The sequence below is a fragment of the Haliotis rufescens genome, unplaced genomic scaffold, assembly GCF_023055435.1.
Source record: "Haliotis rufescens isolate VD_foot unplaced genomic scaffold, xgHalRufe1.0.p SCAF_4, whole genome shotgun sequence".
NCBI classification, from domain to species: Eukaryota; Metazoa; Mollusca; class Gastropoda; order Lepetellida; family Haliotidae; genus Haliotis; species Haliotis rufescens.
The window spans coordinates 47,014,593-47,086,681 of record NW_025964112.1 but is presented as its reverse complement, the minus strand read 5'-3'; the positions used below and the strand labels follow the sequence as shown (position 1 = coordinate 47,086,681).

The window sequence follows — 72,089 nt, the reverse complement described above, 5'->3', positions numbered from 1 at the left end:
GATTTAAGGTAGAGGACAATGTGTAACGGTAATTATACATGCATTAAAATATGAATTCCAGTATACCGATGTCAAACGAAACAAAAGAAAAGACATTTCCAACGTAGTACTGTCGAATTAATGTTCATTAAGAAGAAACATTTATCTCGTTGATGTGTCTTGTTTGTTTCCTTTTGTTTGTAGGGCATTGTTTCTTTCAACATGGACGTGATTTATGTTTGTTTTCTGTTGCATTAATCGTTCTCCCTTGGATCGTTAAGAGCAAAACACTATATGAAGAATAACAGTACATTGTTGCAACTGCAGTTTTATTTATATAACTCCTAATGTTCCCTGCATATGACAAGTTATGAATTTGGCATTAGCAAGTAGTTTATTTATTTTCAATGTTGTTTTATCAAATCAACTTCCTTTGTTCGTTGTAGTAGGCACACTGGTCTCCCAAATCACCTATAAAACGCATAGCAATCGGAAACCTTTCCGGGAAAGAAGTAGATGTTCTCCCTGAAAGAGAGTGACTATTTTAAGATCCTCTATTGAAAAGGATGTTGAACGTATATCCCTTCTGTCGAACGCGCAGAGAAATATACATATAATATATATATATATATATATATGTGTGTGTGTGTGTGTGTGTGTGTGTGTGTGTGTGTGTGTGTGTGTGTTCTAAAGCTTCAAATGAAAATCTACTTCTTCAATTGATGTTTAAGTGTGTGTATGTATAGTTGTAATCCATGCTCATATTCCTTGTCAAGTGAAAGACATAAGTTATATACCCGTAACGTTGCGACACTAGATATTAGAGGAATAAAAACACTGAGTCAGTTATAATGTTTACGCATTTATTTGAATATCCCGGATAAGGAGAAAATACATGCATACATTTGTATTGACAACAAAGAGAATATCGTTAAAACCACCCCTTCAGCTTATTGCTGCACACGTTAAACAGACCTAGAAACTGATACTGATAAACGAACAGGATTTGAAAGATAATGATAATTGAGCAAGAAATGAAAGAACGTTGCTCGATAACAATTGCAGTCTGGTTTGTACTTTGTGCCAAATCGTAATCTCCGATGAACATTGTTACTGTATTACTTCACTTCTTACATGACCATATATATTCTACTACATATCCCATTCTTGGTTCATTAAACGAAACAATTTCTTTCAAAATACATGTAACGGATGTGTCCTTCTTGGGCCAAATAAGACCCCTGCGATGTTATATCTAACTCATGCCAAACAGTCCGCAATCAACGTATACTGACTTAAGCAATACGTTAATGAATAAGTTAACAAATGATATGTTATAAACTTATTTTACTCAAAAACGTAAATTCTGTTACAGTCTTTCCATTCAGTTCAATTTGGTCTCATTTGCATGTGATAAGGATAATAATACGAATAACCTTCAGAAATTGGCATTTTCAATTTAAACTTAAAATATCAAGTGGAGAAATATGGACATTGAAGTTATGACTAAACATAGAATTTCTAATTTTCTATGAAGTATAACCTGTGCTGATCAGAACCTCAATGTCCCTGTCCCTGAGGTTTTCATAAATCATTAATATTTTATGTTTCCTCTGTCATTTTATCACGCGGCAGTCGATACTAATTATGAGATTCATTCTTTGGCCATAACTTCACAGAGCCTATTCTCTAACATTTTTGTATCTGTAGTTGTGTACCGGTAATAAAATATACTAATGCTATTTAAGAAGGGTAGAAACCGTGCTTGTTCATTTGGAATCGTGTCGGGATGAAAAGTGGCCTTATTAGTACTTGTTTGTACTTGCCTTATTTTTATGGCTGTTATTGGAATTTGATGTTGTAATAAATCGAAATGAACTGTTAAAAGCACAATCGGTTCTGAATATGTGATTAATGTTGTCTGCCAATGGGTGTCCGGGGATACATTTAGCAATGAAATTTACGCGCCTTTGCACAAGTTTGTGCTGAAAAGAGTTCGCTTTCAACAATTGTTCCTTGCATAGTGGCTCATCCAAAGCACAGGAAACAAATTAAATCTCAGTAGAGACAGGGCTAATAAGGGCAGATTTATTTTCCGATATTGACCCTGATTGCCCGTTTTAGAAAGCTAAATGTTGATATCTAACAACCTTTGTTACGAATATTTAGAGCACGCTTACTTTAGAGGCGAATAGCAAATCAAGCAAACATATGTTTCTTCCTGGTATATTTGGATATTTGAATATCATTTTCATTACATAAACAAATCTACCTTGCTTTATATCAAACACATGTTTGCAGCACAATATGAAACATGGAACGAAATCTTTCATATTTAAAAAGTATGTCAGAAGAGACTAATTGCCGATTCGGTCAAATTCATAGGAAATTGAAATATTTCACACAAACATTTCATTGCTTTGCGTTGAATATTTGGCTCTATCGCGCCCTTTATCCATTGTAAGATCAAATTGACAGACACCGTGAAAATTTAAGTGGCGTATCGAAGATCGGAATGGTATTCCTCAGATTTAAGGTGGCCGCGTGTCTACTATATTAGCTCTTATCCCCATGGCGGTACAAGGCACTTTAAGCATATCAAGACGGATGCATACTGTCAACACATCAAGATTTGTTAACCCTAATCTTAACTCGAACGATTGGGATTTGTTTAATGCTTTAAGATTTTTCTAACAAACTTTAGCTCGCTTGTCATCACGTGACATTTAGGTTGAATTCATGACCCACCTTTCTGATTTAACCCCCCTCGAGAAACATCAACTCGGTGAAAGGGGCCGTAACATTTGGCACAGTACAATTACGTGTGGGGGAAATCAGACATTTTTGATGAACTCTCAACTGCTCCGAATTTTCATTATACAGAACAGGATCGGTCGCGCTAAACGAAGTTTCCTCTCAAAATTGCCGTTATTTTTCTCGGTGCTATTTGCCATAACCGTTAGCTGGATGAAATTTCCTGAGTTTTGGAACATTATACGTGCATATTTTATAACAAGAATTCAAGTGAAATATTATGTCTTCCGCGACATTTATAAATGGATCACAATAAAAATTCTTGCAATTATCAACTAATTGTTATATTCGTTTTAATTTATAAAACACGGACCAAGCCGCGTTATCTACCGTTATTGATCATACAATAAAGTAGTTTATGCTATGGAGAATGATGTAATAGTATTTTAATATCTACATGCATACATACGTATTTTCAGTAGGTCTTATTGCTCTGTCAATACCTCGTTGACATTGTTCCATATAATATTTCCACGTTTATAGATATTTGCCCAATCAAAGTAGATAAAACATCTTTGAAATCTAATGAAGAAACACTGGATCGTTAAACCCTGTCATTAAACGATAAAATCTTCAGATAATATGTTTTCACACTTACGGTTTTCATAAGAAATGTTTACGAAGAATTGATACGAAATATTGATAAAATTCTTAAAATTTCAAAGGTTCATTTTGTACATTTATCTCATAGATGGGCGATAAAACGGTTTGCTATGGAAAGATAATTATTATTAGCACAATATCCAAATGACAATATATTTTAAGCAGGTTCGTGATAAAAAGATCAATGGGTTAAAATAATGCTTTACAATGAACCCCTTTAAACAGAACCATCCAGCTTCCGCTTAAATCTACCGGATTGACATAGGTCAGAAATGAGCCAAGCATACTCAAGAATGCTTTGTTTCCAGATGCATGATTTTGCATGAGCATTAAAGGTAAAATAAAAACAAGGTTAAATAGGTCCCAGTATATCAGAACTTAATAGCGAGACTAGAAGTAATCTATGTAGGCAAACGTAAATAACCAAGTACTGGTGTTAATACTTCCCAAGTACTGCCATTCACAGCATTATCCACAGCTCGGACTGGCATCATGGTACTGAAATAAGAAGTATTGGAAAATATGCTTTACGAATATCTTAAAGTAATATTAGTTAAAAAGCATCAACGTGTTTGTCTTATTGCATTTCCTATAGGAGATATGTTGTGAACAAATATATAGCATTATGTGACAAATTGATCAACAGAAAACACAATGTATTCACAAACATTAACGTATTGAATAACATGGTAATAAAATATATGTTTCGAAAGTATAATATAACATAATATGATAGTAATATACATTACAAAACATATAACAAGAAATGAAAAATATACCGCGATATCTGTTAATATGATTTTAAGACAAAAAGCATAGTTTCCTCTTCTCAAGATATGCGAATAATGAAAAGGACGAACATAAAATAAATGTTATATTTATATAAATCAATTTCTATTCATCAAATGATTTTCGTGTTTTCGGCAAAATGATACCAAATTTAATATATTCAAATCGTAGAAACAAACATTGAGGATGTCAATGAAAAAAACATTTTATTTTGTTTCGGTCATAAAGTGATAATATAGGTTCAGAATATAACATTCCCATGCTTCGTCGAACACGCAAAGCTAGGAGAACATAAAAACGTCTAGCTTGCTTTGAACATGGTAATGCACACTCGTTACGATGAGCCCGAAACTTGCTTGCCGTGAAATGCTCTACCCCCATGTGTAAGAAAAACCCTATGCTTTCCAGAATTTCCCTGCTTTCCCTGAATTGCGCCCGTCCCATTTCTGTAGAAGAAATAGAAATTTACTTTAGGCACACATTTGACGTAAATTGTCAACGCCAGTAGAGAACGGTTATTGGTAAGGCATTATCATTCTTAACTTATATTTCCTTGGAAATTATTTGTGTTCATACAAGCTTTCCGAATCTATCAATAAACATTGTAAAACATCAGTAAAGTCATATTTGTAGACAAATTACATTCGATTTAGAGAATGTTGCCTAAATATGTTTCTGGTTGAATTTCAGTACATGAACGTCACGCTGCATCATCTGTGTATTCACATTCAGTGGAATGTGTACATATTAATCTATACCGCTAAAATATCAAATTAGTGACCAAGAAAAAGACGCTTCCAGTGGCTATATATTCAGTGTCTATTTTTCAAGCTGTGCATTTGGGCAAAGACATCACCAAATTACCTCAGTTGTGGCAACAAAATTTCAAAAACGTGATTCAAGAAACGGTTATAGCATAACATTTGTTATCTTTCTGGAATTAATATTCAAATAAGTTTACAGGAGATGTGTAAATACCCAGGAGACTACGAAAGCGTACACGTTACGTGGCGAGAAAGCCACTTTGAGTGATACTTAAAACAAACCGTTGCCCTTTGTGCTACAGTTCGCGCTGTCAAATGTAGCGAGTAATTCGAAACTAAAGCAAGGCTATCACCATGCGAATCCGGTCATCGGTTTGCTTGATAGTGCGATGATAATAAACAAGGTGTTTTGCCGACTCTAACATTCTTTACAGATAGGTGAATGTTTAGTGTAGGTTTGTAAACAAGTAATTTAACCCGCCGAACGCACACATTTGAAATAAAGAAATTAACGTAAATGGAAGGGTGTGTACACTGGCCTACTGATTTGTCCAAAGAGGCTCTCTGGGAGGGTTTCCGTACCATCTGCGTTGTTGCTGTTTGTGGGAAACCAAGAGAAAGTTGAGTTTTCCGGGGCGTTGTTTGTTTAAATGTGGCTCCTTTGATTTAAGAATGTTTTTTTTGACGATAAATTCAATTACAACATGCCCCACTCAAATGCGTCCCGACAAACTTTTTCACAACTTTCAGTGATATATCACTGTGATAAAATGAAAAATTCCATGTGTTATTAATGCTACTATATAATTTTATTAAATAGGAATATTCTCATTCACCGTATAAACAGTTTCTAATGAATATGACTGCACAATAAGCGTTGTATGATTATATGGTATAGATCGACTCCTTGACGCCGAACAATTGCTACTTTTACATCAGATTCATTTCAAACAATATGTGGATTAGATGTTTTATTGCATATTCTCATTTCGATGCAGCTTGTAATTTCCGATGCTTAAACTTGAATTCACACTCGTAAACTACCCGGAAAGAGTTCACATTATCAAAATAATTTTCATCGTGCGTGACGATGGCAGGAATGGTATAGAACGTCATGAATATTAAGTTCATAGAAGGCTCATGTTTTATGTTAATCGGATCATGAACCACCAATATCCTATCTTATTTTCCTATTCCTTATTTGCATAAAAATCTTAAATCCCTCGTTTGTTTACAATGCATCGTTCGAAATAACTGTTATTCTTGCTGTTTCACAGTTCGGTGTGAACTCTCGAACATTTTGTCTGAACCTAGTTCTGTAAAAGACATCTTCCGTAAAAGTAATAACGATATTGTATTGGTCCACGTTATTTCAACCTTGCTTTTATGAATAACATTTCATGAGAAAATTACCAGATATCGAAATAACATTGTCTCCTCTTTGTTAACGATTTAAGCCTGGGTGAGTCGCACGTATTGTCTAAATTTCAAACGAAATAGCTCATGTAATTCCATATCCGTTCTACTGCTGCAAATTGTATCTCTGTAACCTATTTTACAGCTTTAATGCATTACAAAAATTAAAATCTAACGAATTAAATGGAATCATTAAAACACACTCGTTCATAATCACAAACATTATGAAAACAAAATCAACATCGTTATAGCAGTGTTTGTGCTTCTACGTAATCATGATGTTAAGACCGAGCTTAACATAATCTAGATAAATCAGATATCATTTCAATAATTATTTATTTTGTACCCAAAATAGTTCTTTTTGCAAAAGCAAAAAACGATATTCATTTAACGTACGCAGATACTCAGCTTGGCATCAACGTATATTCTATCATAGATAGTTCATCTTCAGTTCTTGGTTCCCATGGAAACGAACATCTAACAAGAAACAAACATTGATCACTTCTGTATGGGTCACGATGACCCTACCTTCCTCCCCTGTCACGTCAAATATAAAACTTGAATGTACCTATGGTGAATGAATATTACTCTTCAATATCACCCTATCGTATCAAATAACATTTTTTCTTTCTACTTTTCACAAAAGTTCAATTCTTGAAGGTTTTGTGATGTAACAAAAAGTCATTAATCCTTAAACCACGTGGAAATAACTAACTCAAAGGTGAATTTGTTCATAAATTATATATAATTTAAGAGAACTTGATATATTATCCTTTGCGTTTTAGTTGATCTCACTTCTGTGATGATAGCTTTACGTTGCCCGATGTTGCTATTTGTACTGTTTCAGAGGAAGAAAGCATAGAAATCGAAACATTTTAACCTGTTATCCTCCAAGATATAATTTATGCTTGATCAGATGAAACGTTATATTGGCATAAAGATTTATGCATTAACAGGAAGAATTGTACAATTTTGGTTGCTGAATAAGCGTGTCCTTCGTATTGTAGCCAGGCAGAAATCACAAGAGTGGTATATTATTGTATAGGGTCACTATAATATCATATTAAACATCCAACCGTCAATTCCTACCTGGTCCAAGGATATGTGTAATTTCTACTAAGATATAAAAAAATACATGTTTTATATGTTACACAATAGATACAATTAATGAACACTCTAAACCTCTTAAGCATCACATTTGCACTGACTAATTAGCACACACTCACGTGTGATAGTTTCTACATACTTATGTTACATAGACAGCTTTTTAATATATATATAATATATTAATACATTAATATATATATATATATATATATATATATATATATATATATATATATATATATATATATATATATTATGCTGTTACTTTTGCTAATTCCTCATAACATACGCTTGAAACTTTTATTTTGTCTCAAATATAAGCAGTTTCCTCTTCTTAGTCACCACCGTGTGGTACTCACAATATCAAAGATGCACAGATTGAATTTATACTCTATTTATATCTATTTTATTACAGGGATGGTGGTGTGATTAATATTCTGCGACGGTTTTTGTGTAAATGTCAGCGCCTGTCAATCACATACTCAACGCAATGAAAGGAAATCGTATTGATTTCGTATGTATATTTCAAATGTGTTAACTGATATAATTTTTTCCTCACGATGCATTGTCGTGCCTCGTGTAAACCCAGCTTTAGCAACTATTTATGATATACTGCTATCAGGCAGTCATAAAAACGATATATTATTTTATCAAATTGGCCATTCATATGAGATATGTGGTGCATATTTCTCACCCACAGTAAACTACATGGCACGCAATGTTACGTGGATTCGCTTCCGACAACTGCTTCATTTTATTGTAGTGCATCAAACGTTAGGTCTTGCGTATGTCAGTAATCATATTTACCATAATACTTACAGCACATTTGTCTGTTACAAATACGTGGTGGGTACTCCTCAAGGAGCTCAGAATGCAACTCAATGTACAGACATTTGTTTATGAATACGGAAATGTTTTTTGCCGATTTTATGTTGGTGGAATGGCAAAATTTGTATGCGCTGTTAGCATGCGTTGTGGGAATATAAAATGGTTTGCTCCTATGCAATGGTCTTTCACAGGTAACGTAACGCTCATCTGTTAGATCAAGCGGACTCTCCATAACAGTTCAATAAACTGCATGCTTAATATTGAGACCTCTGAACGAAGGTACCTTTACCATGTTCTTAAAAACTTAGTTATTCCCCGTGTTAATTTAAACTCGGTTAAAATTCCGTATGTTCAACATCAACCAACACTATTGTGACAGTTAACAGAACGAAACAAAATCTTATGCAATAAAATCTTAAACAGATATTCGTGATCCAAATCATTTGTCTGCGTTATCAAACGGGCTTGTGAAGAAACAAACCCAAAACATTCTGATGATCTATTAAATATAATTCCACTTTTTTCTATCAACGATGTGACTGAAAACTCGGATATACATCGGCAGCATCTCTTATACAGGTAATATGTAAAGCGAATGTGTTGCATACAGATTCCGTTACTGACGTTATCCACGGATGTAGGACAAGGGTTAAAGAAGGGGGTTCGAAAACGACCGTGAAAACCTAGAATTAGCCTGAGATCATAGGACAGTCTATTGAAATCAGATACTGTTTATCACTACTACATCCAAACCTAAGTAAGTTAGGATTGTATACATGAAGATCTATGCTACCAGTTTATACTGATGTTCCAAAGTAGGTTAGGACGTACATTGTTGCCATTGGACCATTGTCGGTCAGTTTGGAGACGACTTTCCGGTCGGTTAACATATATAGTCGTTTAAAGCTTTTTGTATACTTGTAAGTGCATAGGTAGCTGTGTTTTGTAGGAATACTATTGAAAGACGTACACTGATGTATTAAAAGTGTCATTGCAGTTACTGAAGGTGACATTACATATTTCTGATTGTAATAATCAACGTTTGTTTAACAATGTCATATTATACCAATTGGAAAGGAAAATACTTAAAACATGTTAATTAATCCGGTTCTAACACACATTTCATATGAAGTACAATTAATTACTTTTTACATGTCACCTGTCATAATGATTGACATTAAATGAAATAAATTAGGGCTGTCGATTCGATGTGTTGAAGCATATTATAAAGTTATTTATTTTTCCCTTTGGTTGTGCTCCTGATTTATGGGTATGATATTTTGTGTCTGCCATTTGTAACACGCATATTAGTTTACTTCTTTTCCTGAAGACTTCGGCCGGTTTTCTTCTCAGACCCGGTGACGCCATGCAGGAAACGCTCTGAATGACGTCATAATATCGACCACGAAATGCGGTCAGCCATATTTGTAATAACATACTTTCAAACAGAATTAAGTATTTACTAAACTCGATGTTCAAACTGTTGTACTGTTTTTATGTTATTTAAAAGCTCACTGTATTGTTTTTATGTTATTTAAAGGCTCACTGTATTGTTTTTATGTTATTTAAAGGCTCATTTTAAAGTAAAATATGGACTTGAAACCTCTTGTTTACGCTTCAGTCTAACATATTATGTTTATGATATGTCTATTAATTAGAAGACACAAGACACCATTATTCGTACTTAGTCTGATGAGGATTTACATGCCTTATTTTTACCGTTGCTATAGTAATGACATTTTCTATTTTTATTCATTTTTCGATCAATGTATATACATCGCGTGCGTTTCTCTTAAACACAATCACGTGTTTGTCGAAGTAGAAAAAATCAGGTTTAAATTATTATCTCACTTGAGCAGCTAGTACACACATTAGAGACATACGCTGAATCGGAAACCAGACAAGGGGAAGAAATATTCTACACCTTATTCCTAGCGTTAAAAAGACATGATCTTGTTCTTCTTAACCACGCACGCCTCATCAAGTGAAAGAATCGCCGTTAGATCATCGCAATGCTTTGCCTCAAATCAATGAATTCTGCCCCTCGATAAGGCCAGCTATAGCATACCTCGTGGTCGCATTTACATATATGTATTTATACTTTTAACAGCCTGATATCTGGAAAACACATCAATCAAACAGATGCTTGCCCGAGTCTCCTACCAAGTTCATATTTACGAAGTCTATTACAGAGGACACGTTAAAGCCTGATTGACTTTCTTCGAGTTCCCGTAATGGTTTACCTTGGTAACGAATGGGCCGAAAAGACAGTGTAGGTTTCTGAAGCCTCCTATTTAAGGGAATGCGACTCTTTCCACCAATGAGCATTATGTAAAGCAGTCAGTCGGTAGAAGAGCCTCCTGGTCTGAGAAAGATCTCGGCTACCCCCGTCTTCAAAACCTCTACGTCGTGTGGGGCATGAGGTTTATGGCTTTAGAGAGTGAGGGCTCTCAGTTCCTCGCTTGAGTGCGAGGAACAACAAGGGTTTTTGTGCAACTATCCCTTTGAAGTTGTAACAAAATAAAGAAATATTTTGCATCAGTTTTTAGGAGCTTTTTTCTCATGCATGTTTTTTTATTCAGATGGTACCGATTTCCCAGCAGTGAATTATAGAAGGATTTTCAGTACGTGGTTAAAAGAGAATGTGTTTGCTTATTACAAGAAGTTTATAAGACCAATTTGGCAAATAATTAAATTATTTCAGAAACATACATAGTCATAATTATATCATTTAGATAACAAGTACGGTACATGGACATAACTATAATAGGCTGAAAATATTAAAATATTTAAAATGTATGTACGAATAATTCGGTATTTATTAATCAATGAAAAATGACATACACAACTTAACAAATTCTGAACACAGATTACGCCTCAGCTATAAAACTGCAAAAAATGGGTTTCCTTTCGTTTGAAAATACACAAACTGGTCCTGTTCACAATGATCCTTGAAAATGTCGACTATATTTCATATCATTCCAGTACGGTGGTAGCGTAACTAAAATATTTTACTTTAGTTTTAGTCAGATTCAAATAACGACCTACACAAATGCACACGTGCTTACAAACACAGACGATATTTTTAAAGTTTTAAGTCAACAATATGAGCTTACGAAACGACAATTCCTAACTAGTTTTAATAAAGCAGTAGTAAAATTTTTAAACATACCATTACATTTTGATCCATAGAATCACAATGGGGGACCTGAAATTATTATATTTTAATGCTTGTATTTGAGTGGTTGTAAACGCAGCAGTCAATATCAAATACATGGCGCTTCCCTCTTGATGCTCACGTGAAATCAGTTCATATATATATATCTCTATATATAAATCGCAAAAAAACGCACATAAACATAAACGAAGAACTATAAAATGCTTCATCGCTCAAGTGTGAACAGATTTATTTACAACAATTGAAATTAAATTAAATTGGTGGTTATATTTATCATACTCATATATTTATATGAAGCGTAAAAATTATAATAATAAAATACGCTTGGGTAAGTTGTTTAATTTTAATACACGCTCCATTTCGACGACGATTCTGCTGTGACCACATCGTTCGGCCGTTCAGTGATTTGATTCATTTATAATATATTTATTATCACGATAATGCAACGTGTATTTCCCACGTTTCATGGCTTATATAAAATATGTGTCTTATCTAAGTTATATGACCCATATATTATCAATATATGCAGTAAAATATGCTCTATCAAAATGCAGAAATCAATTATATATCTTTTATTGTAAAATCGGTGGAATTATTATCTAATTATGACTTACGAAAGTAAATCTAAACAAACGCAAATTCCAAGGAAATTCAGAACGATTTTATGGACAAATAGAAACTTAAAATGATATTCATAAAAGCAAGGTATCAAAACATTCGATAATTCAGCAAACTACAATCACACCAAATCCACATAAACGATATCGTATCTGTAAGATAATTCTAAATATGAATTATTTCAATCATACAGCAATATCCAGATTAACAATACGCAAAACAAAATCTGAATTGCAACAAAACAAGATAAATATTTGAATACTTTAAGGTAGATAAGGTTGAGCAATCCAAAGGATTTTGACAAATAAATAAGTATTTGTTTGGCAAAACATAGCAAAACCATATTATTTTAAAGATATTAAATCTGGATAGGTAATCCGTTGATCCGTGGTGGTCATTAATGTAAAATAGATTATCTAAATATAATACGGTAAAGCCCTAAATCGCATTTCAAAATCAAATAAGACAAACTAATTGTCTATTAAACATGTGACTGGAGACAAACTATCAACATAAACTGTAATTATAAAAGTGAAAGTTCATATCATAAATTAAATCTACTCAAAATTTATCGAATCACAATTCAGGACCACTCATTTTGTAGAATGTAATTGAAATATTTGCAGCATCTTGTTATAACGGCCGATAAGAACCAATCTATGCGCAGTTCACAACGCTATACTATCCTACCTTAAGCCTGAGCCCCATGCGAGGCTTCTAAGATCATAAATATAGATTGTTAATAAAACGTAACCATCTTTAAGCTGTACATCCATCGAAAAATCAATATTTCCCTTCATATCGCGACAGCGATCGCCAGAATGCAGTGTTACAAGTCGACTGAGGTAGCCTAACAGATTATGCCGAACTGTCGACCTATTTTCGCCGGCAAGCCTCGCTATCTGCCTAACTCGTCTCTCCGCTCCTCCCGCCTCGATCGAAGGCTATCGCTTCGTACGTTTTGTAAACAAATATTTCCCCTGTTGATGAGAGAGATTAGCGCATTATAACTTACTGCAAACTGTGGATTAGTGGCCCATCTACCAAATGCTTTAATCCACAGGATCAGCCGTATTTATCCCTCGTGAGCTCAACAGTGGGAATGCCCATGCTTAGTGTCTATAAAAGATATTGAAGGGTGATCGCTCCAAGGCCCAGGCATGGAGAATCGTAAAACGACCATATTTGCATGCAAATTTTAGTATGACTAGAATACGGGGAGAGTATAGGTTTAGAAGTTGGCCCGACAAATACATCCCTTCCCCGCCTTAAACAATAAAATTCCCCTTTGAGACGCGACGGGATTGTTGGAAATTGTACAGGTTTATATCCATCCGTTGGCGAAATTACGCACATGGTTATAAATAAAGCTGTTTTCACGGTCGCCCATAGAAATAAAAAAGAAGTAAATATTCATTCTGCCTAAGTAGTCCACCCGGGATAACATTCGAAGCTAATTATTTCAATTGTTAATCGTGAATTAATTCTAAGGAGTTCACCCGTCGATTAATTTTAGTTTGTTTGGTATTGATATTCTCGTGGCAAATGAATTATATGACGCATATCAATTCAACATCTCTATAGGTCCGTAAACGGGGGTCACATCACATACAATTTACTTGTGACACACCAAAATATCCGGACACGCCCGAAAATTTAATACACTAACCTTCAACCTTTGTTACAGAGTGTTTAAATTGTTAATATTATCGCCATTGAATCGCATTAAACTCCATCCCGGCTTGAAAAATTTAAAAAGAAATCGATAACACCTTAACCATAATCTGACTTTATCAGTATTATTTCAAAACACAAATAAATTAGATTAAAAAGAAAAATAGAAAACACAATGTGTGCATATTTTATGATGAAAATCTCAAATGAACTTAAAATGCCATTATTGTACAAATAATTTTCAAACCTACTGATTATAAATTGTAAGTAAGCGTTATATTTTGGTTTTTCAGGGATTATGATTATGGAAGTCAACCACGACAAACACAGGTTTAATTTATTTAATTTTGGTTAAACTTCATTACAGATACCCAGATTCCTTTCGTTAAACAAACCATGTAAACATACAAGATTTATCTACATACAGAATACAGTTACGCTAATATGATCTTTATGTTCACTGGACAAAACTCAGAATTGACCAAAAACAAATGATTTTAAATTGTAAATATTAACGAATTTATATACCAATAAACCATTCAAATAATAAGATTAATCATGATTGAAAATATTAAAATACTTTAAAACTTTGAAATGGTTTCACATCAGTAAAGTAGATCTACATATGAATGTATTAAGTTTTAGACTTATACTAATTGTGATCAATGTTAATTTCAAGTGTTTATTTCAGACCAATTTACTTTAACGGATATATCATCAGATGGACATCGACAGCATCAACACTTACCTTAATGCAAAGTACAAATCCAATTTTGAGCGATCATGTTATAAATGTTATATAGTAACCGGTGTGTGTGTGTGTTCTAGTGAACTGTTTCGTGAGTATCTGTTATCAATAACGACATCACGTCACCCGAACCCCTATATATTGCAATTTTATGCCTTTGAAGTCTAAATGTAGACCAAAGGGTAGCCATTGTTTATTTTTAAACCCAGACGGACAGAGGGACGTTTTTGAGAGAAAATCCCATTTCCCGCTCTGTAAGCAATTAAAGCGAATCAACCCCTACCATGCTGATATTAACATGACAGTCCATCACCCGAGTTGAAATTGACACAGCGAAATACGCACCGGCCCCTATCGTAAGTCAGGGGGCGTTATGCAGAAAATGAAAGGTACAACGATAATATGCGTGTATTTCACAGTAATGACAGCATTTGTCTGTTTACTTTAGCGACTAAGTGACCGGTGGGTCCAGCTGGGGGAAGCTAGGGACCTCATTGACCAATTACAAATTGTCCGCGTCGAGCACCTCAAGACTTAGGCCGAATTGTGTCCGAACCTCGTCGACAGATTTACGAAAACCAAATGTTCTATGGGAAAGAATTAATTTAATCTATGGGAACTACGTCACGTGGTTAATGGAGGAATTTTGTAAGGATCAAAAAGATCCGTAAAGACGTGACCACCATCCGTCGTTCTTTAGTCTAGCATTGTCCATTGTCCGTGCTAAATAAAATTAGAACGGTCACTGGAAGCCTAAAACAGATGCATGCAAATAGCGTTATTTTTATTCAAATTCATTCGGATTATCACCGGCGATCTTAAACTCCAAGAGGCTACTAAAATTGGCCGTTAAACGACAGATAGGCCATTACGCTGTACAGACTGAGGAAGAACGGGGCACATGTATCAAGGTAGGAAGCTTGTGCTTTATTGTGGCCGTAAAATCTTTACTTCTATTTTATATTTGTGATATTCTTCGCGATTGCCTGCGAAAGAGGCTTTAACAACCCTCGTCGAATTTACACAAAACAGCACGGATAATCAGCAGTGTAGTAAAATGCATTTTGTATGTGATATTTGTAACCATCAGGGAAATGAAGAAGTAATGTTGAGGGTAGTTCTAGCACCCGCTTAAGTAATAAAATTAGAGTTTATGGAACTCCTCGGCGTAAATAGTCGTGAACCGGTAGCTTGTTTGTTTACTGTAGATTGAGTCTAACCCCTCACCGCTTCATCTCTATCTCCCATATTGAATCTGAAAAGACGATTTTATTTATCATCAATTACGTATTGTTTTATTGTCTTCCTTGTGTTTACCTTCGCTTTACTGAGAGATTTAGCAGTGTGTCTACAGTAAAACAATCTATAAAGTGTACTGTTGCATAAAAAAAATGTTTATGGTCTTAACAGACAGCGAGTAGATGATAAAATTCATTTGGTAGAATTTGGTTTGTTTATATAGACGTAGACCCATAATTTTGCAACGAATGGTGCAAATGGAGTACAATTGGACACTTGATATAACCATGCAGCGATCTTATTCATGACATGGAACAGTTTTCACAAAACTTGAAGTACTCTCTGTAGTATTATAAGTATTATATCATCTTTATTCGTGTATATATGCTAGCTGTAAATATCAACAAATTATATGTGTTATTTATTTGTTGTAGAAATACTCAACTGGAGGATGCACGGAATTTTAGTGTGACTAATGCAGTTATATCAGTTTTGTAGTAATTTCAAGTTGGACTGATAAAACCGGTCCCTGTTCTATATTTCAACAGATAATGTATTTCACACTATACCAAATAACATTTTATAATATTTTATTCTGGTAAACTGATGATTCAAAGCCTTTCTCGGCTTGGATTTAGCAATTGACAATTTAATGTTTCACCCGGGAAGAATATAAATTTAATGTTTATTCGTTCTGATTATTTATGGTGCGAATTCATCACTTTAGAGAAGAAATGTCAATTCGGAGTCCGTACTAGGTCGTTTCGGGAAATACTGCCCAAATATCGCCTCAATCCTTTCAATAAAGACAAGATCCCCAATTTGATATGGAACCGAAAGAGAAAAGTCTTTCAGCTGTGAGGCATTACTGGAAATCTCTTGGGAGAGGGTGCAAGATACTATTGCCGGTTCTCGGATTAGACTATGGCATTTGTGTTGTTCGTCAAATAAATTATATTTTACATTTTCCAAACAAACTGTGAATTTGTTTCAAACCGAACACCATATGAAACGCACGTGTGACCACGATACGACATGAATATTTATATATCTTGTATCAGTATGCAATGGCATACTTATGTGGCACATCCTCGCTTTAGACATGTTGGTTTGTAGAATACATGTGTCGAAATACATGTATTTTGTTGCTACATTATTTGTTACCCGTTTAATTATTTGTGTAAAACATTTCTTCTCTGCCCCCTAATAATAGCCCAAAATCTGACGAGGTTGAATTAATCAGATTACAAACATTCTTTAGTTCTATTTTGTCAGCTCCTTGTATTCATTTTCAGAACTTAACGCACATTTTTTGTTAACTACAATCCCTACTCTAATGATATTCTCTACCTTTTCTAAGCTTTGGTCGATAACTTGTGTTTATTGATTTTTCGTGTATTAACGTGGTAATTGACGTTCCGCTTGTTTATGACGTAACGACGACTGGAATATTCTTTTGTGTCATTTCGTCATATTTGGTAACATCAACAAAGCAGGGACATTGGCCCGACTCCTTCTATTATGTGGAAAATAATGAGAAATGATTTATTAGTCTTGCCTTAATTCACTACTGAGGACCTCGAATCTCTGAACGTTGCAGAGGACGACACTACACAATGACGCTGGGAGCACTGCTTAGTCTTACAGACGACGCGCGATCAAACACAACATAAAAACCTGCTATCGCCATGGAGGCTATCAGTCTTTAGTTACCGACGTAAAAATTTGAAAAATAGCAAAGCGATTTGTCCAGAGATCGGGCTTTTCTTTTGATGTTGAAATTTATCATACATGTGCCCTGGTCTTTGAGCGAGAGAGTTCATTTCTACTTACCTAAATATTTATCACCCGAGTCGCGTTAACAGAAAATCTTATGATGGGCCGGTTTTGTTTATATTATCTGATTAAACCGATACAGTGAGCCCGCCCCACTCTCAAATCCCTTTGCAACTCGCGAACTGCTTTTTCTTAGCGGAAGGAGTCGCTGTAAGGAGCTACCAGTGCAAAGGTCACAGGAGGTCAGATTTACGACCGCTGATTGGATGGTATGCAAATTGTCTGGTTTATCTGTTGTACGAGTTGCCGGGTCTGTGAGCTATCTCAATGATTTTCTAGAACTAAAATAATTTTACTCTGCTTCATGGTTTCAGCGAGCTTTAATAGTGGCCTCACATCACGATCCGGCTACGAGCGACCAGGGATGAGTTCTTACCTGCCTATTCGCCAGTGCGCCCCGAGAGGGGATGAAATCCACGCCGGCGAAAATACTGGGTACATGGACCACTTTCTTAATATCCCGGAGATATGTCCCACTGGAAACTACAGGGCTCCACGATATTATATGGGATCTTATGCGTCCGAAGCATGTCGTATGGAAGCACTTCAACAGCGAAATCACGAACTGAGAATGGGTCTACAAACAAACCGAGCATCGTTCTACCCAAATATGAACGTTCCAGGGATGAGATTCGGAGACCCGTGTGATACCCAGGGAAATTGTAATCCCGCTCCGAGGGCAGACAGCTTGAGTCCTTGCTCAAAGTCCGGGAATGGAACGACCGAAGGAGAGACGCCGTCATTTTATCCCTGGATGTCAATCGTAGGTTAGTACATTTTACTACTCCAAGCGATAGATACTGTCGTAAAGTGTGAACATAAAATAACAGCAAGCCAATTAACGTCCCTGCCGCTGACCCGGTGTGAGTTTACTGCCACCCTAGGGTTCTTTTACACTTAGAGGGGGTCAGGGGGACCCTTCTTAAGTAGAAGGGCCCCTCCCCTCTCCCGTAACCTCTGTTCAAATTCTGCAAAGCGAGACGCACCTCACTTCAGCCTAGACTTCATAAAAATTCATTACGGCATAAACACTGACAATAACCTCCGTTTATGCTCACCGATTCTTCTCGACAGTGTGTAAAAGATTCGTCTCATCGTCGCGTACAAACTAGCCCTCGAACACTCGCAGTCCAATCGGAGAAAAATGCGGCCATTTCATTGTTTTATAGATCATCAACAGCCATTTTATGTAGCAGCGCCTTATAGATTTTATTCGAAACATCTGCATGCTAATTTTCGATTATTTACATGTATTCTCACCGTCGCCCGGCTATAGGATCGCGCCTTCATAAAACGGCAATATAATAGCGACAACCGCTATTTTAGGGTAGAAATTTATCTCTTACCCTCACTCGTTTAACTTTTCTTAAGATGCACTCACTTGTGAAGGCAAGCCCTTTAAACACCCTTTTATTACTAAAGGTTGCTTGTGTGTTGTGAACGATATTCGAAGGAAATGTGCCATTTCTGTTGTATTCTCTCAACAACCATCGGACACTGCTGTCGTTTATTTGAGCATAACAGCGTTTAGTTTTCATTTTATCGTAGTAACTGTTTTCAAATTTCCTTTTAAGTGTCCATTGCAAGAGAGTAGCGTGAGAAATGATTCAATCCACGATATTCGATTTTGCAATAACATTCTATTCGGCTAACTATGTGTGGCTATTTCAATCATTTTTTTTTAATTTGTGTGTTCTCAGTTGTTGGGAGTCAAGTACAGTATACTCATATCTTGGTTACCTTTTCGGTACGTCAGATCTTCTTTCGGTTCATGTGATATACTGTGAATTAGGATGGAGAATTAGGATACACTCTCAGACATTGTCAAGAGGGCAATTATTTATTTGAGCTGAGTTTTAGCGGATACTGAAAATGTCCTTGCTAATACGGCTGTATCCTTGAAAAGCGGTAATCGGCTTTTGCAAAGCATACCGTAGATTCTCTACCCAGGAATTCGACAAATGTAACAAATGCACGCCTGCACGAGAGACTTGTGCCTATTTCAAAGAGGAAACGAAGTATATATATCATATCAAGAACACCGCACGCGCGAGGCTTGTCACATGACGGAGCAGACGACACACGACAGAGCAGACGACATTTGTAGCAGACGACACTATGCGTCCACTGAATGTCCACTGCGTGTCCACGGATCGCTTACGGATGGCGATTAGCATTTACTGGGGACAATTTGTCATAATCTGTTGGCTATCACTTTGCCTTTGTGGTCATTCATTGTACGCGTGGCCTTGACTAAATAGCGTGAGCTTGAGGGGGAGGTTGTATATTTATAAGCTCTTGTACCATAGGGGATTCCTATCAATTTCCGATTATTGGGCAAATGAAGGTAATTGTGTATAGTGCCCATGTAGAAACACTAGCAATGGGTCTTTTATTACCGTAGACGAATCTTTAATCAAACGAGTATTCCGAGACCTCGACCAGAGACGTGGGTTCTCATGGGGCACGTTTCATTGTATGGGATTCATGAATAAATTAGTGTTGGCACTGTACCGATAGGGATGGATCATTTCTTAAGCTTTTGTGCAAGGGTCCTAATTTCCTATTATATATACATTTACCAACAAATCAAACAAGCTCATAAAATACATGTCCAAATTATCAAGACATCAATTCAAAAGTATTTCGAATACCACCTCTTTCACCCCCAAAAATAAATCTTCCAATTTACCAGAAAATATAACATGATAGACTCAAGCTGCGATATCTGAGTTTATAAAATGAATTTGAACACACAATGTGTATATTCATAACCGTAATACTTGAAATAAACTATATTTCTCACTGTAATCAGAAAATGGTACTGATATCGAATATAAGCTCACATAAACTTGCCATACATATGCTAAACCCACCATAACTGTGTTTGTTGTAGGACCTTCTATTCAATCACTGCTATACACATACCGACGCATCAGCAATAAAGCAGTGCTTAGAAAAGACTTAAGTATTTTATTACACTTTTATGGCGTTAAAGCATCTGATCCAAGAAATGGGAGCTAAACCCTCATTTGATTTTATACCAAAAGTTCCAATTTCATAGTATTCATTTTATTCTCCTCTGAAGAAAATCAAATTCCTCCAACGCTTACCTATGCAACATATCTGATAGTCAGTATGACTCCTGAGATGATTCATTTCTTGTTGCTGGGATTGTTGTACCCACTGTTTAAGTAGTTCATGCTATTGTTCTAACTTCGAGTTTTACGATTTAGGTAGCGTGCTCGAAGGCAGTTACAACGTTGTTTCTGTATTGTATAGTGCCAGTTTTAGAAGAGATTCAACACCTATTCCGAGAGTATGATGAAATGATATACTTCGCACATGCCAAGATTCCGATGTTCTAAAATACATTCATTGGATGCCACAAAATCAAAACAATAAACAGTAGTTGACAAACTTTCATTTTCAGTTTATATTTACAATTTTCCACGGACATTGTAAATTAGAAAAGTAACACCATATACAAGAAATTTAATACGCTTGTTAACAGTGTGCGAAATGAGACCATGGTATATTATATTCCAACAAGAAGTCCCGAGTTTGTCCATCAGATTTCTCAAAGTAATCATTTAAATGAGAACGGTGTAGATTTGCACTGGGAGTAAAGAAATTGTGCAAATTATCATAGGCGTTGTTAGAAACATCTTTCTATTGTCATTATGAAAACGATCAAATCAGATCAGAATTACACACAGAAATGCTTCATATTTCATAGCTGTTGGAAAGACGTGTACACCATTGTGTTCTTAAATGTAAAGAAGATTCGCATTTGATGTAGTTTCTACAATTATTTCGTTAAATCGATGCTTCCACATATCAAACATTAATGTGGAAAGATCAATGTTTTGATATATCATCCCAGTCCAGTATCATGTGTTCAATTTAGCACTTCTAGATCGCGATTACATTCCTAATGCGTTACATTGCATTTACACTATTATGTATTAGTTGTAGAAGTTTGAATCATATGGCTACATTACAAGTTACAGTGACATTCAGCTTTCACAGCAAAGGAAAGGATTATTGTTTGCAAGTATTAGATATTCCCAAACATCATAACATATTCTTTAACAACACATTATTGTGTTTGTTCCTGCTGCATTCAATGGTTGTTTATTGCTAATTTGGAGTCCCAATATTCAAGAGAATAATTAACATTTATATTTCATGAATGAAAGGGCGGTCACTTGTGTTCTGGGTCTGAGGTGGGCCTATGGGTTGTTTCGACGACCGGGAATTGCTTTTGCGACTAATTGTAACTTAAAACCATGTAATCTGTCCATTTGTTTTTGAAACACCAATTGCCTTTTTCTTAGTATTTTTTCATATAAAGACATTTTACATGGAAAATATCTGGGGTTTAATTCCGATTCGAACGAATTCCGTTGAAATAACGATGAACGCTATAACCATGGTGTGGATTTTATCATTTATGTGTAATTCTGGAAGGTTGAACAACTATGACAGGGCTATATCTTTTATCAAAATCACAAATATCAACCCATGAGAGTTCTTGATATTGAATCATAGGATGAAAAACTACAGACGTTTACGGCAACTCGATGGCCAAAGTTCAAATGATTCAATCTTATATACACTTGCACCAAACCCAAGTTGGCGAAGGCAAATCGTCACATGACATATACAAATACATATCTACATCTTACTTAAGTAACTAAGAACACGATAGAGCTAGTATTGTTTATGGTACATGTTAAACAAATGACGTCTATCATTAGAAGGCCCCTTCTGCTACTAATGACGTTAAAATTACTATGTGGTAAATAACAAAATGAACGATTATATCTTGGCAATTAGGGATTATTATGCATCTATATGGATGGAAATTCTTTTGAAGTGACGAAACGGAGTTGTTTATTTTACCGCAACTATGTGAAATGTTCGGTTAACATCAACGGAAGGTATTTCGCTGCTCTTTGCGACCATAGGATGAAACAAACGTGGGTTTTAAAGATTGAGCGATAAAGCTGCTTAGAAAATGCCATTTCTAACATAATATCATGTTGAAAAAAATTCGTCTTTGAGATAATGGAGAAAGGTATGCCGAGAAGGTTTTACCTCTGTTTACAGACCTCATCACGAAAGGTGCCTACCTGAACAAAGGTAGATTAGATATACACACAACGTTTGAACCAATAGACAAAGGTATTATATTTATTGGTCGTTGTGAATGGACCAATGCTCAAACACGCGCAAAAGTAATAGTGTAGGGATCCATAAAAAGTAAAAAAAATAAAAGGCCATAAGCATTTTAAACTAATATTTCTGGGGACCATTACCAACTGCAGAACCTGGGAACAATACTGTTATCGTGTTTTCGTGCTGTTTAAGTGTCATTTATGTGAGAAATGCTTCTGTCAATGGCGACGTGTATCTTAAAGTACCACACTCGAACACAGGGGTGACACTAGGCATCGCATACCCTTAATAAACGAGTTCTTATTCAGGAAATGCTTTTTATCAAAATAGGTGACACATATGAAATGAGACAGATCTTCTTTAGCCGATTTTCATCATCTTAACTGAATCATGCATTGCATATATTAGACGTTATCATCGTTATAGTTCGTTGATTATGTAACTGATATGCATATTTAAGGTCACAATAATATTTAGAATTGATATGATGTAGCTCTGATAGGTGCATGGCACGTTGCTGGACATGTGACCTTCGTTATTCCACTAAGGATATACTAATATGATGATACAGCACTTCTGACATTGGTTCAGGATTAATGTGTGTGTGTGTGTGTTCTATTTAAATGGGCATCGCGATCGTTTGATAGACGAAAGACCTTCATCGTTACTGTGTAATTTATCTTGTACTGCAGTTGAATCAACCTAGAATCAAATGTCTTCTTACCATAGCTATATATGTATAATATACAGTGATTCCAGGTAACGACGCAGAACAACCCGTGAAATCCCCATGCTCCCTCCCACGGCTGCCATGTTTCTATACCAATGCATGGCTTTTTGAACTTGCCATCAGCACGATGGACAAATAACAGCGATAGTTAGCAACATATCATTACATGTCTATGGTATATAAAGATGAAATGCTCGCATAAGTGTCCTTAGATATCATAAACACATGTAAACACACTAAAATAGCTCGTTATATGAAATACATCTTTTACAGCCCATATTATTCCTATAAGTAACACCTTCAGGTAACATTTCAATCAATTGCTATTGGCATTCTGCGTTATATTGCTCATAATCAACATTTCGAAAATTTGTTCATAGTGTCAATACTGATTTCAAATAATACTGAACAAACGTGTCTCGGTTTCATGCACATCCATGTTGTTACTCTATACATTAAACACATATCCTTGGAAGCATCGCCGTTTTATGTGAATTATTTAAACGGATATCACTGTGTTTGCTTAGTGTGAAATGGAAAGATACAGATAAGCCTCACTATAAGGTCATATGGATTGTGATGCTCTTTGGCAGTGTTGGAAATGACATTTAAACTACTCCTGATAGTGTAATGTTTTGTGCAAGCAATAAATATGTTTGACCAATTTAAAAGCTTCGTAAAAGAAACGGCCCTAAGCAAATAATTAATAAATAAAAACTATAAGTTTTAAAAAGACGTTTGCCAATTATTATCGATAGATCATATTCTAATTAGAAACATTGCGAATTTCATATGGAAAGTGTCATCGTTCCTTCCACAGGGCATTACGGAATAGACGGAAGAACCTTAATGACCATCGTCGTATTACATGCAATCCTGTTTGTCCCCGAAGGAGCGAGAATAAAATACATCGCAAAATAATGCTTCATGTATTAAATGAGATTTGAAGTATAAAATGGTTGTAGGTCGGTATGAAATTCAAACTTTAATGGATGCATATGTCTGTAAGGTGCATGATATTGAGCCAAAACATTTGCGAGGTTCGGTTTCCATTTCAAAAAGAATCAGACAATGATTAAAAGAAATAGAGCATATGCATTACTCACATCAAGTTTTCAAGTCAGCATCTACATTACAGTAAAAGCAGGATGTGTTTTTGTGTAGAATACTAAGTTTAATAAGTCACACATATGGTATGTGCTGGACGATGGGATATCATATTGGCTTTACTACGGTATATGGGTTTTACTATATATAGATAGTAATCAATTTTCAAGGTATCTGAATCACTGCTTGTATGAAGGGTTGCAGACTGTTTAAAGAACGGTCTAATGTGCACATGTCTGTGAAATATCTATATGATACCCGTCAAAGAAGATCGAAGTTCTGTGATACAGAATGAAGGCAACGAGAGATATACGTTTTGCAAGAGATGTTTTTGCCTTCGGCTTACGTTTATTGTTAGCCTTTAAATAAACATATGTTTATAGTTGGAGAACATAAAGGGGAGTAAATCATCGCGTTCAGAATATTCCTTTCCATACATCTGCAGAAAATACCATACCAACTCATGCGTATTATTGTCAGCTTGATTGCTACTCAACACTAGGTTATTTGTGTCAGAATTGACTGAAACCTTCGATTTTGCTTTAGGTTATAAATCACATGGGTACTTTGTGATTTTAGCTTACAGATATGCTAGAATCAATAAAGATATGAAATGGATTTAAAATATACATAAAGCGACATAAAGATGAATATCGATAACCCAGATTGAAATTCCAGAAATATTTCAAATCGTACAAGGCATCCGGATCGTGCCACACTACAATCCGATTTATACAAATGTGCTTAAATATTTTTAGATACACGTTTCTCAACAAGTAAAGTTAAAAAGATTTTATAAGTTTACCTTTTGTTATTCTTTGTTGTTTTAATTAATAGCTAAGCAGGGAGTGAGTGAGCGAGAGTGATTAATTGAGTGAGTGATAGGGTTTAAAGCCACTTTGAACAGTATTTCAGTTATGTCACGGCGTGTTAGCCTGGTGTGGGAGGAAAGCGTTTTGGACGTTTACTTTGGGTGAAACCTTTGAGCACAGTTATTGTGCTGGCCGAGGAAGGAATCGGGGATTCCACCCCATGGCCATAGCATCCTGGCACGCCTAAGGGAAGCAACACTGCACAGACGACTTGGCCACCCACGGCACATATCATCTAGTTGGTACTAGCTAGATGAGGTGTGAAATGCTATGTCATATCTTGATAACAGGAACACAATAAATGATGAGTAAGATACAGGTTACCCAGTGGCTTCAGTGTTCACTCGCCACGCCGAAGACCAGGGTTCGATTATAGTTCACGATTGTCTCTCGTCATGACAAAACTATAAAAGTCATACATACATCCCCTTGCACCATGGTTATGTTTAGGTCAGCACAGGTACTCAGCATTAGCGAATTCTCAATGTCGATACAGTCGGCATCGCCCAGTATTGGGGGCAGTCAGGTCCATGGAGCCGGGAGGTGTTTCGGAGAATAGGTAGAAGGTAATGCGAGGAAGATGGTGATGGTCAGATTCAGTGGAATATGTGATGAGGTTTGATTCACTGTGGTGGAAGATGGTGATAGGGTCAGATTCACCATAGTTGAGGATGGTGATAAGGCCAGATTTACTGTTGTGGCAAGAAGTTGATGAGGTCAGATGTACTGAATTGGTAAGATAGTGATGAGGTCAGATTTACTGTTGTGGAAAGATGTGATAAGGTCAGATTTACTGTGGTGGTAAGACAGTGATGAAGTCAGATTTACTGTAGTGGTCAGATAGTGATGAGGTCAGATGTACTGTAGTGGTAAGATAGTGATGAGTTCAGATTTACTGTTGTGGAAAGATGCGATAAGGTAAGATTTACTGTAGTGGTAAGATAGGGATGTCAGATTTACTGTAGTGGGAAGATAGTGATGTCAGATTTATTGTAGTGGTAAGATAGTGATGTCAGATTTACTGTTGTGGAAAGATGCGATAAGGTAAGATTTACTGTAGTGGTAAGATAGGGATGTCAGATTTACTGTAGTGGGAAGATAGTGATGTCAGATTTACTGAAGTGGGAAGATAGTGATGAGGTCAGATTTGCTGTTGTGGAAATATGTGATGAGGTCAGATTTACTGTAGTGGTAAGATAGTGATGATGTCAGATTTACTGTAGTGGTCAGATAGTGATGAGGTCAGATGTACTGTAGTGGTAAGATAGTGATGAGGTTAGATTTACTGTTGTGGAAAGATGCGATAAGGTAAGATTTACTGTAGTGGTAAGATAGGGATGTCAGATTTACTGTAGTGGGAAGATAGTGATGTCAGATTTACTGTAGTGGTAAGATAGTGATGTCAGATTTACTGTAGTGGGAAGATAGTGATGAGGTCAGATTTGCTGTTGTGGAAAGATGTGTAATGTCAGATTTACTGTAGTGGTAAGATAGTTATGAAGTCAGATTAACTGTAGTGGTCAGATAGTGATGAGGTCAGATGTACTGTCGTAGTAAGATAGTGATGAGTTCAGATTTACTGTTGTGGAAAGATGCGATAAGGTAAGATTTACTGTAGTGGTAAGATAGGGATGTCAGATTTACTGTAGTGGGAAGATAGTGATGTCAAATTTACTGTAGTGGTAAGATAGTGATGTCAGATTTACTGTAGTGGGAAGATAGTGATGAAGTCAGATTTATTGTTGTGGAAAGATGTGATGAGGTCAGATTTACTGTAGTGGTACGATAGTGATGAGGTCAGATTTACTGTCGTGGTAAGATAGTGATGAGGTCAGATGTACTGTTGTGGAAAGATGTGATGAGGTCAGATTTACTGTAGTGGAAAGATAGTGATGAGGTCAGATTTGCTGTAGTGGTAAGATAGTGATGTCAGATTTACTGTAGTGGGAAGATAGTGATGAGGTCAGATTTACTGTTGTGGAATGATGTGATGAGGTCAGATGTACTGTAGTGGGACGATAGTGATGAGGTCAGATTTACTGTAGTGGTAAGATAGCGATGAGGTCAGATGGACTGTTGGGGCAAGATGTGATGACGTCAGATTTACTGTAGTGGTAAGATAGTGATGAGGTCAGATTTACTGTAGTGGTAAGATAGTGATGAGGTCAGATTTATTGTCGTGGTAAGATGGTGATGAGGTCAGATGTACTGTTGTGGAAAGATGTGATAAGTTCAGATTTACTGTAGTGGTACGATAGTGATGAGGTCAGATTTACTGTAGTGGTAAGATTGTGATGAGGTCAGATTTACTGTAGTGGTAAGATGGTGATAAGGTCAGATGTACTGTTGTGGAAAGATGTGATAAGGTCAGATTTACTGTAGTGGTAAGATAGTGATGAGGTCAGATTTACTGTAGTGGTAAGATAGTGATAAGGTCAGATTTACTGTAGTGGTAAGATAGTAAAGAGGTCAGATTTACTGTTGTGGAACGATGTTGATGAGGTCAAATGCACTGTTGTGGAAGATAGCGATGAGCTCCAGGATTGCTGTGAGAAGGTAGAAGTCATTTTGTATGGCGATGAGGACAAACCTGTTGAAGTGGAAAAGGGTTACTGGGCTCGGCCCCCTTAAGTAGAACATGGTGATGAGGCAAGGCTTCCAGTAGTGGAATATGGTGGCGAGGTCAGGCCTGTTATAGTGGAATACGTGATGACGTCAGGACCCCTGTAGTGGAATATGGCGACGAGGTCAGACCTGTTATAGTGGAATACGTGATGACGTCAGGACCCCTTTAGTGGAATATGATGACGAGGTCAGAACTGCTGTAGTGCAAAATGTGATGAGGTCAGGCTTCATATAGTGTAAGGTATGATGAGATCAAACCTGCTGTAGTAGAATATGGTGTCGAAGAACTTCTGTAGAAGAATATGTGATGAGGTCAGGGCCTCTGTAGTGAAATATGGTAACGACGTCAAACCTTCTTGTAGTGGAATATTGTGACGAGATGAGACCTGCTGTAGTGCAATATGGTGACGAGGTCAGAATCTTCTGGAGTGGAATATGACGAGAATGTCAAAACTGCTGTAGCGGAATATGGTGACGAGGTCAGCACTTTCTGTAGCGGAATATGGTGACGAGGTCAGCACTTTCTGTAGTGGTACATGGTGGCGAGGTCAGGTATGCTGTATTGAAATATGTGAAAAGGGCAGGCCCTATTGTTGAGGAATATGGTGACGAAGTCAAACCTGATGCAGCGCAATATGGTGACGAGTGTTGAGGTCGGGCCTACAGTGGTAGAATATGGCTCTGTGTCAGTTCCACTGCGGAGGTCCTAGACTTACAATATGGTGATGAGGTCACTGGAAAAGAAGATGGTGATACAATCGCAGAGGTTAGGTGTAGGATGGTAAAGCAGGCTATTAAAGACGACCCGAAACCCACCTTCCCCATTACGCATTTATATCCATTTTATTTTAAAGAATTATAAAAGAATGTATAAACGCACACGTGTCTTTTTCAGACTGTACTGACCACACGGCGATTAAACATTTTCATTGCACTGCTCCCGAAATATAAATCTCCGCTCTACTTTACCGCTTGACATCCTGATCACTATCGGATGAAATTTGCCATGTAAATATCACATGTGTCATATCCATTGGATCTGGAGGCTTAATTTCAATATTTCCGACATGAATACGAATAATTATGTCAGAATGTAAATGCTAAAGAAATTCAAACTCGCTCATGTCCATTAATTGTCAGGGAATATTTTAACATCCAATTTTATTCGCCATGCGGGATCGTACGTTTTGCACGTGCTACAAAACCATTTCAATGACGTTTTTATCTGGCATGTTAGACACGAGGTTTTGAAAAGATTTACCACAGCATCTAATTTGCGACCTCATGTTCTCTAATAATCTCTCTGTCGATGAACCGGTTACCTTAGAAACAGAATTATTCTAGAAAAATCAACGACCTCAATCGGATTCTAGGTCACAGAGCCTGTGCCACTGTTAAATGATATTTGTTCAACTAAATATAATTACATGACATCACATGGATAGTTAGTTTTCATAGATTTTCCCTATTTTATTGACATTTTATCTAACAATGCGAGTGTTTGAATCATGCGATACATTAAATAACCATTTGTCAAAATTATGTAACCGCTGTAGCGGAATCCATTGTTTTGACATGTTTTTATTTGCTATATTTATTTCAGTATTTTTAATGACAGCGTAACGGCCTTTGTTTTTCACCTATTATTATCAATCACGAAGGACATGTCATATCTACTTGTCAGTATCATATCTGTGTCAATTACACCTAAAGTTCACTTTGGGCATTGATAAATTTGAAATATGATACATATAAGTCTAATACGAGTGTTCACCTTTCCGATTCCGTGATTAAATGGGAGAAAAAATCAACTATCAACGACATGTGATATTGACATGACAATTACATGAAATTGAATACCTCGTTGACACGCTATTTGAACAACAAAGTGATATGGACATGATACTAACAACCCCAAATGTTCTACGCTGTGCGCCGTGCGCCGTGTACACGAGGCTTATGTGCTGCTATATTATTGTTGGGTAACAATAGTCTCTACGCCAAAATAGTCTCGAAGCAGAACAGCTGCATAGCGTGTGTGGGAGGCTACATCGGCAGTAGATATTTCCTGGTATTGTAGGGTATGACATTACGAATGTCATACGGCGTTATGTCATGCCGATGAGATATTTTCCAGCACGGAAGGAGACAGCATGACAATGGTTTATGAATTAATGCAGTTTTCTCACAACTATTACTCTGCAGACAGTGGGCTACACGATTGAAAAAACTTGTTACATTACTCAATAAACATTCATTACTATCTACGACGACTCGTTACCATGGCAAGCCAAGGCAGGAAAGGTGGCGTCGGCCAATCACACACCGTTACCTCTTTGACGTATGCGGAATCGACGTCAGATGTTACATCAGTTGGCATATGGACACAATATATAAACTGTAACATATGAGTTTATTAAATGCATACATATAAACTACTACTACTTCGTCTAATTCTACTACTACTACTACTACTACATTAACTACTACAATCACTACTACTGCTGCTGATGCACCTGCTACTACTACTACTACTATTACTACTACCATCACTATCACTACAACTACTAATGCTAATAACTCTATCACAACAACACCTACTATTACGACTAACTCCATCAATACAACACCTACCATAGCTACTAACTCGTTCACCACAACACCTGCTATTGCTACTAACTCTTTCACTACAATACCTACTATTGCTGCTAACTCTATCACTACAACACCTACTGTTGCTGCTAACTCTATCACTACAACACCTACTATTACTACTAACTCTATCACTACAACACCTACTATTGCTACTAACTCTTTCACTACAACACCTACTGTTGCTGCTAACTCTATCACTACAACACCTACTATTACTACTAACTCTATCACTACAACACCTACTATTGCCTCTAACTCTATCAGTACAACACCTGCTACTGCTAGTAACTCTATCACTACAACACCTGCTATTGAAACTAACCCTATCACTACAACATCCACTATTGCTGCTAACTCAATCACTACTACATCTTCTACTGCTGATATACTTATCACATCAGGTAATACTGCAACTATTTCTATCACTACAACACTTACAACTTCCACATATATCACTACAACACCTACTATTTCTTAACTCTGTCAATGCAACACATGCCCTTGCTACTAACCCTATCACTACAACACCTGCGATTGCTACTAACTATCATTACGTCAACTACTTGGTGACATGGTTGATGCATGTCATCGTATTCCATTTGGTAGATCGATGCTCATGATGTCAATCACGGGAGTGTCTGGTCCAGATTCGATCATTTACAAATCGCCGTCATACAGCTGGGATATTGGTGACTGCGGCGTTAAACAAACAAACAAACAAACAATAAACATATGTAAACATAAACAACTGTATACTTATCTTGCAACCACTGTAACACATATAATTTCTAGATTCTCGCCATGCAGACAAACGTCATGCATTTATTCACTTAGTGAATAACGAATTATCCGACAATACCTGAAACATGTTAAACACTTCTATATTTCTTTAAGCTCCCAAAAATCAAATTATAAAAAAATGAAATTCTCAGACAGTAAAATATGCCGATAAATTTGAATGTAACAATAAAACCCTTGAAATGCTAGACATGATCGCCGTTTGAATTATTAAGTCATTTTAATCGACTCGTAAAGCAAATATTCTTCATATCGAAACGATAACACACGGGTGCAAGAGATAATATTGTCGAACGTGGACGTTTTCCGAGCAATTCATTTTTAATTCAAATTCGGCATGTTACTTAGGCCTTTATCTACGTCGAAAATGTATGAGCGAGAGAGGGAGAGACAGTGACAGATACTAGAGAGAGAGAGAGAGAGTGAGAGAGAGAGGGAGAGGATTTATTGATGTTGGAAAGGGTATGAGTGTGTGAGAGAAGGAGACATGAGGAAGAGGGAGGAGGGAGACTGAGAGACAGAGAGACAGAGACAGAGAGAGAGTCCTTGTCTATGCGGTAAATATAAGCGAGGGGGAGTGGGAGCGTGGGCGGGAGAGTGGGAGAGAGAAAGAGAGCGAAAGAGAGAGACTTTATCAACGTCGCAAAATGTAAAAGTAAAAGAAAAAATAAAGAAAATGCAGAACCAGTCTTTCTTTTAATGTTACTGATTACTGTTTCGCCTACCCGATGATTTACTGTATAGGGATATACAGTACTAAATATCAGGAACAGTAAAACACTCCTACAAGATACTGAAAGACAGGTTAATCGATTGGTAATTTTCAATGTAGGCACATGATCTCTTATGCATAAAACAAGTCATAATTCATAAGTAAAGCCCTGTACCCACAACTATCGGATTTTGATTAAAAGCGTGAGAGAGTATTGGAGACCTGATCTCGTACTTAGAGATAATGTGAGCCTTTCGTTGACAAAACTCAAATTAATAAATAACGTCAACTGACAATAGCCTTTAAAGAAAGATGTCAATGCATCATTAACGATGCATACCTACTTTCTTAGTATTCGCCGTCCTTGTAATATCATCGCCAAAATGGGGATAGACTTTCACAGTTGGAATCTTTAAGTTTAATTAAACACATGTTATTGAATTCTTTATTAATGTTTATGGGTATCTATGGTTACTTGATATTCCTGCGACAGTAAATGTCAGTGTATATGTATTGTATCCTAAACTCTCTCCATTTCACTCAAAAATACCAATACTGATTCTTTCGATATTGTGGATAATATGTATAGTTTCTCAATTCGAAACTGTGGGTCACATTTTAGCTTCCGTACTTACCATTAATCGTTTATATTTTCAGTTCGTAAATATTAGATAATGCCTGTATGGCGTGTATATAATATTCAACTTGTAAATATATATGTTAATGGTCCTTTGAATATTTAAGCATGTAGATATTGCTTTACACAACAATTTATTTGCTTTGTATTACTATTTCTTTTTTACACTTTCTCGCCATTGTTGAAGACGAGGTTCAAGGATTCTACCTTAAAGAGTACCATTCGTTTACATCTTGTAAACTCTCTTTCACGTATTCAAAAATGAAACACAAGTTTTCATAAATCCAATTTCAAGTTTCATCTCAATTACATGTCTAAATCACTAAGACAGCAAATCGGCGTAGTATGAGCCAGTACATGTCAGGTTACACGCGTGATACGAATGCAGCTTCATCCGTTTGTATGTCAAAGTTATTTTTAATTTAACTCGATGAATGTGATATCTACTGCATTTCTTTATCAATATAAAAATTAAATGGGTTTCACGAATATGTTTGACATTTCATTTAATCACAAGGAAGATGCTTTATCAACGACAAAATGTTGTTTGTGCGCTGGTAATCACTGCTTATGCACGTGGCCCTTTTATTCAAATTTGTAGACAGATATTTAGCTTTAAAGTGTAACAAATGGATGACTTGACGAGCGACAGCAATAAGTGGTGACGTAAGAACGTGATGACGTGCTAAGTGAGACATGTCAGGCTAATTAGGTCGGCAATCTGATTGGTCAGAAGCCTGGCAATGATCAGAAACCAATATGGCGTCCTATGAGCTGGGTCGTTTGGCCGACAACTGGTGCTGTATCATGTGGGCTGCTCCTGGTCCGTAATTAGATAAACGACAGGCAGTAATTAATGAAATTATACTAATTGCTCACTGTTCACGTCTGTGAACTTCGAAAGCCGTCCGTAAATAAACCATGGTCGCGTGTTTGGGTACTGATGAAAGATGCTCTTCGTCATCCATAGCTCTCATTGTGTCGGAGCATTTGCATGTGTGAGTTGGTAGACAGCGAATAATTATGTAGGTGTCATTCTTACTGTCTGCTTCGTGTTTCCTGACATAATGAAGGGGCATTCCTCGGATGATGTCTACCAGTCCACATGACACTATCAAAACATTGAATCATTATATGTTATTTGCCACTTTCAACGTATGTTCATATTTATGATGGTACGAATATCATTATCACTTATCACTTAAGTCTATATTTTCTCGTCACTATTATACTTGAGACAAGTGGTGAGGGCACATCGTTAGTGACACAATGCTATATCTATGTTTAGTTATCTGAATACGGTTTTCTTAACACAATGCTTATTTTTATTGATCGGCATAAACTGGATCCGTGTCGAAATGGTTTTACCTATGATTGAAGAATATAGAAGAATGATCAAATAACGGTTAAATGATTTTGAAACTGAAAAGTTAACGTGTTGTGATGTTAAATAAATGTGAAGGTATTTCATATGTGTGGTAATGAAACCAGAAGAATAAGCATATCACAGGCAAGGACAGTTTGGTTGACATTGTATTACATTAACTGCCTGGAAAAAGGAAAGTTTACACTTGAAAATTGGATTTACCTACAAAATTACAAACGTTATCAAAACCTTACTAGGTTGAAAACAATCGCCGCAAACTTGAGGTCCAAAACACAACTATGATACCCTTATCAAATATATCAACATCGAATAAGCATTTTTTGTTCGTTTCATTTTTAGCCACAATCAGACAAAGGTTTCTTTGTATCTGATAATGACAATAGAAAAATATGTAAGCCAAAGGGAAATGGTTTTGCATATGTCTGATAATGAAAATAGGAGAATAGGTAAGCCACGGGGAAATGTTATCACATATATCTGATAATAACAATAGACGAATGGGTAAGCCACGGGGAAATGATATCACATATATCTGATAATAACAATAGACGAATAGGTAAGCCACGGGGAAATGATACCACATATATCTGATAATGACAACAGAAGAATAGGTAAGCCACGGGGAAATGCCATCACATATGTTTGATAATGACAATAGAAGAATAGGTTAACCATGGGGAATGTTATCACATATATCGTGTAATGACAAAAGAAGAATAAGTAAGCCACGGGGAAATGTTATCACATATATCTGATAATGACAATAGAAGAGTGAGTGAGTGAGTGAGTATGGTTTAACGCCGCTTTTAGCAATATTCCAGCAATATCACGGCGGGGGACACCAGAAATGGGCTTCACACATTGTACCCATGTCGGGAATCGAACCCGGGTCTTCGGCGTGACGAGCCAACGCCTTAACCACTAGGCTACCCGACCGCCCCGACAATAGAAAAAAAGGTATGCCACGGAGAAATGTTATCACATATATCGGATAATGACAATAGAAGAATAGGTAAGCCACGGGGAAATGTTATCACATATATCTGATAATGACAATAGAAGAATAGGTAAGCCACGGGGAAATATTTTCACATATGTCTCATAATGACAATAGAAGAAGAGGTAAACCACGGGGAAATGTTATCACATATATATGATAATGAAAACAGGAGCATGTGATAATGGAAAATATTCCTTATTATCGAAAGAGTTAATGGCTTTTATTAACATAAAATGATTATGAAAATATGAGAATATAGCAAATCGGGGGAAATGCTATTGGGTATTGCTGATGATGAAAATAGAAGAAATAGTCGTCCAAAGGGAATAAACACATATATGTGTTATGCAAAATAAAAGTCACTGTGAATTGGTATTGACTTGAAATGTGTGATGAACGTTTTTAGATAATGGTATTGTATGTGTGATGAACCATATATATAATTAGCAGGGTCACACGGACACACATTGTCACGTACGTGTGACAAAAATGTTCTGCATCATTGCTGGATGCAGCGTCAGGCAATACATACACATATTTCTATGCAAATTGTGTGAGTGACGGTGCAACCAGAAGAGCAGGACATGCTAATCCGAACACGCGAACACCTGGTGATCCAATCAAAGAGTGTTTTGCCTTTTCACCCAATGGAATCTGTTTTGGCAGATAATCTGGCGTTGACGTCTTATATTTATACAAAACAGGAAGTACTATCATAAGAGTCTGCCGAGCTGTTGCATAACTTATGCGTATGGAACAGACCAGAATATAACATATACTGTGTACATAAAGGTCAATGCATGTTTCATTATTATATTTAAATTAAATATAGTATCACCAAGATGCATATTTGGAACAAAAATGTACACATATTTGTATCCTGAATGTATGTGAGTGAGTGAGTGAGTGAGTGAGTATGGTTTTACGCCGCTTTTAGCAATATTCCAGCAATATCACGGCGGCCTGAATGTATGTAATTAAGGAACTTAAAATCTATCAATCTAAGATATATAAACGTATGGATTTTCATTTTCACATACATCTGAAACAAATGCAAGACTTCTATTTTCACCAGGGTTAAATGTTTGAATATGATAATGCATTAAAGGGAATATTTCAGTTCGACCAATAATTCAGTTATGATCAGCAAAGGAGTGTCTAGAGTAATAATAAAAACGCAGCCAAAGTATCGATTTTTTGCCTATATCGTATTTTCATCTGACATGTAAATCATAAAAGCAGCAATATGCATTTGCTTCTTGTAAATAAAAATATGGGAGGATTCGAGTTTTAAAGATGAGCGTCTATGCTGGAGGCTTTGATTACAGTGTGTGTCACTGATGATATGACAATATTTTACAGATATGACTGTATTTATCCACTGCGGCTTAGGTATTATCTTAATTCGTACTCTGACTCAGGCTAATCCATATAAATGAGCTCAGTATATCACAATTTATTTCAAAATTTGAATTTTGTTCTCGTAGAAGTTTCAAAGATGGGAGTTTTATTGAAATAACGCCGTATTCATTCGAAAATCTTCCGAATATTTTCTAATTCAATCAAATTTGATGCAAAATAGTTACACTGTCCTCATTAATCAAAATGAAATCTGACAATAAGATGGAGGATATTTAACGATATATATATATAACCAATGATGAACTGAACATCATATCCTTTTCGTTTGACCCTAACACTAAAGGACCCTTTTGTTTAATACCAACAATGCAACTTCTCATAAAGAAGACGATCTTTATTGTAAACTCGTATAAGACGTTATAGCTAATTGTGTGCTCTTATTAAGAGACAATGCCCATAGCACCACAGGGAATGGTAATGGCTTATATAGCGGCATTGTCTCCCAAGATAGTGCTTAACCGTGACTTTTATCGCATTAAGTATATCAATGTAATTGTTCTTGAAGCCTCTATCTAATTGTCTAGGTCCTAGGGCTTCAGAGATAGGTAATTGTTCCATACTCTCTGAAAAGATCAGTTCAGATAAGACAACATGGCGTGTCTGACCATTATTTACAATCTTTATCCAATCAGGAAACAGTTGATGTTAGAAGAATAACTGGAATTTAATGAAGTTAAATTGAACCTCAAAGCTACGATACACGCGATTTAAAACAATGTTTTGTCTGAAAAGCGTTCACTGCTGCGATGGGATATACATGAAAAGAAGCATAAGTATTAAGAATTAACTTATCACGCACACACAGACATATGGGATTTGTGAATTGTTTGAGTTGGAGATAACAGGGATTCTTGAATGTCCAGGGCACGCTTGATCAAAGTTCGATTGTTGTGATTCAGTTTGTATTATTGGTTATTTGTAAATGTCTACTCGCAGTGGGAGAAAACACGAGTAAAATTCCAGTTTAGTGATGCCCAAACGTCCGCATATCAATTTGGAGGGTAAGATAAGATAAGTGTCATGGCTTAATATAGACAATCCACTAATAGAGATAACAATAACTTTTACAATAAATAAACTATTATTTGTGACACTTTAAAATACCAGTTTTAAATAAACGTTTTGTGTTAATTACAAAACGACTACACAATGGCATGCGCCTGTATATCAAACAAGAAAAGAAAAAACGCATTTGTGAAATAAGCATTTTTTTAAATGTATTTACTTTATTCATAAACTAACATACAATTAAGTAAGAGAAGGTATTTAGCTTGTCAACAATTGTTAAAAAATGTTCATAACAAAAGAACGATTTGCCGATCATTTACACTGTGCCGGTTACTATGCACTGATAAATGCACTTTATTGAAGTAAAATGGCAATTAATATTTACTAAGTGCAATTTAATCGCATTCTAAATGTTGCATTGAAGGTATGCCTAATATCACATTTATTGAATCAGTTGTGTCGACAATAGTATCAATAGTGTCAGCGATCCAGTCATGCTCACCAATAAAAGCCATAATAGCTTCGTAGCTCATAAAAATGTAAGCGTTGTTGTATCAGATTCGACACGCTAGCGCCAAACCAAAACCTTTAACCAATTTGTAAAATTAGATGCTTCATTTTTAAAAAAAGGTTTTGTGCAAAATCACCCGTTTACGCACAAATGTATTTCTGAATATCATAAACATATATTAATAGTAACATTTTAATTGCCACAATCCAATCCGTATCGAAGAAGCTGTTACCATGAGAACACAAGAAACATTCTTTTTACAGTGTGGTGTTAGTTTGCCTTTATCACACTCGAGATACCATATTTCTTCTTCATCACTCAACTATGATATCATATTACTCTACGATATTCAACACAATTTATTCATAACCAGTACTTAATACCACATTCATGTAACGAGTTAAAGAAGCATTTAGGAGCCAGAATTACAACTGAAAGAATATAAGGGTATTAAAGCTTGTGTCTAAGCTAAGACAGAGTCCTTATTAAACGTAAGCGACAAGTTCACAGATACCTACCCTCACGAATCATTGTAAACTTACGACGATGACAATAGATATTAGTTGGGAGAATGTGAAGACGGGGAATGTTATTGTTGACAACCTCTTATTATTTCTTCACGGCCTCTTGGACTACTTCTCGCCCTTCGTCCCTTGATGAAGCTGTATGTGTATTTCATCTGTCACTTGCACGACTTCTTCTATTTATCTTCATCAGTCATATCATTTCGGTGTTACGAAGCTGTAGGTTAAATTGTTCATTCCTCAGAAGCCCTACACTAGTATATAGGCTGAATGTTTCCCCTTGTATATATATCTGTTGTTCTTACAGTTCTTCATGCACACATTGTTCGTGTTTCACACGAATGCAATAATATTCACGTATGATGTTTACTCATTATCCATATGTAATAATAATCACGCATGTTATGTTAACACATATGTAATGATAATCTCGAAAACGTAATAAACACGCATATGTAATACTCCTTACTCATAACATACATGTAAAAATATTCAGGCATGTGGAATAATGTTTACTTATTACACATATGTAATGATAATCTCGAATATGAAATAAACACGCATATGTAATAGTGTGTTCTCATTACATACATGTAACAATATTAAAGTATGTGTAATACTGTTAACTTAGTACACATATGTAGTGATAATCTCGAATATGAAATAAACACGCATATGTAATAGTGTGTTCTCAGTACATACATGTAATATTCAGGTATGTGTAATACTGTTAACTAATAACACTTATGTAATGAAAATCTCGAATATGAACTAAACACGCATATGTAATAGTGTGTTCTCCCTACATACATAATAAAACTCGCGCATATATAAACTTAAACACACTTAAGATAATAAACATGTATATGTAATGCTTACACACAGCACATATGTATCAATAATTCCTTTGTTGTAAGAATCTCGCTTGTGAGTCACGTTTACTATTCAAATATACTAATGGTATTTGCGCAACAACACACCTATAACACAATATGTTCTACTGATAACAACAAAATAGAACTAACAGTTCTTCAGGTCTAGATATGATTCTCTTGTTTTGTACTGTTTTAGAAAACCGTGGTCTATTGATAAATGTTACATTTGAGTAAATTCAAAGTGTAAAACATTGTTATTTTAGTTGTTTTTACTTAAATGGATATTGTTTCCAAATTATCCCTACTCTTTTTGAAGTTAATTCATTCCATTGCGATCTATACATTGAGTAAACACTTGGCAATCGCAGATAACATCAGTGTTCAAATCACTTTGCTTTTAAATCAATACACTTTGCATTGATATAATTGGATTCTTCTTTTGTACTGGCAATTGCACTCAAACCCCCTGTCACGTATTGACCTTTGACATAATGACCTGACCTGGTCATTTCCTTAATCTTAATGTCCCGCCTCTCTAATAAATTCAATTTGGAGAAATAAATTTGTCATGAGATGTTCCATAATAAACGAAGGCCTAATCTACAAATCACATCACTTAACAACATTGATTAATTTCGTAATTCCTTCTTCGGAACTAGTGTTGTATCACCGTACCGTCAAAAAGCACTTTCGTTCCATTTATATTGCTGCTGAGTATCACTTTCATTGTAAAACTGCTCAGTGTTGCTACTGTGTCGCAAATCATTTCAGAATTGATTTTGTAAGGAAAAGTAAAGATTAAACATCATTTTACACTAAAACACATAGAAAAGGTATAGATTTTGAACTGTGAACTTCTGATGTTTAGAAAATAACACAAAACAAATATCGAACATAGCATTCTGTTCACTTCGACTTTTTTCATCCTAACATTTGACAGAATATCCGATATAAGCTACGTTTCCGTATAACAAAATAGACACATAAACATTGAAATATAATTACCATAATTACCAATTTAAGTCAGAAGGTCAACGAAGGTCGCACGATGCATCCTACATAATGTATGGCACCCTTCTTAAATTCATAACGAAAGTTAACATTTGTATTACAGCGTGCCCCACAATAGTGCTTGAAAAAATGTCCATGTTACATTTCAATACGAACATTCAATTTATTGGTTTCGAACATAAACGTGGTTGTGCTCTGAGCAAGATAAAGAGATGGAGTACCTCTTCGACAGAACAGATTGGTTGTGTTCATAAACAACAGAAACATAACAGTAGAGTGACTTAAAAGAATTGAATTTTTAGTAAGCAACGGTAATACTATGGACGTTATAATTTGGAAACATTTTGGAAAAAAGAAGTATTATTTAACACTGAAGAAATAAGCATGAAGAATATGTTGAGTCTCGTACTTACCCCAGAGCATCTATTTTATAAAAAAGCAAAACAAATCAATTCAGCTCTAGCAGCCAATACTCACCCCTTTCTCATCTATTTAGTTTGAAGCCCACCCTATTTGTCCCCTAATCATTTCTAATTAGGAGACATGGGGGTTCGTTACACTCCAGTGTTCCTGTATTGAACTATTGTTATTTTACCTTAGCCATTACTTTGTTTCGGGGAGTAGATGTTTGTCAAAAATAGTTTGGGATCCTTGAGTCAATTCGTGTGGTGCCTTAAGAACTATAACTATAATTATACCAGGCCACATAGCTATACTTTCAATGACGTCGGAATTACACTTTCCAATGTAGCGTCAAACGTTTAACCAATGTGTTTTGAGTTGCACGATATTGTTTATTACTGAATGTAACTGAATGGGCAGAAAAAGCCTGCAAACTCTTTGCTTGTTGTAAGAACCGTATAAAACTGGAATCAGTGGTAGATTGCAGACTGTGTTTCATCGTACCCCGACGGCGTGGGTCTTTGGCGTAAACTACTGTCGTGTTCGTGTGTCCATGTTATTTACAAGCCGTCGTTGTGTAGCTCCTGTAAAAATAAAGTGTCAACGCCGTAGGATAACCTGTCTTGGTAATCCGCCCAAACAGATTCCATTGGGTGTAAAAGTAAAAATAACGGTGCACATATGAATGGATCACTGAACATCAGTGATGATTGGTGTAAACCAAGATCAACTCACTCACGCAACACGGAGAGACATGCACGCATATGTGTGGGATCATTTCAACAACAGAGTCATATAGACAAAACGACTTAAAACAGATTGACACCACAGTGTCATGTATGCACTAACGTTTCGGACTCTCTCGATATCGTAGGGACATCAATCCCATGGGACCACATAGACACAAAAGGTCATGCAGACAATCGTTTGGGACCACCTGGACAAATTGGGTCATGCTGACAATCGAATGGGACCACCTGGACAACATGGGTCATGCATGCACTAAGTTTTGGGACCAAATGAACAGAGGGTGTATAGACACGAACGTTTGGACCACTTCGACAGAAATGGTCATACAGACACACACCCTGGGATCACTTCAGCATTTGAGCGTCATGCAGACACAACCATTCGGAACCACTTCAACATAAGAGGTGATGCAGAAACATGACTTTGGGACAACTTCAACAACGTAGTGTCATGCAGACACCATTGGTAGAGCCACTTCGACAACAGAGGGATATGATTACAGAGTCGCGTCTTTGGCACCACTTGGCACAAACTATATTTCCCAACATTGCATGACAACAGGAAAGCGCATAAATACTATCAGACTTCTGGGACCACTTGAACTCTCAGGTCATATTTGACATTATTCAACGAAGAAAGGAAACAACAGAAGACCGTGCAGTCTCGGACCTTATGGTCCCTCGGGCCTCACAAGTCATGTTTTGACATTATTTAATACATTACGGTAACAACAAAGGGCAATGCAGTTAATATGAGACAAGCATAGCAGAGAGAGAAGTATAGTAATCAATCAATGGACAATTAGAGACTATCCTATTGCAGAAGTCGCTATGGTGTGTGAGCATCCTCGTGTGTGAACGCTGAAAATGGCGGGAATCAGAGAGCACCGGGATGCCGGTTCACTGATGGTAACAAAATTTCGCCGCATGCATTTGGATTTCATTCAAGGCTCCCTGGGCAACGCGCCTCTGATCAAGACATGGCTTTACGCCATAGTCCGCAAGTTAAACATGTAGTGTTTATCCCACTGGTTGAAATACAACACCGCTGGGTCTTGCATCATGGCTTAAGCTACCTTTCAGCGTTTTCGAAGTATAGTTTGGTAATGCTTTCTGACATGGTCTACCTCACGCTGAAACAAGTATATCAATTGTTTTTTTCACAAACCTGAACGATTTGATAAAGTTTATAATATACAATGCACATCTAATGCTTAAAGAACAACTTGTGTAAGTTTATATGTATTAGAATTTGCACACGTACGTTACAGTGCACAGTTACACTTGTTCAAGATATACAAGTAAAGATATACAACAACTACGTGTTCTGATGACGTTCAAGTCATAGCGCTATGATATACTACCATCTCTTAAAGGTAATTCAATGCCTCCCAGACTTATCACAGCTTATGCTTATGTGTTCCTTTCGAGTCTTAAGGTTAAATTTGTAAACTGACAAAGTTCAGAACAGCGGTATAACATTGGGTTAAGTCATACAATGGCTGCTATTTATGATGTCATCGTTATTTACGTTTAAGAAATGACCGGTGAGGCAAAGACAGGAACGGGGACACGATAATAAGATTATGCGGACTCTTCTATTGTTTATGACGCTGAATCTAATGCCTTTGTCCGCTCCCAGAATTGCTTTTTCTTGACGTACGAGACATTTGTTGAAATTTGAGCATTCTTTTAATTTAGCAAGCTTTGGTTTGGCGTTTTACGACTCTTGGAAGAAGAGTGGCCTATAGATTGAAATAAAGGAGGAGTATTGTAATCACTATGTGCCCAGTGTTGAGATATTCTGTTTAATTCCATTTCAACTCGGACCCTACCTTCTGGCGTGTGGGATGATTGAATCGCTGCGATAAGTTACAGTCAACGAATTACAATAAGCGGGGGAACAAAACGTTCGTGATTTATATACAACGGAAGCAGATTTTAATTAAAAGTCGTCTTCAACACGCTTGAGAACAACTTCTTGGTGTCCCGCCTCTTTTTGTAATTCTATACCTTCCTTAACAGTTTTAATCAACTTTGTTCAACCTGACACCTAAAAGAATTAAACATGGTCTTGTGGGTATATTCGAACTGTCTGTATATCTGATTCTTTTATACAACCTTTAAATGCCGATTGATTAAAAGGTATCGGAAATATGTTCAAAGGAAAAAGTAAGCGTAAACTGGTTTTAACAACAAAAAAACCCCCAGAAATTTAGTGTTTTTTTTATTCACACATTCATTTCACCACTGTTTTGTGTTTTAGGCCCCATGTAAACTGTCAAAGCAGATAATCGAGACTGGTTATCCTCTGGCGTTGACGTTTTATATCTATACTGTATTATTACTTCGCCTTACCTTCTCTATTACCCGAATAAACCTGGTTTTTTTAGTGCAGGAAAGGGAAATTCAAAACTCTTACAGACAAAAGGCGCTACGAGATAAATTACTTGACAAATGAACATAGAAATATGATGCATGGTGATATGTTACAGTTAATAATTATATCTGTTGTCGCAAGTAAGTGTATATTTTTGCATGTCTCTGATAAAGTGCTATCTATATACGCGAAAATATACAATGGATGACTCATTTCGACGTGCATCTTTGATAAAAAGTATTTTTACGTTTCTTCTGATTTGTTCTGTAATCATAACATTATTGCATTTATCTTAAATGATTGAAATGTAAATGAGGTTGTATTTGTAAGCTATATAGGAAAACAAATTTAGTGAGCTTTTGAAAAAACAAAAACAAGTGAAAGCCAAATTAAAATGTAAAACAATTACAAGACATCGATCACACCAGGTGAAAAATCGCGCCATAAATATTAGAAATGCAAAGAGGTATATTTGTAGCTTGAGCTCCAGATCAATAACAGATTTCTTAATTCTCCACTGCCTGCCTCAAACGCTATACATATTTCACCAGCTAGTCTGTGGTAATACCGGCTACCTTGAAAAATCATCCAACGTTTTATGTGGTATTTATGCCATATTTGCGGCATGTATACGAGTCTTTGATATGATATTCCTTGCATGTATATTGACCTTTTATACCCAAAGCACATGGCACCGCAGCTTCACTAATGCAGGCATGTATTGGTAGAGAAGCCAACAAACCTTCAGGGATTGAGGCAAATGTGCACTTCTTGCTGCAAACGATGCTCCCCGTACGACCGCTGTATTGCCGCATATCGGTAGTTTTACGACGAAACTTGCGTTTTACTATCCGGTTTTATAGTCGGGAAGAAATGAAACGAGTTGGAATGATCATATAGGGTGGGTGTATCTGCTTGCTATCTGTTTCTTCACAACACTATGGCCGCGTTAGTGGCTGTGTTAGGAGGCGGTTTGCACTTGCGTTGTATAGTTGTTTTAGATTTTATTGTGTTATTTCCCGGAGAGACGTAAATGAAAATAATAAGGGATGGCAAGGAGGTGTTATTTTAAAGTGTTTTTTTTATTTCCAGTGGTGTCATCTGAAGAAGGTTTTGTGTGCATTACAATTAATGATTTTATGTTATTGGTAAACTTGTGTTAATATTGTTTTTGTTCGTGTAAAAACATGTTTGAGACAACACATTTGTGTATATTATTCGGTTTGTAGGAAGATATCGGTGTAGCATTGTCTTATAAGATGAAACCAATTCAGTTTGGTTTAGTGAGCATGGTGCTTGTTCCACGTGAGGGCAATCGGACCAGCTCCAGAACGAGGACGGGAACTGAATTGAAATTTCATTTCAACTGAAACGATGCATTTACAGAAAGGCAATCCCTTCAATACAATTACGATGAGATGAGACGATGTTGCAGATGCTGTGTGGGTGACATTAGATTAGTTTATTAGTATATTGTTTCACTTAAATCCATTTTCGTTAGACCCTGTTTCATCACAGTTCTATATATATACGACCAAACAATAATATCAGATCGCACATTTGGCTACTAATAACTTTTGATTACATTTCGGCGTCTGGGTTTTAGATGAAATTCGATTGACCTGACTGTCGATGTAATCAAACGTATCTTTAATGATTCTTATTAGTACTACAATCATAAAGGCACACGCTGTAGGAGTCACGTTGACACTTGTTAAATCGACGGATTAACACTTTCGTAAACAATAGCTCGAAATATCCTGTAATAATCATAAAACTCGTAAAAATAATGTCACACTGGTACTTGCTACAACAAACAGATGCCACAAGTTACAATGATTATACTGCCACTCGCTACAATAATCATATTGACACTTGCAACAATAAAATCACACTTACACTTGATAAAATAACTATACTGAAACGCGCTACAATAATCACACCGACACTTGCTACACTAAAGACACCGATATATCCTACTATAAGCATACCGTCACTTTTCACAATATTACACCGAGATAATCATACTAAAACTTCCTACAATAATCATACTGACTCTTGCTACAATAATGACACCGATACTCCCTACAATAATCATGCCACGTCAATACTCAAGCAATGGCACGTGCTACAATAATCCCATTTTGTCTTGATACAATAATCACACTGACACGCACAATAAGAATCATACTGGCACTTACTACAAAGATCATACTGGAAATCGCGACAATAATCATTCTGACACTTACAACAATAACCATACTGGCTCTTACTAAAACAAACATACTGGCACTTACTATTATAATCATACTGACACTCACTACAATAATCATACTGACACTCAATATAATAATCATACTGACCCTTACTACAATAATCATACTGACACTCACTACAACAAACATAATGACACTCACTACAAAAATCATACTGACACTCACTATTATAATCATACTGGCACTCACTACAATAATCACACTGACACTCACTTTAATAGTCATACTGACACTCCCCATAACAAACATACTGACACTCACTACAATTATCATACTGACACTCACTATAATAATCATACTGACACTCACTACAATAATCATACTTACACTCACTTTAATAGTCATACTGAGACTCACCATAATAAACATACTGCCTCTCACAATAATAATCATACTGAAACTCATTTTAATAATCATACTGGCACTCGCTATAATAAACATACTGACACTCACTACAATGATCATACTGACTCTCACTATACTAATCACACTGACACTTACTATAATAATCATACTGACACATACTACAACAAACATACTGACACTTACTACAATAATCATACTGATACTCACTATAATTATCATACTGACACTCCCTTTAATAATCATACTGTTACTCATTATAATAATCATACTGATACTCACTATTATAATCATACTGGCACTCACTACAATAATCATACTGACACTCACTATTATAATCATACTGGCACTCACTACAATAATCACACTGACACTCACTTTAATAGCCATACTGACACTCCCCATAACAAACATACTGACACTCACTACAATTATCATACTGACACTCACTATAATAATCATACTGACACTCACTACAATAAACATACTTACACTCACTTTAATAGCCATACTGAGACTCACCATAATAAGCATACTGCCTCTCACTATAATAATCATACTGACACCCACTTTAATAATCATACTGACACTCGCTATAATAAACATACTGACACTCACTACAATGGTCATACTGACTCTCACTATACTAATCATACTGACACTTACTATAATAATCATACTGACACATACTACAACAAACATACTGACACTTACAACAATAATCATACTGATACTCACTATAATTATCATACTGACACTCCCTATAATAATCATACTGTTACTCATTTTAATAATCATACTGATACTCACTATTATAGTCATACTGGCACTCACTACAATAATCATACTGACACTCACGTTAAAAGTCAGACTGACACCCACCATAAAAATCATACGGACACTCCCTAAAATAATCATACTGTTACTCACTATAATAATCATACTGATACTGACTATTATAATCATACTGTCACTCACTACAATAATCATACTGGCACTCACTACAATAATCATACTGACACTCACTTTAATAATCATTCTGATACTCACTATAATAATCATACTGACACTCACTATAAAAATCATACTGACACCCACTTTAATAATCATACTGACACTGACTACAATAATCACACTGACACTCACTATAATAATCATACTGGCTCTCGTGCTCCCCGAATCTGTCCCTAGCGGGCTTCGTACATGAAGCGACGCTACGTACTGTAACAACCAGAAAATCGATCGCATGTAAAACCTGAGAAGAAACAACCATGAATTTCGCAATGATTATTTTTAAAACTCACACGAGGAAAGTCGTTTAATACTCTTTAGAGATTATCCACGATGTCGGTAGGCTTGCTATCAAAATAAAAACTATCAAATTCTATATTTGTGAAACCAAACACAGACACTGTGCATGATATTGAACACCATCCTCTTTGAGAGGTACCGAATCAAATTGACCCTTGTTTATTAAAAGAATTAGTTGGAGACAAAATACCAGTACCCTGTAGGGCTAATGTAGCAAGAAAGGTTGCCTGTTTGGAAAACAGGAACGACCCTGCAGGGGGCCCAGTGGTGTTGTGGAAGATCGAAACGGTAATCGATAGATCGTGTTTGAATCCCGTAGACACTGTAAATTAGTGGTTTGGGAGTCGTTAATGATTGTATGATTTCTCAGATCGGTAAATAATGTACTGTCCTAATGCTGCAAAACACGAGAGGCATTTTGGTCTCTGGTCTTCCCTGTACAACTAAACGGGGATGTAAGCGATGTTACTGTTCTAATCGGGTTGAAATAGTGTAAAGAGAATATGAGGCTGCACGTACATGCAGCGTAGGGAATTGTAATTTGTGGGTATTGAACGAATGGGCGGCGCAATGACATGTGACATGCTGCAAAGGTCTGAAGCGCATATCGCTAGACACAGCTCATGGGTATGATCTGACCCGTGAAGATCCGGGGTAGAACAGGTCTTCAGCAACCCAGGCTTGCCGTAAAAGGCGGCTATGCTTGTCGTAAGAGGCGACTAACGGGATCGGGTGGTCAGGCTCGCTGACTTGGTTGATGCATGTCACCGATCCAAATTGCGTGGATCGATGCTCATTATGTCAATCACTGGATTGTCTGGTCCAGACTCGATTACGTACAGACCGCCGTCATATAGCTGGAATATTGTTAAACAACAAACAAACAAACAAACAAACAAACATGATCTGGTCTAATGATAGACAAGTGCACGTGGGCTGTAGAATATGCTTAGGGTGGAGATTTCAGGTTATACTAGAATCCCAGAGTTACATGCTTCGGGATTAATGAATGTAGGAATATAAAACATATATATCATGTGTCAATGTGCCTGGAATATGTAAAGGGGTTTGACTACTGACAGCATGCCTCATTGGTACTCATTGCACTGCAGGTGTTGAACAGATAGATTAGATACGCGAGCTGGAACAACAATGCATACTGCTCTCGCACATGACAGTTGCTATCTACCGCCCCCATGGTCTAGTGGTAGAGCGTCCGCACGGAGAGGGGAAGGTCCGGGGTTCGATCCCCGGCCGCGTTAAAAGATGGTACCCTGTCTGGCGCTCGGCATTAAGGGGCTAAAACAAGGACTGGTCGGCTCGGAGTATATATAGTCAGTATACTGTGTCTGAGTGGGGTATTCATGTTAAACTGCGGCATAGTATCTCAGTTGGTTAGCACTATAAATCGGTATCAGTCCGGACTAGTACAAACAGCCACACACACACACACACACACACACACACGTGCATGCACGTCGCTATATGAGTGCCATTATCTTGGACGAGACGTTCAACCCCATTTCACCTCATCTCACCAGTCGCTATTTGCGATCCTTGTGTTAATATATATGGAATATTTCGTTACAAACTTTAGGTAAATACTTGGATATTTATTATTATGAAATGAATAATGAGCAACCCTGATTTACACATTGGTCACCTTATGTTCACATGTCCCACGGTGGTCTATATATCGGTAACTGTTGTGGACAGAGGCCATCCATTATATCGCACTGACACGAACTGGGCTTTCCTACTCTGATCATCCCCTGACCATCCTCTGACCATTAGAGAAGCCTCGGACACCGGACACCGGTCAGTACTGACCACTGGGTTAATGTAGGACCATTAGCGGCTTATTAAAACCTTCTTAGCGGATTTAGTTTCATGGCCTTCTTCTTGTCTGAACATCTGGGGTGTCGGGAACTACTACAGCAAGAACAAGAACAAGAACAGGAACTTCGCATATATTGTAGAAGGATTACTTCACACAGCTGGGTTAAAATGACACAAAATATTTGAAATGGAAATGTTACACAGCATAACATTTCATCTTGTTTTCGACATGAAAATGAAGCATGCTCAATCGGAGCTTTAACTGTCATTGCATCAGGGCGTCACGTGATATTTTGGGAGTGTAAAAAATTGGAGAGTGATATTGAGTATGGTTTAACGCCTCTTTTAGCAATATTCCAGCAATATCACACCAAAATGGGCTTCACACATTGTACCCATGTCGGGAATCGAACCCAGGTCTTCGGCGTGACGAGCGAACGCTTTAACCACTAGGCTACCCGACCGCCCCGTAAAATAATTGAGGCTAGTGTGGTGTACAATGGGCATATTTAAATAAGGGACCAGATAATGGACGCGGATCTTGAAGTTAAGCTATCATACAACAACAAACAAACATTTAATTGTTTATACAAAGTGTGTGAGTGGTGGTGCTACCGGTGGTTCTACTGGTACCCTTTTCGCAAAGACCTGGTGTCAACACTGATTTTCAGTGATCTTTTCATAGAATTTGCACCACTATGTTGCCTTTTTCGCCCAATGGAATTTGTTTCGGCAGATAACCGAGACTGGCGTTGACGTTTTGTATTGACCTGACATTGATATAAATCGGTTGTTCTTGTACAGTGTGTCATACAGTAGCACCTACCAAATTCAGACCATATGGAATATCTTCTATCTATGCTAAGAGATTTGCGAAACCGATGTGTGGTACAGTAAACTACGGTTATAACGAACTCGAAGGGACCACTAACTTTAGTTTGATATAACCGTAGTTCGTTATAAGCGTATATACAGCATAACTATAGCAAATAGTCGGGACAAAAAAAATCAGTTCGTTATATCCGTCAGTTCGTTATAAGCGTGTTCGTTATAAACTTACTTTACTGTATAAGAATATATCTCTGTCCCCCATTATTTATACAGACATGACAACCTCCTTGAATGTAAAAGGTTGAAAAGGAGAAACTATCAAACTTCGATATCGGATGGATATTTTTAATATGTACTCATTTTCACGCCGCTCGATTCCCAGAGCGCGACATATGTCTTGGGGGGCGTCCCAAGACTTACGAGGTATTTACTTCACACAGACTCCCTCAATAATTCAACGAATGGGTGTGCTTTATCAAAGATCTTGATCCACCATCTTTGACGATGTTTTGTAAACAAATTTGTTTCACATATCGCAGAATGCATTCCCAGGGTGAAACCTTTCTCCACTTGTATAAACCCCACAACAGATGTTAGGATATTCCTAGGTCGGTATACGTCACACACACTAATGTCACCCAGCTTGGTAAGTGTAAGTCTAATGTCATCCAGCACGGCAAGTGTAAGTCTAAAACCACCCAACACGGCAACGGCAAGTGTAAGTCTAATGTCACCCAACACGTCAAGTGTAAATGTGTGTGTGTGTGTGTGTGTGTGTGTGTGTGTGTGTGTGTGTGTGTGTGTGTGTGTGTTTGTGTGAGGAATCTTATATCTCGAGTAACAAGGTCAGACGTGAACGGAATGTCATAATTACCATTCCTTGGGAGTCTTTTCCCACATTTAAGTGTCAACGATGCCAATGCTGTAATTAGCACAGAGCTGTGTATAAAAACAATATTTTTGCCAGAATCTATTGCAATTCCAGGAATCATAAACTGTTTATTCCCGGGTAACATCTTTCACACGCCATCATCGCAAGTATCTGGCTGCCCAACCTCGTGTGGTTTGAATGTCAGTTTAGTTATACTAACACTTACATTAAGCGGTGCAAAAATGTATCGCGTTTTGAACGTGGCACGCAAAGTGCCAAAATCACAATGGAACACGTCCAAATCTCATTCGACGAGCTGTTTACATGCGCAAGGCCGCGAGGTGGAGAGCCCGTCACGAATATCGCGGTGGGTGTTGATGCCGAAAATAACGAGACGTTTACTATGGAAAGACATATTTTATATCCCGTAACTGGTTCGGATGAAAAATGAAAGCCACCCTCGATCCGACACTCGCAGGTGATCAGGAAATATATAGACAGCGATTGTATCTTTAGCTCGAGGGAGCTACAGGCCCTGAAACAGAAATGGCTCGGGTTGGGATTTACAGCAACAAAATAGATTTTGACATGGGAGGGTCTTTTTTAGACTACCACAGCCCGATTCCGTGTAGCTGTTCCGCATTTTGAGTCGCAAGCGCGATGATAAGGCAAAACAGTTCCTGCGATTTGAAAATTGATCGTCCATTTAGCAGATTCTTCACTCAATGATAAGAGCCTAACGTACGTAAGTGAGAAAGACGCCAGAACGCTGCAACTAAGCACATCCATCTTCTTGTATCCGTGCTCCCCATCCTCCATTCCGAGTTATTTGAGACTAAATGCCTCACGTTCGACCCCCAAAATGGCCGCAAAATTTAGAGGGAGCAGTCATTGAGGTTTACACCCCACAGCGCTAAAAGAAAAATGGCTTTTGCGCTGAGACCACACGAGTCGTATTCATGTGATCATTTGGGAAACATTTTCAACATATTTGTCCCATAAACGTGGATCTTAGGTTTATAAAACTGGGAGTTACAAAGAATAGGGAACTTAGAGCTTAATTAGAACGTTTCAGTTGGCAAAAGGTTATTTATGGAGGTGTTGGAGGTCCGACGGTGAATGTTCAAGGGCTCTTTCACACTTTGGCTATGAATATAATTACATGAGGGATATACCGTCAAGTATATTTAACATTATTTAGAGTCAATATTGAAACTGTCGAATATATTAATAAAGCACCAGGGGTTAAATCCATCGCATTTGGGTAAGGGTATGAAAATGGTGGTGTGGATGAACAACCGGTCCTTGATATTTTAGAACTTAATTGAATTAGCCAGACTTACAACGACTCCCTACCACGACGAAATATGCTAGATACTTCACGTTACTAGAAAAGGTTGAATACTTCACGTTTAAAATTAAACGTGTTGCCAGAATTTTGTTACGGTGGTGAAAACAGGCAAAACTATCATTTATTTCAAGCAGTGTTATAAATTAGGTATCTGTTTTAAACGTGAATATGGAGTTGAGAGAACGTTTGTGTGGGGAAAATACGTTTTTTTGATATTTGTGTGAAATAAATATTCACGTTCACGTGTCATCTGTTCTAACGTCATATCTAGGTACACATAGGTTAATAGATTCTAGAATAATAAACATCCGCGTGAGTACTGTAACACATACAGTATTTCTATTGAAATATGATCTGATTAAAGCTATCAATTATGAAAGTCAGAAATATCAACATAAATACTAAACTACCATCAAGTAGGTTTTGTGGAGATTGCAGTTCATTTAATGTCATGTACAAATATTTCATACTCGCATGAAACTATGCTTTTTGCCAAAACAATCTTCCCACAGTGGCGATCATAATACGTACGTGTGACGTAACATTGAAGAGGTATATCGTTCATAAGCATCTTATATAAAGTGCGGGGCTAAAGATTATACACCCATGTTTGATGGTGAACGAACAAACAAGAAATGGTTATTCGATGGTGATATAGTGATACGGGTGTTATAGAGATGTATCGGACCTTAGGTTTGCCGTGTGCAATTGTTTTCAGTCTAGTAACATTTTGATAACGTTTAAATATGGTCAAATCCAGATTTTAAGAGTATACATTCTTTTGCCAGGCAGTACCTTGGCAGCACTGTTTGACTCGACATAAACTGTAAAGGGAAAAATGATACGCGTGAGTTCTCATGATACTAATTATTCGTACATCTATGAATACATCAGTTCATCTACACATTCCATTGACGGTAAATGTGATCCTGGGGTGGGGTCAATGGTCCACCTGTTGCGTAACGTAACAAATATGGCGGAAGGACCTTTTCGTTTTGGGCAGCAACGCCATACCCAAGTGCCACAGACCAACCACCCAGATTCCAGTCGTCCATAGTCGCTCCTCTGGTTCCCAACAAGTGAAGAATTCCATTGAGTTTAGGCAACTATATTTGAACTACCTGACACTTTAACAGGTCTGGCCTCCCGTTTGTCATTTTAAATCAATTAGTGAGCGAAGGTAGCGTCAAGGCATGAATATTCGATCCAAAAAATTAAATTAGTCACCTAGGTCGGACAACCTGTTCACAATGGCTGGTGGAGAGAATTTGTAGTTTATCATGTTATGTGAAACCATCCGCTGATCCTTAAAAACGCCGGGACGAAATGAAACAATTGAAAAACGCAGTTGTTAAAAAGGAATAAATCCTGACTAGAGACTTAATGAGTTACAAAAATACAACGGGGATTTTCCAAGCATTTGTGACTGATTGAATTGCCGTTGTTGACGAATCCAATAGGAAAACCTGGCTTTGCGGATAAGATTTACGCTTGCGAGAGATTTAGAATCTGGTCAGGTTTGGGAATGGAATGGCGGTTCTATCACTTTCTCTTTTATAATGCAAATACTGGTTGGATTGAGACACAAAAAACTATAAACCTCCCTTTCCTTCGCGACTTGGGAGTTCGTGGAATAAATTTGAATCGTCCATTAATCCAGATCTTTCGAAGGAAGTCTTGATGTAACAGCCACAAATTATTTCCCCCTTTTCTATCAAGGTTAAAATCGCGGAAACTATCCTCCATTGATAAAAAGTCTCTGATGTTTAAAAGCACCCTAAGAAGAATTTATTAGTTTCCACTTAAGGGATTTTAATAAGTTCCATTGACGGAATTTAGCTTTCTCTGAACCGTTAATTTAAAATCCTCTTCATAAATAACCCAGAGCAACAATTACAACTTTACTGAGATTTTCATACTTTATATCAAAGGTATAGCGTGTGGTTTTATCTAAAGAATCGTTAATCTGAAGATGAAAATATATACAAACTTCGGCTATAACGTATATGTATATGTGTATATAAACCGAGAATGGGTATAATGTTAATATACCGATATCTGTGACATCTAGGGAATATCTACCTAGTTAAGAGAAATCAGTGATCTCGTGTTCGGGTGGATATCCTTTTGTTTTAAAAATATATATTTTATGAATGAGTATTGTACATAATTATATACCAAGACATAATTATTATATTTTACATTAAGTAATAATGATTCTAAAGATATAGTGCATACCGACTAGTGAATCCTTATGTTCATTTAATGAAAATACTGACATAAACATTTAAACATCCACCGTCGGTGTAGAATACCAGAATATATATATATATATATATATATATATATATATATATATATATATATATATATATATATCATTTCATTTACGGGACGATATAGCTCAAAACATGTTCTTCACTTCCCTTTTGCTTTGGACTTGCATGTGATATCTGATTTGATGCATGAGAAATCATTGCTGGCTTTACGTGTCACCCTAGCAACAAAAACCTAAGGCACGTGCATATCCATGGGACATTTTCCCTACATTTGACCTTAACACAGTTCAATCCAGTTGTCATTAAACATAGAGAACGATTCATTCGCTCTTGGTTTTAGTATCATACATGCGTGAATACGTTAGACTAAAGTGTGTCAGGAAACAATTATCCCTGTGATAATACTCGCCACAAAATATAAAACAAGAGAGTCAGATTTCTATACACAAGATTAATAGGATTCCAGGAACGATGTATAAAGTTTCACGGCCGATTTTGAATTGCATTACGAGTTCTGATTGGTTATGGTGATAGTGCATCATGGGAATTCGGTGTTAGCTGTACGTATATGTGCGAGCGTCACCATATTCGCTCGGTTTTATTTCTGTTTTGTGGCAGAAAGAAAAGGAAAGCTACATGTTTCACATTTAATTGTAATGGGTAAACTGACGAGGATAATTTTCATTCGGAACGAAATATCCTCTTGGCGCGACTGTCAATTCACGATGCAGTAAGAAAGCAAAGTGTATTTTTATGTCCTTTGCGAAACGAAAAGGCGACGAGTTTTATATCACCTCAGAAGCAATTCATTCTGCTATTACCACGCTTGTTCCCAGAGAAATTCCCGTAGCTTAAAAAGGACAACATACCCCTTTTAGTTTTACTTTAAAGAGCGCAAATGGACAGTAAAAAGACAGTTTGGCATCGAGTAAACTACATATATAAATCAGAATCTTCTATACAGTAAATTCACTCGAGATATACTGTTACGTTTCCATTATGTAAATGATGAATCGAACAGATTATGGTAAAATGTCCATATCATTTTCACACGAAAGATAAGAAATCGGTCTAGCTTTTGAAAAAGTAGCTTCCAATATAATTCGAGGACGGACGCATTATGGAAAGGTGCTAAATTTCATTTAATAATATATAAATGTGGACGTATTTATATTTAAGTATGGGTGCACATTCATCAGATAACCACAAGGCATGCACCTAATTAATTCAAGCAATGGCTTTTGGAATTTTGTCCTGATATAAAGCCGTCATGTGTTCTTATCGATGGTAGGGAAAATCACATAGAAACTGATACGTATGAAATTCAAAATATTAAATATTTATATAAATATCTGGCAAGCTGAATGTGACATTTTGAATTTTGTATGATCACTCTTTTTTCGATAGCTTATCGTTCGAAACGAAATCACAGACAGGGTTATAGTAGTAAAATTAAGTATCACCCGAACGTGTTTGTAAAATGATATATTATTTAAATCCAGGGTTTGTTTGATAAGCGACTCAGCGGTCTTCGCTTTATCGTGTCAATTAATTTTCAAAAGCGTCATAAATTCACCTCGATGTACAGATATACTACATGTGATTACTTATTCATAAAATTGATTTACTTTTTTAGGTAAATTATTTGCTGATATGTTAAAAGAAAAAGAATATGTCCATCCATGTTTTGTTTATCGAGACAAATTTGATGATAAATCTGTATTTCGTTTCATACAAAAATGTGATATGAAAGAACATTCTAATCTATATTGTGTTGTTAGGAGATAGGTAACGGATAACGTATTCGTGATTAATATATTAGGTTTCAGAAATATCGAAATGAAGATTCTTGTCAGTCTAATCAGGGCGGTGGTCACATTTAGAAAGTTAATTATTTAAAACGTTGTTTAAAACAAACCTGATTTACTTTCTGTTAAATAAAACATGATACAGAAAATATAGCATATACTTTATAAGTGTCAGATGAATAAGGTATCAGATGAAAATGTGAACTGATGAAATTATTAGATGCGTACATAAACAAAATGGTACAAAATATGACAGATAAAAACACATACACTGAAATATATTCTATATAGCACAATAAATAATACGGAAAATCCGCAATTGGGTCTTTTCAAAACAATTACTTCACACCATGCACGTAATATTGTTTATATTCAAGATGGATTTGTTTCATTTAAAGCTTCCAACATGATTTTATGAAGGATCAATGCATGACAAATATCGATTTATTTGCATGTTGTAGTTAGATTTCGTTCACGATGTCAAGTCCACGTCGTATTTACATTTCGTTTATTGTTGCAGGTCCCAACTCTAACCAAAGACGCAGAGGGAGACAAACATACACGAGGTTCCAAACCCTAGAGCTTGAGAAAGAATTTAAATTCAACAGATATCTCACCCGAAGACGTCGAATAGAGCTCTCCCATATGTTGTGTTTAACAGAAAGGCAGATTAAAATATGGTTTCAGAATCGGCGAATGAAAGAAAAGAAAGAGTTACAGGCAATTAAAGAACTGAACGAACAAAGTAGGGTTCATGAAAAAAATAAATCAGAGGAAGCAGCTCCAACGAAATCTACAAGCTCATCTTCATCTTGTGCACAAAATTCGAATCAATCACATTCTCCCGAAAATTCAGAAAGTTGAAATCATTTATTTCCTTCGATGTTTTTGTTGAACTATCGGGGGCCGCCGGAAGTGGCGATACCTCCACTACCTCCGCTAATGAATTGTGGGTAAAACCTAAATGAATGACACAATGTTTGTGAACAATATCGTCTGTTCATTATGTTTAAAACTGAAGTGAACAATTGACAACCAAGAACTAAACACACCACTCAACCGAGTCCGGCGACCATGTTGTATCCACGACGAAGCAACTTTACATGTCGTCTGTTCAAACATTGCATCTTCTGCAACGGCGCATTTCACGCTCTTCTTAACGAAAACGACATCATCAACAACAGCACCAAGTACTGAGCCGTTATAACCTGATTAAAGTACGACAACGCCATTACTATCGATAACATTTCTGTGTAACTGGCTACGACGTCAAGTCAACGCAGCATTATTAAATCGACACATGTCGTGCTGGTCGTCCCATGGAAAGTTGTATCTCCAAAGGAACATGAACTTCTGGTATTGCCCTTTCACGTCGGAGCAGATCGGAGGACGAGCAGATATGATGACAGACACTGTCTTAAAAACAACCGTGATCGTGAACATTGTCGTCTGCTACAATACCGCAGTGAATGCATTGTCAGACGAGTTTTAACTGTCGTCTGCTGCCTTCAGTTTTTGGCGGTAAAGCTTGTCATTTTGAACGTGATGTGTGTGTATTGCGCAAAACAATCATCACAATGAACTTGTATTTGAAATGGCAGGACCCAGATCTGTATGGCAAGAAGGTGTTTTCTCAAGAGCCAAAGCCGCTTCATGTTTCATGTCTCATCCACGTTTGTAGAAAATCCGCCATTTTGTGTCGACGCCATCTTGAATATTAGGTCGTGTTCAGGGACTCACGTTTCACCACGTTTTATTTTTGTTCTTTACATATGTTAGCTTATTCTAATTTTTGTTTCGTATTTTTGTCATATTGTGATTATTGATGTTCACGAACTCTCGCGAGAGTGCTCACCTATAACGAGAATCCATGAGACTTCACGGTCTCGTGACCTTGACTTTGGTCATAGGGTATTTATGTGTGAAGGAAAACAACTTCACGCGAGCCCAGAAACTTACATAAGTTGACGAGAATACAATATTAGCTTCATAGTTACCCAGTGATTCACAACCCCATCGTTTATCGATCTCTCGTTATTTTTGCCTCTTTGAATGAGATCTAACCGGCGGTTAGGAAACATACCCTCTACATGCGAGAATCGGCCACATGATTATAGTATTTTGACGAGGAATACATGTCTATGTTGACTGTCTTAACGAGAAAGGATCACTCAATAGATTATTGACTATTGTGTTAACACATGCTAGTTTTATTCACGATTGTGTTACATATGATAAGGCTTCATAGACTTATTGTGATCTGACGAGAAAAACTACAAGACATCGGATTATCCGAACAACTGATTATAGACAATGCTGATATGATACAAAATAATTCATTAGTAGATAGTACACATGATTTCTAAAAAATCTCCATATTTATTATTAGCGATTTACAATCTCTAAATGCACAAATTACAGAATATTATGAAAGTGTATACGTCTGTAGTCCACGTTCAGAATATATGTATACAAGGCTCCAAATTAAAGTAAAAACCCACACAATTGGTATTCAAATCAAATTACGATAACACATTAACGATAATGAACAATTGATAGTGAATCAAATCTCTCACAAGAGCTACATATCAAAACGCAATTTTCAGAAGTAGTGTATTCACATTACAAAAATCAAAATCCAACTTGTTATTCCTGTATGTGTTTGCGTAAATGCTAAAAATTATAATGAGTAATATATATGTATATATAGGTTTCCTGTCACGAGCGCTGCTTAATACTTCAATTAAGCCATGTCGTTACTTTTGACCGCTAAACAATAGAACATCATCACAGGAGCATGTTCTGAATTCAAAATCTCTTTGTTCAAAACAGTTATCGTTTATCAAAAAATACACCTGCCTGTTTATACATAATCAGAGTTAATCCTTTATCTGCGATTGTCAAAGCATCTGTTTTCAGAAATGTGGTCTCATTGTGATAATGCACATTGACTGTCTCGGTAGTCAACACATGTGAAAACGGTATTAAAGTGATAATTATTTATAGTTTAATAATCTCACAGGAACGTTCGCAACTAATTCATAACTCGTCCGAAATACAAAATAACATGACCAATAACACAAAATAGCAACACTTACATTTAACGAAATCAAATAGTGAAGAACTTGGATCCGGATTATTCCAGGTAGGCATAACGTAGTATACACTACATGAAATAATAGGTTTTATTCGATATGAAGCGTACAGAGAAAAAACAAGAGGAACGATTTTATCGAAATTATGAGATTTATAGAAAAGAGTAGTTTTTATCGTCATATTCTCTGGTTGTACCAGCGTCACCTATAGTTGTTATGACTGTTCTGTGTTTTCTTTTCATTTACGAGATATGAATATAAACTATTCTGTAAGATTGTAAAGATCTATATTGCAGCCTGAATGTAACGAGAAACATGTTGATATAGATTTTTGTTTGATATTAAATGTCTTATCAAATATACGTACACACTTGTTGTTTTTTATATACCGGTTATATATTGGAACATTCGTTTTCCTTTGTACAAAATGCATAATAAAACAGTCCGTTTTGTCACGATGTCGAAAATCGTAATATTGTAAGTAAGTTATAGTTTTACTATATATATTCCTCTAGTGGTTGCTTAGTTATGCAAGTCTGTGCACTTTTCTTGAACATTTAAGGTTTCGTTGATGGAACATGTATTCACCTTATTATCAAAAGGTCCGATAACATTTCTTTGGCGACTTTTAAACATAAACAACACATATATTGAAATTGATTGAACATTTACAATAGATGAAATTATTAGGGACAGTAAAATTCAACAATGCAGTATTAGATATTTATGATGAACACTGGCGGCTGTCAAAGAACATAGAACAGTTATTTAACAGTTGTTCGACTTTTTGTGTACTAGTAATTCCCTAAAAGTTGTTGTTGGTCAAATTTGAGTGGAGAAATACATGCATGTCGGGATAACTGATCACCAGCCAACATCAGTGTCAACGACGCGAACTCAAGGTGCGGTACTCAAAGATTATTGATTTTCACTCCCAATATTAAGTATATTATTATTCCAAATGAATATCGTATATATTAATGTTATGAAATAATGCCGGTGCGACGTTAAATTTTAACTCATTCACTAATGTTACGAATTATACATGTAGGAAGGTTTATAAAGAAAAATGCACGAAAGTACGCGCGCACTCACGAACACGCCGATTGTATCTTAACACTATAAGACTTACTAGAATTACATGCAAACAAAACAAACAGTGGGAAATGGAAATGCACATTATTATTTAACTTTAATTTCTATTTAATAACTGTATGATCCTCTGATTTCTAACAAAACCTAAATTGACAGATATCGTTTACATGGCTTATTTTAAAAAAAATGCACTCACAATCTCTGTCGACTTGTGAAAACTCGATTGTCCAAAACATACGTCATCGTTTTTATGTGGCAGCAACATATGAAAAGTGATCTCAGTGGATCAATATAATATGCTGTTTCAAATACAGAGTACGATTTAAGAGTTTTAGAAATGCCAAGTGGATTGAGGAACTATGATACGGTAACATGACAAGGTACCTTCGCCACAATTACAAGAATTATTACCTATATTTTGTTATTAATATATATCGTGCATATTTTTTGTTTCAGTTACGCGAAACGATTTCTATTCCAATATTCATGAGCAATTGCTAACTGACTAACTGGCAATAATTATACTTATACATGAGGGCAGAAACTAAGTTGAGTTGTGAGATGTACACTGCTCGGCAAAAGAAGTAGACATTCTGACACTGGATTGACCAAAAAATTACAAACGTAACTATACTTAAACCAGTCGCCGAAACACTGCAAAGTTGAGGTTCAATCCACAACTATGATACACGCTTTAAACACTTCACCATCGAATGACCATTTCTTCTTTGTTTCATATTTAGCCGCCATCAAATATGGAAGTTTACCTTCTTTGTCCTGGCAGTTAATTGTTGACTTGGCTCAGGATTTATTCGTTTTCAATATTTATTGAAAACTAATTACTATTTATCTAATTTCAGTCAAATTATATTCAGTACATTTTCATTTCTCCCTGTGAAATCCTTTTGTTTGCAATAAGAAATATTTATTAATGCATATACTTTACTACATATACATTTTGTCCCTTTCAAACGAAAGTAGAGTGCAACTTTTAATGGTTTTTTTCTCTGACGAAACCTAACAGAACCTTGTACTTTACAAGAAAATGCGCGATAGGCAAAGACAAGGTTGTTGCTTGCCTAAGTTATGTCCGTACGGACGAAAATGGACATCGCTATTTTTATGTCATACCACGTGACAGTTTTGAGTCGCCACATACGCTGTACAAGGCGATCTTACTTGGACAAATCTCGTTCATACAGACAATCTTGTCAAGAAAATATTACGTCGGCCGTCACTTGTAGCCTGAAGCGACGTTTGACGTTGAACACACTTTTAGCCCATGGAAAGACCTGCCCCTACCCCAATGTGCGTGCATAGATGACTGTGGAAAGGACATGGTCTAGGCAGTTCGTAGACACCAATGTTTAGTCTGGCGCCACTCTGATTAATAGCAATGTCCACTTGTCATCATTTTCTGACGACATGACCATGGCGATTAACTACTCGGCAGCTTATTGGCTAATATTTGCTCAAGTTACACATTTGGAATCTTTACGATTTGGTGTCCGAAAATACCGCTTTATATATGCATATGTATGAAATTGTTGGGAATGTTGGTGATAATAAGAGAAAAGAACAAACGACTAAGAAACAATGGTTTTATTTTTTCATTATATTGTTGTAATATTGAAACATATATTCGTAGCAAGTATAACACAACATTTAGTTTCATTTAAACTTTTTTCTTTTCCTCTTTGCGTAATCCATGACTTTTTAATGTTAAACTAACACGGGGAACATTACAAAGGCAGCGATCTCGTTGTTGAAGAATTAAAAGTAATTGTATACACAGATGGTGAATACATGTTTTAGGTGGAGTGATATACATGTATTTGAGAAGTGACGTCAAGGAGCACGATTCTGTTCCACTATACACATTCATAATGCTATAAGTTTGCTAGGCATTCGTGTTCACGTTGAAAATTCGTAGCTGCATAGGCCTTCTAATAATCGTTAATTGGAAACTGTGGCACATCGGTTTTAAAAAAGCTTTTAAAATTGTTCTGTGTGAATACCTAACTTAAATGAAATAACTGACAATGATTCAGAAGAATAATAGCAGGCGTATTATATTCAATAACGTAAACACTTAAAGATATATTTTGAAATCGAAAAACATACAGGTGCAGTGGAGTTCCGTTAAATCGATCCCTGATGCCTCGAGTAATAGTGAGTGAGTGAGTGAGTGAGTATGGTTTTACGCCGCTTTTAGCAGTATTCCAGCAATATCACGGCGGGGGACACCAGAAATGGGCTTCACACATTGTACCCATGTCGGGATTCGAACCCGGGTCTTCGGCGCTTTAACCACTAGGCTACCCGACCGCCCCACCCCTCGAGTAATAGCTTATCGCAACGTTTATGAATGCTGACTTTATATTTGAATTCTGTTCGAATGATCGGGAATTATATTCATATTCATCAAGATCGTTATGACTGCTTTAAGCCCTGTTCACTGTTTAATTACTACTAGTTTACTTACATGGATGGTCATTATAGTGTTTTCTAATAATATTTTTGTTAAATAATCTTTTAGCGTGTAATTACAAGTTACAATTTATTTTTTATGCAAGTACCAAAAAATAGTTATAACAAACTAAGAATTGGCATTTTAAGTTTTCTAAAATGCGAAATGATGCCTTTCCGAACATTACACGCTATTTTACATAACGTTTCTTCTAGACTATTGTAACAACTACATGTATTTGTTTCACTTCATACAACAATCTGAAAAGGTCAAGTCTGTTGGTAATGCGCCTGCATTCGGAAGAAATGGACATATGATTTCATCAACGGAGGTTTGTCAAAGCACCTGGTTCAGAGAATAAAGGAAGACAGACAAAAATAAGTGTAGCGAATAATGATGAACCTATTAACCTTTAATGTTAGGACAAAATATGAAATGAATCCACCCTTGAGATGAAATAAACGTTTTGTGTGTTGACATATGCATATGGTTATGTTACTTGAAGGCATCATCATTGACTCAGTTTATCATATACATGTATCTTGAAGACGCGACCACTTATTCGTTTTACCACATACATTTGTCTGGAAGACGTAAACAATACCGCAGTGTATCACATAGACATCACTTGAAGACGTGGCCTATTCAATTTACCATATCCATTTGCCTTGAAGACGTGAAAACTTATTCAGTTTACAATATACATTTGCTTTGAAGAAGTGTACAATGACTAAGTGTACCATATTCAGTATACCTGACTCTGTGTATCATATACACATCATTTGAAGACGTGGAAACCTAATCAATTTACCATATCCATTTGCCTTGAAGACGTTAAAACTTATTCAGTTCACTATTTTAATTTGTCTTGAAGAAGTGAACAATGACTAATTTACCATATACAGTATACCTGACTCTGTGTATCATAAACACATCATTTGAAGACGTGGAAACCTAATCAATTTACCATATCCATTTGCCTTGAAGACGTTAAAACATATTCAGTTCACTATTTTAACTTGTCTTGAAGAAGTGAACAATGACTAAGTTTACCATATATAATATACCTGACTCTGTAAATCATATACATTTTCCCTGACGACGTTATCACTGGCTCATTTAATCATATACACATCCTTGTGACTTGATGACTTATTTCGTGTACCATATACATTTGCTTTGAGACGTGAACACTTTTTCATTTTACCAGTTTATCATATACATATTGCGTTGAAGGCGTGATCACTGACTTGGTACATCCCGTACATGTTCCTTCAACATTCCGTTCACTATAAAAACGTTCCTTGAAGACGCGGACACTGACTTAATAGTTTAATAAAAGAGACAAAAACATTTTCTAGATCACAATAGTCCATTATACAATTCCGACCACAATCACCATCAAATAGTGATGATACTAGGTGTTTGCGAAAAGGTGAGCATATCCTACGCAAAAAGAGGCTCTCGTAACAAACACATGCAAAGGCGATTCAATTGTTCACTCGAACAAAAAGCTCGGGAACACATGGTACAAGTCAACATAGGGGATTGCATCGGGTATCAGTTTGGTTACCGATGCGTCATATATATAAATTTAATCCATATATTTACCCTAAACGTTTTTAAATATTTTGCTGTGGTCTTAAATGTCTTAAATGTCTTGGGCGGTCGGGTAGCCTAGTGGTTAAAGCGTTCGCTCGTCACGCCGAAATCCCGGGTTCGATTCCCGACATGGGTACAATGTGTGAAGCCCATTTCTGGTTTCCCCTGCCGTGATATTGCTGGTATATTGCTAAAAGCGGCGTAAAACTATACTCGCTCACTCACTCACTCACTCTTAAATGTCTTAAATAACCCTGATCAAACAACTATTGTGCAAGAGACGAATAACTGTCTTTGAAATTTTCGATGAAAGAGCACGCTCAATTGTATCTCAAAAGTTGTAAAATGTGGACACCAAATGCTTTAGTTGCTGAAATATTGTTAAACACAAAGGGAAAGTTGACTATTGGAACGTTGAAGTCATCCCTCTTGTCATACAGTCTTGTGAAAAGATTTTAGTTAGGTAGAATCCTTCTGCGCAGCTTTAAATTTGCAACAGATGAGGCGGTCTCACTTGGGAAGGTAAATGAGTAAGATGAAGTTTTGGTTCAAAAGAGGATAATCAGTACACACACACACACACACACACACACACACACACACACACACACACACACACACACACACACACACACACACACACACACACACACACAAAACACACACACACACACAACACACACACACACAACACACACACACACACACACACACACACACACACACACACACACACACACACACACACTTGACGTGTTGGGTGACATTAGACTTACACTTGCCGTTGCCGTGCTGGGTGATATTAGATTTACACTTGCCGTGTTGGGTGACATTAGACTTACACTTGCCGTGTTGGGTGGCATTAGACTTACACTTGCCGTGTTGGACGGCAAGAGGTTTACACTTGCCGTTTTGGGTAGCAATAAGTTTACACTTGCAGCGATGGGTGGCAGTAGGTTTTATACTTGTCGTGCTATGTGGCAATAGGTTTTATACCTTCCGTGCTGTGTGGCATTGGACTAACACTTGCCATGCTGGGTGACATTAGACTTACACTTGCCGTGTTTGGTGGCATTAGAGTTACACTTGTCGTGCTGGGTGGCAATAGGGTTTATACCTGCCGTGCTGTGTGGCATTGGACTTACACTTGCCGTGTTTGGTGGCATTAGAGTTATACTTGCCGTGCTGGGTGACATTAGACTTACACTTGCCGTGTTGGGTGGCATTAGACTTACACTTGCCGTGTTGGGTGGCAAGAGGTTTACACTTGCCGTGTTGGGTAGCAATAAGTTTACACTTGTCGTGCTATGTGGCAATAGGTTTTATACCTGCCGTGCTGAGTGGAATTAGACTAACACTTGCCGTGTTGGGTGTCATTAGACTTACACTTGCCGTGTTGGGTGGCATTAGACTTACACTTGCCGTGTTGGGTGGCAATAGGTTTAATTCACATCTCATGTCTGAGTCTTGTCCTGCTGGGTGGTAATAGGATTACTCAGCACGTCTGGGTGACAACAGGTTTTCATTTGTCGTGCCGTGTGGCAATAGGTTTTATACTTGTCGTGCTGCGTAAAATTACTGAATTGATGCAAGTATCTAATTTTTAATCGTAGCTTCTTCCGATTTCGAAGAGGGAGGAGGGGTTTTGGGTGTGGGGGAAGTTAATGTGGGTGACGATGTTGTTCTAATGTTGATAATGCTTATGTGATGATGTTGATGATGTGATAGCGATGTGGTGTCAGTGACGTGATGCAATGGTGGTGTACCTGACGATGGTAGTGGTGTAAGTGTGGTGTTATGCTTGTGGTGATGATGATGGTGATGATTGTAACGGTAGTGCTGTTTGTGTCTGTTGTAGTGTTTGTGGTTGTTATGCTAGTGGTGGTGATGGTGAAAATCGTGACGGTAGTGTTGTTTGTGTCTGTTGTGGAGTTTGTGATGGTCATGATAGTGATGGTGATGGTGATGATTGTGACGGTAGTGTTGTTTGTGTCTGTTGTGGAGTTTATGATGGTCATGATAGTGACGGTGATGGTGATGATTGTGACGGTAGTGTTGTTTGTGTCTGTTGTGGAGTTTATGATGGTCATGCTAGTGATGGTGACGGTGATGGTGATGATTGTGACGGTGGTGGTGTTTGTGTCCGTTGTGGAGTTTATGATAGTGATGGTGTTGGTGATGATTGTGACGGTAGTGTTGTTTGTGTCTGTTGTGGAGTTTATGATGGTCATGCTAGTGATGGTGACGGTGATGGTGATGATTGTGACGGTAGTGTTGTTTGTGTCTGTTGTGGAGTTTATAATAGTCATGATAGTCATGGTGATGGTGATGATTGTGACGGTAGTGTTGTTTGTGTCTGTTGTGGAGTTTATGATGGTGATAATAGTGACGGTGATGGTGATGATTGTGACGGTGGTGTTGTTCTTGTCTGTTGTGGAGTTTGTGATGGTGATTATAGTGACGGTGATGGTGATGATTGTGACGGTAGTGTTGTTTGTTTTTGTTGTGGAGTTTATGATGGTCATGGTAGGGATGATGATGGTGATGATTGTGACCGTGGTGGTGTTTGTGTCTGTTGTGGAGTTAAGGATAGTCATGATGGTGATGGTGACGGTGATGATTGTGATGATTGTGATTCTGTTTGTGTCTGTTTTGGAATTTATGATGGTGATGGTGATGGTTGTGACGGTAATGTTGTTTGTGTCTGTTGTGGAGTTTATGATAGTGATGGTGATGGTGATGGTGATGATTGTGACGGTGGTGGTGTTTGTGTCTGTTGTGGCGTTTATGATGGTCATGATAGTGATGGTGACGGTGATGGTGATGATTGTGACGGTAATGTTGTTTTTGTCTGTTGTGGAGTTTGTGATAGTGATGGTGTTGGTGATGATTGTGACGGTAGTGTTGTTTGTGTCTGTTGTGGAGTTTATGATGGTCATGATAGTGATGGTGACGGTGATGGTGATGATTGTGACGGTAGTGTTGTTTGTGTCGGTTGTGGAGTTTATAATAGTCATGATAGCGATGGTGATGGTGATGATTGTGACGGTAGTGCTGTTTGTGTCGGTTGTAGTGTTTGTGGTTGTTATGCTAGTGGTGGTGATGGTGAAAATCGTGACGGTAGTGTTGTTCTTGTCTGTTGTGGAGTTTGTGATGGTGATTATAGTGACGGTGATGGTGATGATTGTGACGGTAGTGTTGTTTGTTTTTGTTGTGGAGTTTATGATGGTCATGGTAGGGATGATGATGGTGATGATTGTGACGGTGGTGGTGTTTGTGTCTGTTGTGGAGTTAAGGATAGTCATGATGGTGATGGTGACGGTGATGATTGTGATGATCGTGATACTGTTTGTGTCTGTTTTGGAGTTTATGATGGTGATGGTGATGGTTGTGACGGTAATGTTGTTTGTGTCTGTTGTGGAGTTTATGATAGTGATGGTGATGGTGATGGTGATGGTGATGATTGTGACGGTAGTGTTGTTTGTGTCTGTTGTGGAGTTTGTGATGGTCATGATAGTGATGGTGACGGTGATGGTGATGATTGTGACGGTAATGTTGTTTTTGTCTGTTGTGGAGTTTGTGATAGTGATGGTGTTGGTGATGATTGTGACGGTAGTGTTGTTTGTGTCTGTTGTGGAGTTTATGATGGTCATGATAGTGATGGTGACGGTGATGGTGATGATTGTGACGGTAGTGTTGTTTGTGTCGGTTGTGGAGTTTATAATAGTCATGATAGCGATGGTGATGGTGATGATTGTGACGGTAGTGCTGTTTGTGTCGGTTGTAGTGTTTGTGGTTGTTATGCTAGTGGTGGTGATGGTGAAAATCGTGACGGTAGTGTTGTTCTTGTCTGTTGTGGAGTTTGTGATGGTGATTATAGTGACGGTGATGGTGATGATTGTGACGGTAGTGTTGTTTGTTTTTGTTGTGGAGTTTATGATGGTCATGGTAGGGATGATGATGGTGATGATTGTGACGGTGGTGGTGTTTGTGTCTGTTGTGGAGTTAAGGATAGTCATGATGGTGATGGTGACGGTGATGATTGTGATGATCGTGATACTGTTTGTGTCTGTTTTGGAGTTTATGATGGTGATGGTGATGGTTGTGACGGTAATGTTGTTTGTGTCTGTTGTGGAGTTTATGATAGTGATGGTGATGGTGATGGTGATGGTGATGATTGTGACGGTAGTGTTGTTTGTGTCTGTTGTGGAGTTTGTGATGGTCATGATAGTGATGGTGGCGGTGATGGTGATGATTGTGACGGTGGTGGTGTTTGTGTCTGTTGTGGAGTTTATGATGGTGATGGTGATGGTGATGGTTGTGACGGTAATGTTGTTTGTGTCTGTTGTGGAGTTTATGATGGTCATGATAGTGATGGTGATGGTGATGATTGTGACGGTAATGTTGTTTGTGTCCGTTGTGGAATTTATGATGGTCATGATAGTGATGGTGATGATTTTGATGATGGTGATACTGTTTGTGTTTGTTGTTTTATGGTAGTCAGTCATTCTAGTGACAGTGGAGGTGGTAATGACGTGGCTGCTGCAAGTGATGGTTGTTTAAACGGTGCTTCTATTAATGGCTTTGGCGACGTTGATGGTGCCAATGATAGGATGATAGTGAGGATGTTTTCAAGCGCAACGAGGACAAAAAAGAACAATGAAGTCAATCAAGACACGTATTATAACAGTCCGCAAATGTTCTCAAGACCATGATCCTGTCGCACACTTACAACAGAACCTCCGTATCCACATAACAACTGAACACCAGTCTTTGGATGAATAAACCATTTGTTCTGCAGCGAAGCGATTGTACTCACCATTAAGATACATCAGCATTATGGAACCATGAAGAATATTCTTGGACTCCTGGGATGCTGCGATAAAATTAACCGTTAAAAACTAACTTACAAGAACACATCCCACGAGGACTCCGAATCATAGGCACTTCAGTGACCAGTGAAGTAGGTATATATCAGATATGCAGAAGTCGATGCTAGGGTAGTCGTATATAGCTATAGCGGGATAGATAACTCACACAGAATTTAACCAAGTAACTTTATGGATCTAATATTAAGGGAAACACATAAGACACGCTCTCACTATGTGGCACATATAATACTGATTTTGAAAAGTAGATTAAATATGTGCGATTATTAACACGATTTATTCACACGTATAATTAAACACACCGTATTGATTGCCCCACACAACAAGTCGCAGCACAAAACTGGGTTTCACACGGCTGTTAAAATCCCCAGTCGTCACTCGTTTGCATAATAGGTAACCCGGCAGGATTAAGCGTAGTCAAGCATTGAAACTCCCCCTTGTCTGCAGCACCCGGCACGTATATCAGATGATGGTGTGTGACAATGATTTATTGTGAATAGGTGTCATGCAACCAAGAACACCAGCTACTGGTGCTGTAAGTGTCTGAGATATATGTTAGTGCGGACATCACGCATTCCGGGGGAGTAATAGTAGGGTCGTCTACATACAGAGCAAACCCCCGTTAAACCAGACACCGTTACACATTCCGTCTTCCGACCTATTGCGTCTGAGAACAGTTATTTGAACATAACACTGTCCAAATGGTTCATTTATCCGGATGTGTGTTAGTGAGAACCATTTTACTGGGTTCATATTGTCCGGATTAACGGTTTGCACTGCATATAATGGACAGGTCTCAGTAACAATTGCACGTTAACCGAAATAGGTGATAATCTGGATCAATATTTTAGGGATAACGGAATTCGCTAACGTTTATTTTACTATTCGTGAAGTATAAGTGAAGATAATTAAATGTTTTTTTTATTGTCCAGGGGGTGGGAATTAAAACGCCATGCGATAACAGCACACGTGGTAAAAGGCGCCCCCCCCCCCCCCCCCCCTCCCCTCAAAACCCCCTCCTAGGATTTCAGTGACTCAACTTTTAGAACACGTGACTTTTTGTCCTTCGTTTTCACGTTGAAATATCACATTACACTTTCCCTGTTAAAGACGTACACCTTTCTCAAAGGACTGTATCAGTGAAAAATATGAATCACGTTTTAGCACATTATATTTCTGAAATAAAACTTTTTATAGCTTTCTAAACCGCAGGATACATAGTTTTGACTTTATTTCTTTCTCTTAAAAAACATTAATATTTTAATCAGGTAATTAATTTCGATAATCATTACCAATATAATTGGTGTCGGTTGAGGAATTACACAAACAACTAGGTCCATACATGTGGCTTGTAACTTCTGATTTCATTAAAATGATATAAATTAGCATATTTTCAAATTTCGAAATTGTTCATTTTCTAAAATTTCCCATTTAAAATAAATCTAATTAATATATGCACTTGTATGAAACAAATAACCCTGGGTAGTGTTCAGTTTAAACCTCTTATTTTCATCTGCATGCTCTTAATTGTCAATTTCACGTCATAGATACTGCGAATAATTTAAACGTGTGAAGTAACAGTGAAATAGACGCGATATTGATTTCAGTGAGATGGATTATAACCACGTGACCCCGGACACAATTACTGACATGAAGCAAGCAAAAAGGTCTATTTCACAGCCCAGAGAGCATGCGAATAACTGTCCGTAGAGTTATCAATTTCACCGAGTGAAATGAGTGAGTGATCAATTTCATCCCTTGAGAATCATGATCAATTACATTCGTGCGGTCATTGTTGTGGTGTAGTTGCAATATGTTTGAACTCTA

General features: G+C 36.9%; 2 protein-coding genes across 3 annotated transcripts; one reads left to right on the top strand and one right to left on the bottom strand.

Annotated features, from left to right (window-relative positions):
* Positions 1-15,202: 15,202 nt before the first annotated feature.
* LOC124151950 (homeobox protein Hox-B7-B-like) lies at positions 15,203-60,568 on the top strand. Of its 2 annotated transcripts, none has more exons than XM_046524661.2 (3): positions 15,203-15,429; positions 17,908-18,360; positions 57,632-60,568. In XM_046524661.2, exons 1-3 carry the CDS (start codon positions 15,420-15,422, stop codon positions 57,973-57,975), a joined length of 807 nt encoding a protein of 268 aa, XP_046380617.1. In that variant the 5' UTR covers positions 15,203-15,419; the 3' UTR covers positions 57,976-60,568. The 2 variants fall into 2 exon arrangements, with proteins under 2 accessions (XP_046380617.1, XP_048237992.1); XM_048382035.1 differs by lacking the exon at positions 15,203-15,429 and adding an exon at positions 17,785-17,802.
* Positions 60,569-67,073: 6,505 nt separating this feature from the next.
* LOC125372273 (uncharacterized threonine-rich GPI-anchored glycoprotein PJ4664.02-like) lies at positions 67,074-69,812 on the bottom strand. The gene is made up of 2 exons (XM_048381586.1): positions 69,434-69,812; positions 67,074-67,801 (listed from the first exon to the last, which is right to left on the bottom strand). The coding sequence occupies exons 1-2, from the start codon at positions 69,810-69,812 to the stop codon at positions 67,074-67,076; spliced, it is 1,107 nt and encodes a 368-aa protein (XP_048237543.1).
* Positions 69,813-72,089: the final 2,277 nt, after the last annotated feature.

Excerpts from the sequence above, each read along its gene's own strand:
- LOC125372273 (XM_048381586.1), bottom strand. The coding sequence starts at position 69,812 with ATGACCATCATAAATTCCACAACGGACACAAACAACATTACCGTCACA. Across the intron at positions 67,802-69,433 it reads CTCCAAAACAGACACAAACA|ACAAGAACAACACCACCGTC; the intron begins GTATCACGATCA and ends ACTCCACAACAG.
- LOC124151950 (XM_046524661.2), top strand. Across the intron at positions 18,361-57,631 it reads TCCCTGGATGTCAATCGTAG|GTCCCAACTCTAACCAAAGA; the intron begins GTTAGTACATTT and ends TTATTGTTGCAG.